Raw genomic sequence first — 71,866 nt, 5'->3', positions numbered from 1 at the left:
ATCAGTCATATCTGGATATCAGAGCATTTAACATATTAGAACAAGAACAGACATGACATGAAGATGAGTGAGAGGGGAGCTAAGTGGAAGCTGGCAGGTAAGTTCTGTGACTTAAAGATAACAGGCCAGTGAGGGGCTGAAAACCAGTGAGTATTTACCATGTCCCAACTCTTTTATGTGATGTTCACAGGAAGAGACAGTTTTGGTACATTAAGAAAGTCCCAAAGTCTGAAGCTGCACATGTTTCCTATTAGAAATTAACTAGAGTATAATACATCCCTGTTTTGCTAGCTAGTATTACATCAGCTTGGCACAAGCTAGAGTCATTTGTGAAGAGGGAACTTCAACTAGGAAAACACCCCTACCAGAATGGCCTATGAACAAGCTTCGGGGCATTTTCTTGATTGATAATTATTGTGGAAGGGCTCAGTTCACCATGAGTGATGCCACTCAGGCTGGCAGTCCTGGAGTGTCTGAGAAAGTAGACTGAGTAAGCCAGAAGGAGCATGTCCGTAAGCAGTACTCCTCTATGGCCTCTGTTCCACTTTCTGCCTCCAGGGTCCTATCCTGAGTTCTTGGCCTGGCTTCCCTTAGTGATGGACTTACAAGCTGTAAGGTGAAACAAACCCTTTCCTCCCCAGAAGTTGCTAATGGTCATGGTGTTTTATCCCAGCAATGGGAACTCTATCCAAGCTGCCTATGAGTTACCTTTTATTGCTGTGATAGTGGGAAGGGGCAGGAACTTGGAGTGAGTGTGTAAGGAGCAAAAGAAGTGCTAAGTGAATGTGTGTTGTTGATATAAACAGAGCCATGTCAAGGACACCAATATCTCAGACTCACCACGATGACAAAACCTCCCCTGGCTCAGGCTCAGGGCAATTGCAAGTCCTTCCCCTTGTCCTTGTGTGGGTGTTGACAGTATGGGCAGAAGATGTGACCAGAGCTTCCTCCTATGAGATGTTTACATTCTGAGACTGCTCCTCTACAGAGATGCCCTATAGACACTAGTTAAGTCCGCCTCTCTGCTCATCTATAATAGTAAATCCACTCCCTTATTCAGCTATAAGCAACAAACCCACCTTCTCAATTCATATTATTAAACAAATGCGTTGAATTTGGGGTTTGCCCACTGGATCCCAGCTTTTCTATATGCATGTCTGCCTTTTCTTCATTCCTTGTTACCCCAATTAGTCAGTCCTCAAGCTGTGGAGGTCATGGCAATGACCATGGCAGCTTTGAAAAGGAAGGGTGTATTGGGGCTTCTAGATCCAGAGGTCTGAGAGTCCATCAGCAACCCAACATGGATGCTGCAACCATGGCCGCAGAACCAGCTAAAAGCTCAAAGCACAAATAAGAAGACAAGAGAGCAAACTAGTAATGGTGCTGTACCTTTGAAACTTTAAAGCCTGACTCTGGTAACACATTTCCTCCAGCAGGGCTTTATCTCCCTAAGCTTCCCCAGACAGTGCCACCAACTGGAGACCAAGTATTCAAATGTCTAAGGCTATGAGAGACATCTTATACAAATACCACAATCCCCAAATCTTGATCCATTGATATTAAACAACTCATATCTTTAGAGTTACTTCCTGTTTTAAAAACCACAGGAAGTTTATATAAACTTCTTGTTTAAGGGAAAATTTACCTGTTTAAAAAAAAACAACAACTAGGTTCCTTAGTAATGCATGCAAATCTTGTTTATACAAAGTCAGGAAGGACTTTCTGACAGGACAGGAATTACTAAGGAAGCCATTCCCTCCAGCACAGGTGGGGACCAAAGCCTTAGTACCCACTCTGTTAGTCTGCCTTCACTTGACATATTTGTATTTTGCTCAGAAAGCTAAGTACAGGATCTTGCCCTGCTGGTCAACACCTCCTGGTTTTTTTTAGTAAGCCAAGACAAGCTCCCACAGCCACTCAAAGGCATAGAAACATTTCCTTGTGCTTTTTCCCAGCCATGATAACGTAGACTCTGTGTCTTGTAATATCAGCATTGCTGAACTGAAGCAATCAGCAAATGAAAATGAAATGATTGAATACAAAATAAATAAAGATTAAGGAAAGAAAACCATCACAGTCACACACACACACACACACACACACACACACACTCACATACACACACACTCACATACACACACACTCACACACACACTCACATACACATATTCACATACACACATTCACATACAAACACACACTCACTCACATATATACACACTCACACACACACTCACATACACACATATTCACATACACACACACACATACATACACACACACCACACACACACATATACACACCACACACACACTCACATGCACACTCACACACACACACACTCACATGCACACACACACTCACACACACACTCACACACACACACACACTCACACACACACTCACACACACACACACACACTCACATACACACTCACACACACACATTCACATACACACATACTCACATACACACATACACACACACACACACACACACATACACACACACACACACACACTCACACATACACACACACATACACACACACATACACACACACTCACATACACACATACTCACACACACTCCCACACACACACTCACACACACACTTACACACACACTCATATATACACACACACTCACATACACACACACACACGTTTGCTTCAGCTTTACTGATGAGATCTTGGCTTGGAAGTAATGGAATACATGCAATTTAGAAAACAGTAAAAAATCAAAACCAAAGCAGTCGTCATAGAAACACATGAAGAAGTCCTTAAGTTACTCAGCTATAGCCTCTGTGCAAACGTGCAGTCTGGGTTTTCCTCTGAAAATGTGGTAGCAATAGGGCTGAGGAGATGACTCAGTGTCTAGAGCACTTGTTGCTCTTGCAGAGGACCCAGGCTTGTTTCACAGGACCCACATCAGGTGCTTACAACTGTCTATGCCAGTTCCAGGCGGTCTGACCTTTGGTCCTTGTTGGGTGTCTGCATGAATGCACTGCACAGAAAATCATGCAGGCATACACGTGTATATGTAAAAAATAATAAATCTTTTATACAAGTGGGCAGCAAGTATGAGCTGGAAGAGCTACAAGCTACACCGAAGCACCATGGGGCTGGTTTGTACTTTGAAGGCTCTAACTAGATCTTTCAACATTGTCTCATCACATACTAAGTCTTTTCTAATGATCATTTAGTTTTCTTTCCTAGGCTTGTTACCAATGCTTGGGTGAGAAGACTTCATCATCTTCTTAACTGACTTAAGTGCCTCATATGTGAGGGCTGCTCAGACAAGGTGGAGGGTAGAGTAGATGCTGTGCATAAGCCTTTCAGCGAAAGGTCAAAGATAGTGCACCTGAGGGTTTAGCCTGAGACGGTAGATGGTCCTTAAGAATGATGTGCTGGACAGTTTTTATAACAATTTGATGCAAGCCATAGCCATCCTAGAGGAGGATACTGTAATTGAAAATGCCTTCCTCAGACTGGGCTATTGGCAAGCCTGTAGGGCATTTTTAAAATTAGTAATGGATGAGGGAGGGCTCAGCCTTTTGTGAATGGTGCTCCCTTAGGCTGATGGTCCTAGAATCTATAAGAAAGCAGGCTGACCTAGTCATGATGAGCAAGTCAGTAAACAGCTCCCTTCCATGGCCTCTTGTCTTAGAGTTGTACTGCTGTGAACAGACACTATGACCAAGGCAACTCTTATAAGGACAACATTTAATTAGGGTTGGCTTACAGGTTCAGAGTTCAGTCCATTATCATCAATGTGGGAGCATGGCAGTGCCAAAACAGACATGGGGCTAAAGGAGCTGAGAATTCTTCATCTTCATCTGGAGGCTGCTAGCAGATTCTAGGCAGCTAGGACAAGAGTCTTAAAGCCCACTCCCACAGTGACACGCCTACTCCAACAAGGCCACACCTCCTAATAATGCCACTCTTTGGGCTAGGCATACTCAAACCATCTCGCCTCCTCAGATCCTGCCTATAGGTTCCTACTCTGCTGGGTGCCTGTCATGACCTTTTTTTTTTTTTTTTTTTTTTTTTTTGATATGTCATTGAGAAACTGGTTCTCAACCTTCCAAATGCTGCAACCCTTTAATACAGTTCCTAATGTTGTGATAACCCCCAACCAAAACATAATCTTGTTGCCACTTTATAAATGTAATTTTGTTACTGTAATGAATCATATTGTAGATATCTGACATGCAGGATATCTGATATGTACCCCGACAGGTTGAGAACTGCTACATATTGAATACTTATATGAAAGAGTTAGTCGGATGAACCCTTTCTTTCCTAAGTTGTCTGGGTCTGGGTGTTTCGTTACAGTAATAGTAACCCTAATTAGGACAAATGGACAGGGAAAGCTTTAACCAGAAATATAGAATGCTGGCAAAAATGATTAGCACAAGGCAAATATGAGTCAAACACTTTATTGAAGAGAGGTGATACAGTTTGACCAGGCTTCTGGCTTCCCTCATCTTTGGAAGAAGGGAGAGCAGAAGGTTGAGTTTCTTTTCTTTTTTCTTCTTTTTTTTCTTTTTCTTTTCTTTCGGAGCTGGGGACCGAACCCAGGGCCTTGCGCTTGCTAGGCAAGCGCTCTACCACTGAGCTAAATCCCCAACCCCGAAGGTTGAGTTTCTTAAGCCAAGTGGTGGTGCTGGTTTACGCGCATCATGCGATCTAACAGAGAGTTGTCCATCATTATGAAGTACTTGAAACCCCCTGTCTCAGGGTTCTACTGCTGTGAAGAGACACCATGACCATGGCAACGCTTAGGAAGAACGCATTTAACTGGAGCTTAGTCCATCGTCATCATGGCAGAAAGGATGGTGCTGGAGAAGGAGCTGGGAGTTCTGCATCTGCATCAGCAGGAAGAGAGAGTGAACTACTGGGCCTGGCTTGAGTTTCTGAAACCTCAATGCCCAACCCTGGTGACACACTTCCTCCACAGGCCCCCTAATAGCGCCACTCTCTGAACCCATGAGGGCCATTTTCATTCAAACCTTCATAATCCCAGAAGGGTATTTTCTTAGTGTGTCACAAGTGTCTGGTAGGGTGCAAAATATTTATTCTTACCCTATTTCTGTCTGTTAAAAATGGAAAAATGATTCAATTAATAGAGCAGGAATTATAAGTAGCAAAACAAGTGCTCTTAGGTGACAATGATTTTTTTCTAACATTGGCTAGTTTTAGTATAGAAATTATGACACATTTAGGGGCCAGCAGATAGCTAAGTGGGTAAATAGGCTTGCCAGGTAAGCCTGATGACCCAAGTTGATGACCAAACCCATTGTTGAAGGAGAACTGACTCTCAAAAGTTGTCCTCTGACCTCCATACATGTGCCATGTCATGTACACATCCCTATTTACATAACTTATGTAAACTTGGAGCATTTGAACATTTCCCAATTTTAGGTCATTCACCAAGGAAATACTAATAATTACATTATAAGAAGCTTTATGAGACATGCATGAGAAGCAAAGTTGGGTGGTGTGAGCTTACAGTAAGGTCAGCTTGCACTTTTACTTTTGAGAAGTCCATTGCCTTAAAAGGGTTAAAAATAAACCCTAATCATTTTTCTTAAGCATGCTGGAATGAGCCTAGGTGGGATACTTACTATCAGTTTAAGTAATATTCTTTCTCATAATTCTTGAGACGCTATTGTTTTGACATCCAAGATTGAAGACTGCTAAGAGGAACTGACATCAATAGTCCCAGGATACATGCCATCCAGATAAGAGTGCTTTATAAATATTCCTTCATAAATTATATCCAATCATGTTTTCTGCTTAACCAATATGGAAATGCATGCGCAGAGAGATTAAGTCACAGGATCACAGAGGGAGGAAGCAGAACAGCGGCTATTTGAATCCAGACAGTGTCTCTGATCTTAACCGCTTGACATGGATCAATACTGTTCCATGATCATGCAATCCTGTCTACATCAAACTACACACACAAAACACAGTATGCATTTATATTTATTGAGCACAATTACATTATAATGTAATAACCAAGGGTACAAGGGTGTAGTAGACACCAGAGACCAGAATAATGGCTACTTCTCCCATTGGGGACAGAGGAAGTAGTATGGAAAGTGGCAGATGCATGCTTCAACTAAATACACTGCTTTTTAATCTTTTAAAACAAACAGACGCCAATGAATACTAATGCTGAGGTCTGGCAAAGATAGGTACGGATCCGCGGGGACCGCTCTAACTATGGGAATATTTGAAATATTTTGAAAGAAGAGGGAAGAGATGAAAAATGGGAGAACTATTTATAAGCCCACACAGCTAGTTTAGTGCCCGGGCCTGGACTCACGCCACAGGTTCAGCGTTTGGTCTCTTTACTGTTGTACTTGCTTGCTTCTTCCACAGCCCCTGAGCGTTTCTGAGCTTCCGCTTGGTGATAATGTGGCATTTATCTGCATATTTCCACTTTAGGCTTGTCAAGAGTGTATGCTGGGTGAATCTGGATGTTTTCTAAAGTTATTTCTACGTCTGGCTTTTGATTTCCTGACTAGTTAGGAGGTAATAAAATACATTTTTCCCCACTAATGTTCCCTTGGGATTTGGAGAATATCAATTTATCGCAAAATTACTCGCCACCCTGACAATGTTGGCTCTTCAAAAAGGCTGATGTTGGCTATCTTGTCAGATTGCCAACTTCTCATCTTTCCAACTAGGCTCACTTTTGCTCTATCTGGGTAGAGCTTCTCTCACTGGACTTGGTTGAAAGTGTTACGTGGATTAGTTTTTTAGAGAGCGGGACACCTATTTCCTGGGTTTGTCACAAAGATTCCCAAGGCTGAGGAGCACAGGTATCTGGTGGCAGAAAAGTCCAGTATGTATCACAGTTTTTCTCAGTGAATCCCCACTTAGTCTCCCTAGAAAAATGACTGCATAGTACCTAGGTGTGTACTTTCCATCACAAGCACCAACAGCTCTCTCTCTAAAGTAGAAATATAACTTCCCCACCTATTTAAGTGTAACAAGGCACTCTTAGCTCTTTGGTTTGCAAAGATAACATTAGTAGATCTACACCGCGTATATTTTTGTTCAATTCAGATGTAATCTCACAATACCCAAAGAGCATACAGTATGTAAAATGAACGAAGACATGTTCTGTGATAAAGTTATGTGAAATTTGCTATTTTTGCATTTATTTTTAAATAAATAAATGACCAGCAAGCCCTGGGGCTCTACCAGGTAATGGGGATTACATTCATGCCCTGCTGTGCCTAACTTTTTCAATGTGGATGCTGGAAACCAAAATCCGTTCCTCATGCTTGCATGTCAAGCACTTTAAATACGGAGCTATCACCATAGCTCCTCCTCCTCTTTTAATAAATGCACTTCAATGTCTGTGTTACCAATGTGACCTAGTATAACTCTAGCATTAGGTTCAATTGTGAATCCAAGGCAACAATGATTGAGTAAATCCAGGAACTTGTATCATCCACAAGACAGATTTTGTATTTATTTTTCATATTGAAATTTTAAAACAGGCAAATGAGGACTGCCACAATGTTTTGTCCACTGGACTCCTGTGCGACAGGTCCCTTCTATTCTATAGTTCTGGGATGTCTGGCCTCTACAGTCTGAGACATCGACCCAGTTCCTGCCATCTGATCACAGTTTAGGGATGAGAAAAGAGGGATGGATAAAGGGCATCTTCCTCCACCAGAGGACACACTTCAGCAGTCAGGAAATCCTCTTGCACTTACTCATTTTACTGATCAAACTTAATGGTGTGCAGAGATCTGGAGGCAAGAGAGGTGGCTTCAGTATAGTCTTCATTATGGGATATGTTACATATGTATAATTCTACATGGATAAATGCCCACATAGGTCCAGGGGTTTAGTTTTAAAGGAGAAGGCAGATGTGTCTGCTACACTCGAATTGTAGACCAGAAGATTGAATTGTCTGCTTCCTCTTTTGTTGTTCTGGCACAGCTCTAAAGGGTTGTTTTTCAAAGGAAACAACCAAGTAGCCGAAGTCACTGGGTCCCAGACATGGAGTTACAGTCTCTAATGATGTCACATCTTAAAGACAGCTGTGAGAAAAGAGCCAGAGCACCGATATATTGCAATTCTCTGCTCTCAGGCAACCATAGCCAGAGGAAGATCTCCTGTGCATTGCATTAGATCTTTGGGGTTATTAAAGATCACTGCAATAGAAATGAGGGACTTGGCAGTGCAGTGCTCAGGATGGGGACAGCTCTGAGGATTGCTCGAACAAAATCTATTGCAACGGACAGACTGCAACTTCTTCCCTAAGGTTCCTATCTTCTAGTACTGCACATGTTCTTTACATTTTCTTGGACTCAAGAGATTTGCTCTGACCAATAATTGTGCCTTTATCAGTGTAGGTTCAAATGGGACCAGAAAACAGTGGGTTAAGTTTAATATCAAGACTGTTAAAATTCTGATAAAAGGATGATTATAAGAAAGCTGCTGGAGGTCTATCAGTATGAGGCCTGCTGAAAACTAGGGAGGTACTTTACCACTGAGTGGTAACACATCTTCAGATGCTGTATATTATATCTGAAGGTTGAAGGAGGCTACCAAAACGTAAACATAGTCTATTTCCAACACTGGAACTCAGACCTCATCAGAGTGGGTACAGGGGCCAACAGGGGATCTGGGTGTTCTGTTCTGTACAGAGTCAGTCTACTGGGCGAGGAGGAAGTTCACTTTTGGAGTGCCAAGAAGGGCAGAATGTTAGCCGGTGTTGGAGAGAGAGTGCTGAGTGCTGGACCTCAGAAATGGGTGGCCTGGTCTGATTTCCAGTGGATCGGGCACCAAGCACAGAGTCAGGAGACACATCAGTAGTAAAATGAGTGAGTGGTGGATCAAGGCGTAAACTTGAAGAGGAACTTGTAGCAAGTTTCTGTGTTAAAGGAGAGGTTATCACGAGGCCAGGCAGCGTTGCAAGATGACTGATGTACTACCGTGCAGTATTCACAGACAACACCAATAGCTCACCTCAGCCCTGCAATGTCTCTCTAGCGTCTTTGACTGAGAAAGCCCAAATGGCACTTAGCGAGAGCAGGGATCACAGGACATAGCTGTTGAATTATGAAGGAGAGGCCATACATTCATGTAAACCAGTTGTGTTTAAGTAAAGATGCATGTAGGCTTAGATTTTTTATAGCCTATTTTAATAAGGGTTTTTAAAATGCTTTAACCTCATTTTTAGCCCACCACCTGCCAGAGGTAGTAGAAAGGAAAGGCTAATAGGGCAACAGGGGATTTGGACCTGTTTAGAAATAGTTCTTTGTCTCAATTCCAATCTTTGTTGTCAGGATATCATTAGCAAACACCATTCACAAATCAGCAACAGCAGTCCAACCCAGAAGAAACCGAGAGGCTCTGCCAATTGGCTAGAGTCTGCAGAAGTGGAAAGAGGCTGGCAGAATATCATCATGCATTTTTTTTCCATGATGTCAGAAACAATGATGATCAGCAAAGGCAAGGTGAACCAACGCCATGACATCGTCCACTGTCTGTTGGTTTATACTCATCCCTTTTCCAAACATCATGTGTGTTGTTTCATGTCCACTCTGGCAAAATGTCACATGCTCTTTTTATAGGTAGTTCCCAGAAAAACACCACGTGTCTGTTCTCAGCAAAACATTTTCCCATGTGTCTGCTTCAGGGAAAACATCCTCTCATAAGACAGTTTCCAGAAAAATATCACATGGCACTACTGATTCTCCAAAGAAACTAGAAACTTCCACTTCAGTTGTATATGTAAAAGATAAATACATTTGAAGAGTTGAGCGTAGATACTTTGGCAAAACCATTCGAAATAAAGACAACATGTCAGAATTACAATTAGATTACATTGTCAAGTGGCTGGCATATGCAGGTATCTTATTTCTCTACCTTCTCTAGACTTACTTTAGAATCATTTTTAAAAATAGAAATAATATGCATTATTATATGGTGAGTGGTGCAAGTCACAAATTCATAATTGATGAATTATTGTGTCTGTACATGCCCACGAAACTGCTCATTTTACCAGTACAAAGCATTTCTACACCCAGAATAACCAGTCTTCACGGTTGAAGTCTTCCTAATTCCACCAGAAGTGAGCTCTTATCTGCCTTCTAGCACTTGTTCAGCAGTTCCATAAAATGAAACCACTGCAATGGATGTTAATATATGCTTGTAAATATGTCCTCGTGATTTGTCCACTTCTGCATGCATCGGAAGTATTTTGGACACGGCATTCTATCAAAGACTGTATAATAGTTTACTCTTCAAGCGTCTGATGACATTAGGGTTGTATGATAATTAAAGTGTGCACCCAAAGTCATATGTAAACTTAATGCTCAAATTAATAGCTTTTGGAGATGAAACGTTTGAGAGATAATTCTGGCTAGATGCAGTCATGAAGGTGGAGCCCCATGATGTGATTAATGGCTTTAAACGAGAGAGGCCAGAGCTTGTATTTCTTGTTATCTAGCAATTTAATGTCTCCTGCCATGTTATGACACAATGGGAAATCCCTCACCATCCCTCACAAGCTTCTGGCACTTTCCCAAACTATAAGAATAAATCTCTGTTCTGTTAAGTTTACTAAGGCGCTTTTGGTTATATCAAGTCCAATTTTAGCAGATGCTGTCAAACTTTTTTTTTTTGAGTTTGAAGCAGTTTCCACTCCCACCAGAAAAAAAAAATGAGTGCTCCCAACACTTGGGATGGGTATCTTATTCATTCTTTTTTTTTTTTTAAAGTTTTAAGTTTTAAAACTTTTTGTGACACAAGCTTTAAGTATCAAAGTAAAAGACAGGCTAGCAATCATATTTCTCACTCTCTAAATCCGTAGTCCTTTGAAAACCATCAAGGCCACTTATTTCTGTTGCTATCTGAAGTTTCAAAGTAAACACAGCAGCATGAAAGGTATGAAAATGTACTCTCCACGCACACATGCTCCTGTGCTGTTCTGCATGGTCAAGGCTCATGACGACGTAGTATTTGTTCATGCATCGAGCGCATTAACGTTCTGCTTGATGCCAAAGTGATTGTCATTAGAAACTCCTTACACTCGTGGGAAAATTTGAATAGATGAAAGTTTTGCCCTTTTTAAGTGCTCCAATTGGAATATCCACATGTATTTTTTCAGCTTTCTAGGAACTGTGTCACATTCCTGAGATTAAACTCCCTTAAAAAGAGGAAAAGTGTAGTTTGGTCTATGGGTTCATGAGGTTTCAATCTTAAACGACTGGCCTCACTGATTGGTATTTGTGGTCAGACAATACATCATTCTAGGCTTGTGTGGCAGGGGCCAAATCTTCACCTCCAGCCAAGGGAGGGGGAGCAAAGTTCTAGTCTCCTTTAAGGGTACACACTTGATTTAAAACTTCCAGCCTCCCCCATTAGACTCTGTCATTTACAGGTTTCATGACAAGGGCTGAGGACCAACTAGTTACCACACCACTTATCAGGTTGTTGCAGATGCAGGACATTAAAGAAAGTTACACAATAATCATATAGTTAACTCTAAGATAGGAGGCCACGAGTCACTCTACCTACTTGCAACCCAGGTTCTGCTGCAGAAAGATTTTTTGTGTTATTTATTTATTAAAAATTGGTTTCAGTGATAAGACTCCATATGCTACTAAGCAGGTAATTAAAGGAATGCTTGTATGAAGCTCTCAATAAATATCAGAATAGTTAATATTGTTTGGAGGGATGGAGGAAATGTGTTCTCATGAAGGTTCAGTATGGAGATGTGGACAATGTGCTAACACAGATCTGTGCTACACACCAAGGTTCTCTGAGGGTCTCCTAATCGTCCATCGACTCACTATTCCCTGGACATTTACTGATTTTGGTTAAAGTACAGGCCATGATGTAATACCTACGTGTAAGAAATTAAAAACATGATAGAATTAAAGCTTAGTTTCCTCTCTATGCTTCAGTTTTCCCAGTGGTAAAAGTAGAATGATAAATAAGGTTATTTTGAGTACAAAATTTATTACCACAGTGGGCATGGTGGTGAAGACCTGGAGCACCAACAACTTCGAAGGCTGTGGTGAGAGGATCATGAGGTCCTAGATAATACTAAAAAAAAAAAAAATCCTCATCTCAATAAATTATATATGTAAAACTTTATATATGTGCAAATATAACATGTGTAAACATTTTGTACACTCCCAGACACATTAAATGGCATCTAAATATATTTGTGGTAAATGTTGGGGAATTAACTAAGCTGAAGGGTAGTTTAAAGAATGTATAATTTTCAAATATCAACCAAAATTCGACTCATTTCCCAAGAGACCACTGAATGAACTTCTGCAACCTATACATACAGGTTAGCTGTTGGCTCTCAGATAGTTTCCTTAATGAATCTACTTGAGAGAACAGTTTTGAAGGGAAAATAAGCAGTCTCCAAGGGAAAGCTTGTTTTAAAGTATAAAAGGAGGTAATACTAGGGGTGGATTTCATTGGGAGTTGAGTTTTCTCCACTCAAGTCACTTTTCCTACAATGCTCCTGGGGCTTTCCTGATCCTGTTCCCCATAGCGTCCTCTGTTTTCTAAGAACTTCCTGAATGAGGATTTGCCGCTACCTGCAAGCAGGAAACTATGGCGAAAATAACTTTATGTCAGTTTTGTCCTCTCTGACTGATCCTGACATATCCCATATTTCCGGGGAGCAGCAGCTAAAGGAAGACTTGAGAGCTCGCTCCCCGACACGCCCACCAATGAAGGAGTCCACGTTTCACGAGCTCCAGAGCACTCTGGGAAATATAGTTTCCAAAGGCCGAGAGCAACCGCATAGGCGCATGCGCGCTGAGAATTCCTTAGCTTCTTCCGGATAAGCGGCCGCGCTGCCACGCATTCTACGGTCCGCGGGCAGAGGCTTCTGGGAATTGTAGTCGCTTGCGGTGGGCGCCGTCGGTAAGGAGACGTAGCTTTCGGTGCGGTCCACTTCAGCAGTTGGTTCCCGGCCACGGCGTCACGGTCAGTCAGCGTTTCGGTGCCCACCGCACTTCTCCTGAGGCTGACGAGGATTTCCCGTGGCTGGGCTTTTCCTGTCCCGGGTGGGCTCCTCGTGGGTCGGTGGTTCATTTCTGGCCCCCGTCCTTTTCCTCCCCGCTCGTCGCTCGAGCCTGGGTTTGGCGGGGACTGGCCCTCGGGAGACACAGGGCCGCGACCTCCTCAGACCCGGTTTCCGTGTCGCGCGGTCGGTCCGCATCCAGCCTCGACTTCGCGGTCGCTCACGCTCCTTCTCCTCTTTTATCTCTTCTCTGCAGGGATGGACGCTTCCTGGCGCCAGGTGGCCGCTGGCCGAGGCCGAGCCCGAGGAAGGGGTACCGCAGTGCCCCTCTCAGGAAATGGAGTCCCTCTTGGCGGCGCAGGAGGAGGGCGAGCCAAAGGGTCTGGGGGCGCGGTGCCCTCGGCCCCCGGCCCGAGGAGAGCAGCAACTCCGGGCCCTGCGGGTCGCAAGCAGCGCTCTGCTGGAGGCGAAGCCCCGCAGCCCCTGTGGGTCGGCGGTGAGGATGGCTCAGGTGAGGATGGCTCAGGTCCCCTCCGCCCCACCAAACTCCCCAGTCACTTCCCAGCTTATCGCTGGCTGCCAGGGCCCTCAACGTCTCATTCACTTTTTAAGTGCTCAGGGAGTTTAGTATCAGGAATCTTCTCGGATTCAGGCAGATTTCCATCTCATCTCTTGCATCCTCATTTTAATTGGTATTGCCTTTGTTACTTACCTTCCCGAATGGTGTGCAGCTGATTTGGTTAACTCAGTACACGGATCGCCAGAGTTTGCTTTCTTTTAAAATCTACAATGTTTACATCTGTTGTAAAGTAAGACCTTGTGCCTTTGCATCTTTGTGTATGGTAACAGCAAGCTAGGCTAAGGTCTCAGAATCCCATTTACGTGCAGATCGGGAATTCCATTCTTCACTAATTAACTCTGCCCTCAAGACTAGTTGTTGATAGCTGTCTTTACCAGGCTACCTGACTTTTTTGGACTGTCTGAGACCTCTTTGGACCTGTAAGCGCATTGGTTGTTTTTGACCCATCCCTGTTCATAAATTCCATGTCTTTCCATGATGTATCAGGTGTTGCCACCATGAATTTGCCAATAGCTTTGGTCCAAGATCTTGTTTTAATGCAATGTAGAGAGTATTTAACTGTACCTAGATAAAAGAGAATGGTCCCTGAAAGCATTTTGTGTTTGCCATGGGCTTTTCAGAAGACGTTTACAATTTTTATTTCTGAGATTACAGTATAATTGCATCATTTCTCCCTTTCTGGTAGGAGCAGAATTGAGCCTCTGTGTGGGGTTTCTCAGGGTAACTTGAAAGTTAGTTTGCGCTGATTTCGCTTGCAGTGGTCAGTTTATCATAGAGGTGAAGTGTGCTATTGAGAGACCTAGGAGCCAGCTGGTAAGCTTGCTTGGATTTTGTGGGTAGCAGGAAAGCAAACATTCTCTGTATGAGTAGTTGACGTGTGTGTTGAAGGAATAAGGTAAGAAGACTGCCTGGTCACTTTGTCTGTGACATTTCTCCAAATGTTGCTAGGTACATATATGTCCCAATTCAGCTTTTTTTTTTTTTTTTTAAAAAAAAATCCCCCAACCCCTGCCAGGGTTCATTCCCAGAGATTAACGCCATCCTTGTAATGTTGAGTTGTCTTACTGCTCTCCTTCTTCCGTGTTCTCAAAGATTTCTGAAGTAAGCATCATATATATCGTCTTCCTTCCATACCTGAAACAGTCTGTTTCGGTTGATAGTTACCAATCAAATTAGCTGTGATAAAGAAAGGAAAACATTTCCTTCAATAAGAGGGAAATAAAGGGTAAAATATGTACAAGTACAGATGTGCCACCGAAAGTGAGATTTATTTTGATAGTCTTATCAGTCCGACATATGAAGTACGTTTTTAATTAGTGAATTAGAATAGTAAATTTAACATTCTCTTACTGTGAGCACCAGTGCATACAATTCAGCAAGCTTGTGAGTCTTTTCTTAAAACACCATTACTGTCTATTGCACATGTTAGCTGGAGCACATTTGCCAGGATTCCTACTCTCAAGAAGCTGGAGTCTGGTTGGGAACAAGCGCTGGGAAGTTATCTGTTCTGTTTGGTTGTTGTTGTGTAATTAAGTAGCAATGAGAAGTACAGAGTGCTCTAGAAAGGAGATCAACTCAGATGTTATTTAGCATCCTTTCTCTGGAGAGTAGTGGAAGAACAGTTCAATCCCATTTTACATTGTTTTTGGAGTGAAATTGTTAGATGTATATTTCTTGTGTTACCATTTGTGTGACCCCAAAAATGTCAATTTCACCTTGAAAGCTGGAAGGTTTTGAGCTTCCTAAGAAACAGCTAATAAATGCAGTAGATAAACCATGGTTATTGTCACCGTAAGGCGTTGGTGGGCTGGACTGGGTTCCTGAGACTGGTTGGAAGAAGCACTACCCTCTGTCATTCTGGCCTGCTTCTACTGAGTACACTCTCCCATTTCATATAAGTCATACTGTGTAACGTATTTTAATGATTTTCTTTATTTACTTATTTTTAACTCTTACTATGTAGCTAACTCTGCCTGGCCTTGAATTTAGAGATCCACCTACTTAAGTGCTAGAGAAAAAAAAAAGATGTATGTTACCATACCTGGTTTGTATAATTTTTCTTTTTTTTTTCTTTTAAGTCTCTCTATTATGTAGCTTTGACTGTCCTGACACTCTCTATAGACCATACTGGCCTCAGAGGTCCACCCTGCTCTGCCTCCGGAGTGCTGGGATTAGAGGCATGGGCCCGTGCCTGACTTGTGCAGTGTTTCCTTTTTTTGGTTGGCATGTTTATTTCGAGACTGACCATGGAGCGTTCAGCACCATTACTATCTTAGATGTGTCAGTTGTCTGTATCTACCACACTCAAGTCTTTTGGGTAGTTACTTCCAAAGTTAGTGTTCTAAAACTGTGCTGTTTTCTTTGGCTCTGTGATAAAGAATTAGGTTTTCCACTCACAGTTTATAAGAAGATAGAATGTTCTAAGGGCGACTTTCAAATGTGGGCTTAAAATTGATATAGTAGTCAAATAACCTGGAATCTGACTGATCCGAGGGGTGGGGGGGAAGAGGTGCCGTTCTACACCATGCCATGGTTTGTGAGGACGCTGATTTGCAGAACTGAAACTTTTGTTTGTTAAGCAGAGCTAATATCTCAGAGGAAATTTGAGGAGATCAAGAAAGCCAATCAAGCTGCAGCCAGAAAGCTCGTGGAGGAACACTGCAGCTCTTCCTCTGAAGAAGAAGAAGGGGATGAAGACTTTGAAGGAAAACAGGGGAAAATTGTTGCTAATACATTCGTAACATACACCACTCACACAGGTATTGCTGATTTGGACATTTTCACTCTAAGTAGAAGAGTATTTCTGATATTGCTTAGTTATAATTTAAAATACTATACAGGATTATTTTTAGTGTGGTTGTCTTGTGAAGCTGAGGACATTTTGGTATTTAAATTATATGTTGTTAATACTAATCTCTGTATAAAGTAGATTATATGGCAAGTATCCTCTATAACCTTAACTCCCAGAGAAATAGGCAGGGTAGGTGGTTACTGGCTGTGATTCTGTTGGGCCACAGGGCTTTCAGGGACCCCTTCAAGGTAGTCTTCATTTTCTTCTCCTTTTTATCATATTAAAATTGCCTTACAGTCCTTTTTGTTTCTTGGCTTTATTATTGTAGTTTCATATCTTATATTTGATTTTCCTACTGTTTTTAAAAAATTAAATCTTTAAAGGTCTTACATGTATATTCAGTATGTGTATGTTTGGGTTGTGTTTAAAATATGCCCCTCCTTTTATTTAATATGAGAGAGGGCCATAGGGATACTGGTATGTGTGCTTATTAGAATCAAGTAATTAAAGTAAATTGTTTCAAAGATCAGTGTCAGTATTCTTACAGTTTCTAAATTGTATATTCATGTCATTAGAAACATTAGCATTTCTCAGTACTTTTATGGATATATTTCATGCTGTCTATATAGTCTTATGTTAGTTACTGTATGCTTATAGTCTGATCTAGTTCTTTAAAATCTTGTTAGAGCTAGGAAAAAAAAAAAACCCAGAAAACTTTTAGGAAATGGCTCTTCATAGGAGAGAAGATTCTCCTAAAATTACACAATTAGTAAGTAAATGGAAAATTGGCCTAAAGGTGATTTACTCCGCTTTTGACCTTTATTGGGCCTGTTGGGTTTTCTGTGTAAATGCAGTGTGATTCTGAAGTAGAAGAGATGGCCGCACTTGGACTTGTTTATGGAGGAAAATCAGGAGACTGGTTAAAAGGACACCTCACAAGCCAAATTAAGACTTGGAAACACTGATTGGTGTTTGACACATTCACGTTGACTCAGACTTTCTCTTATGGAAATGTGTATGGTGGTGGGGGGGGTTGGGATGGTGTAGCCATGTGTGTCAAATAGTATGTGCTGTCTAGGAAATGTCAGATAGTAGGTGCTGTCTAGGGAATGTCAGATAGTAGGTGCTGTCTAGGAAATGTCAGATAGTAGGTGCTGTTTAGGGAATGTCAGATAGTAGGTGCTGTCTAGGAAATGTCTTACACGTTTTGTATGCCTGAATATTAGAGGTTTTCTACTATAGCTGATTTTCTTCTTTCCCTGTCTTTTAAAAGCAGTTCTTTTGCTTAAAAACAAACCAACAACAACAACAACAACAAAAACCCCAAACAAATCTTGTTTTCCTTTATGTAAGGTCTTCTGTCATAATTCCACATCAACTTTTATATTTGTCACTGATTTGCTCCTTAGTTATTACATAGTGCCTTACTGAGAACAGGACTGCTAGTACAACAGGGTCAAGCATAGCAGACTGTATGTTAGTAGAATGAAGATAACTGAAGGATATTAGAGTTAGTAAGACTGATGACTCAGGTAATGTGCCCCCTTCCCCACCCCAATTCATCTTACTTTTGTTGCTTTGTGAGTTACCCGTATGTCTTGATGAAATTGCACAGCTTGATAGGCATTCTGTAAGAAATTTCCCACATCTCCTGAGGAATTAAGGAAGTTCAGCTAAAATGCCAAGCCTAACAAAATAAAAGCTGATGAAAGCAGCTTTAAGGACAGAGAAGTTCCTGCTGCTGGATGATGTCCAGACTAGCAATCTCAGTCTCATGGCTGCTGTCTTTAGCATACATAGTACAAAATACTATGGTTTGCATGCTTTACAAGATTTTTTTGCATAATTAATACTTTGATTCTTATTCTTGTATATTCTGTACTTTACATATAATAAATTAAGGAACTTGGAACAGTTACATGTTTTAATAAATGCCAGAGTAATGAGATAGTGTCCGTCTCACACTGGTGAGTGACCATCTCACAATGCTTGTACATTCCCAAGAACCTCTCCCATTTTTCTGGTCTCGGGCTTTGCATTTCTGTGATTCTTCTCTCTTTCTCTTTCTATTTCTAAAGAGAATGTGGTCTTCACTCTCAGGCACCTCATGTGCCTGAGATCACTTTCCTTGTCTTCTTACCCTGGTAGCTCTCCAGTCTCCTAACTCAGAAATGTGTGCACAGAGTGGTACATAACATTGGCATGAGTGAGACCACAGTCTAATTGTCACCAAAGCCTCCTAGATTTTTTTTTTTAAGATTTATTCATTTATTTTATGCATTAGTACACTGTAGCTGTCTTCAGACACACCAGAAGAGGGCATCAGATTCCTTTACAGATGGTTGTGAGCCGTTATGTGGTTGCTGGGAATTGAACTCAGGACCTCTGGAAGAGCAGTCAGTGCTCTTAACCACTGAGCCATCTCTTCAGCCCAGCCTCCTAGATTTTACGTGGTAAATTTTAAACATACTTATTTTTGAAGCAGGGTCTCATCATGAGCCTCTGTCTGGTCTAGAACTTGATGTTTACTCCATGGTTACCTCCTTATTCAGCCTGATGATTTCTTCAATATCCCCTTTCTCCCTTTACACTAGTGTTACCTATTACAGGCCTATATTACTGATGTCTGGCTATTGTTAACATTCGACAGAAGAAAAACTAAGACACATTAGATAACTTCCCACAGTTCTAGCTGTTTGGTTTGCTCTAACTGCCTTCATCTGGTACTTTCTGCTCATTCCAGTCTTGCCCTCCTCAAACTTACAATTCCTTACTTGCCACAGTGGTCGTTTTAGAATATGTGACCTCCAATGTCTTGCTATGTCTGCTGTGACATGCTGGGTAATGTAACCAAAGTATAATACAACTTTGAAAGGTATGTTACCTGAATTTTGTAGAGATAAACTTACTTAGTTTGTAAGACTATACCGTCATTTTTTTTTTTTTAAGATTTATTTATTTTATGTATACAAGTACACTGTAGCTGTCTTCAGACCAGAAGAGGACATCAGATCCCTTTACAGCAAGCCACCACGTGGTTGCTGGGAATCGAACTCAGGACCTCTGGAAGAGCAGTCAGTGCTCTTAACCGCTAAGCCATCTCTCCAGCCCTATACCGTCATATTTTAACATTTAAATTGTATGACTTAACTGTTAAATTATATGAATAAGCTGCTGAAACATTTAAGATGTTACAGATTTTTTAAAGCCAGTTTTACTGTAAGCAGTATAACCATACTGAATGTAATTATTCTGTTAAGGATATTTTAGAAAGTTAAATGCCAATTTAAAATGAAACATTTGTCTTTAGTAATTTTGTAAGTTTAGAGTGCTCATTAACACTGTAAATGACATTTATATTTATGTTATGGTCGGGCAGATGTTTTTAAGTTTTGCATTTAGTTATATGATTTTAGAAAATGAACTAAGATTCTTATTTAGTTTTACTTTCTGGCAACAAATTTTGATTTGAACTAGATTGTTGCCATAGTAAATTCTGTTCTTCTATAATCTTATATGATAGACCTACTTTTCTTGGAAATTCAGTTTGTGTTGAATCATTTTAGCTTTACTAAAGGCATGTAAACTTAGTTTTCTTACAGGAACATAACTTGAGTTAAGGCCCTTTCCATGTCTTTTGTACTTTAGTGTGCTGCTCTGTCATTCTTTTATTAACTTTTCTTTCTTAGACCTTTCAGTAAAGCACAGGATAGGGATTGAGGACTCACTGAGTAGGCAGACTGAAGTCACTGAATTTTTCTGTCTCGGATGTGTCGTGTATAACACTGATGTAATGATAGTTTATCCTGCTTGGAAATAAATACTTGTTTAAAGGACATAAAGTTCTTTAATTTTTTCCCTAAAAAAGCTTATTGTACTGTTTATAGCAGTTTGAAGAAGCTTGGCTGCTGTGTGCCAGTAACTCCAGCATCCTTTCTCCACCGGGTTTATTATGAGTGCTTTGTGCCAGCCTTCCCTTCAGTGGCTCACATTTTGTTTTCTTCCATTCTTCAGTTTCTTTCTGTTTTATTAGCTGTCATATTGGTCTGGCCATGCTTCATATTGGTCTGGCCATCCCGCCTCCACTACTTGTTAAGGCGGAAAGCAGGCCAGTGAGAGGGGAAATGCCACTGATTCCTGATGTGGTAACCCCTTGTCAGCTCATGGAGCATGCAATGCATTTGTTTTCTTGTGTTAAGCTCTGGGGTTTTAAGTTACATTTTCTTCAGTTAAAATTGCTTAGCATTGGCCATGTAACATGATTGTTGTGAAGTGTTGTTTTCAGATGTTGTTTACTATGATGTTTTCCATTTTTAATTTTTAAGATGGAGATGTACATGAATTGGAGAAAACAAAACAGTATCTGAATGAGGCTTTCCAAGCAGGGGCTATGACGTGCCTGATTTGTATTGCTTCAGTGAAGAGAAACCAGGCAGTAAGTCTTCCTGTTAAGATATCTGGTATGATATCCCCCAAGTAACTTATCTCACGTTTTCAATACTTGCCATTTATGGTTCTTTCACTTATGCTTGTCTAAAATTTTTTATTTGACAATATTATATGTGAGTAACCTTCATTTTGTTAGTCTGAAAAAAAACGCAGGAATTATCCCTAGGAATCTTTTTAAGCATCTTTAAAATTCTTATAATTACTGCATTGCTGTGATGTAGCCAGAACCTAGTGCATGCTGGGCAAATGGCTGACAACTGAGCAACATGTTTTCAGTGGGTTTGAAGTAAAGGACGTGTGTTGAAATAAACATGGTCTTCTGAGGAACTGGAACAGAGAACATGATAGTGACACTCCAGTTTTATTAGCTGCTTCTAACCAAGCTGAGAGCACCCATGGGGAATCCTGTTGTAAGACCGTTTGCTGGACTGTGAAGCTAGCATAGGTTTAAAAGGCACTAAGGAGGCAGAGAAGAGAAGTGACAACTGAGTGTGATGGGCTCAACCAAGACACCATATTAATTCTTTCCTGGTGAGTAGCATTGCTCAGAGAAAGGTGAGGTCCAATGGAATGTTTCGGTCGTGTAGACTGAAGCAGAATTTTAATATACTGTGGTTGGCTAGGACAGTGCAGCCGAGGAGGAGGTGTCATACTCAGGGTCGCATCTTGGTTTCCTGTGATTTCAGCTGCAGGGGTGAGTAGTATGTCCACAGGAGAGCTGGGTCTGTGTAGGGTGCTTCCTTGTCCCCATCTTTTCAAGGTTGTTTGTCTACTCTGGGAACCGACTCAGCTACTATTCAGGAACAGTGCAGCACTGAGGCCTTCATGTTGCCTGGAACAAAATTCTTCCAGGGAATTGGTGAATGTCCCAGACTCCTTAGGGTGTTCGTTAGAGTTAGAATAGTGTGTTTACAGGTTTTTTTGTGTTTCGTTTTTTAAAAGGGCTTCCTGTAGCCTTAGTAGTAATGAGTTCTACAAAATACCATTGTTTGGCATTTTTTCTTCCTTGTCTTGTCATTTCTCTAGGTTATTTCAGGAAGGCTTTTGGAGAATCAAAACTAAGGGATTAGCTGCTTCTCTTTTTTAATGCTGCTGTCTACTTCATAGTACATGTCAGGTTTTTTTTTTCCTAATAGTTGTCATAAGGAGACCAGAACTGAGTTTTTTCTTGCATCAAAATGTTGGTAGGTTTAGAAATTAATTTAGTATTACTTCTTAGACCTTAAAAATTGGTTCTGTGTGCCACAGTGGATCTGGGGAGTCAGAGGGCAACTGAGTGAGCTTGTTTCTTCATTATCTTTGTGTGGGCTCTGGGGCTTCAACCCAGGTTTCCACACTTGCACAGGAAGTGCCTTTAATTCTGAACCCTAAGCTTTTATATTATATATATTTTCACTTATGGTTCATTTTTTTTTTAAATTTTGTGTTAAGTGTTAACATAGACGTATAGCTTTTATATAACAAGGATGCACACACACACAAACACACACAAATTATGGACAGGAGTTTTCTGTTGTATTGTTTAGAACTGGGAATAATAGACGTCTACCAATCTATTATGAAATTGATGAAATTATGATACATAAATCTATATAGTAAGATATATAGGTGTATTTGACAAGAGTAAATGTTTATATCATGTTTTACAAAGATATTTTATCAGTACCAGTATATATATATATATATATATATATATATATGCATATGTGCACACACACATATATAAACCTATGTGTATATGTAAAATTAGAGATTATTCAGATTGTTAGATATAGTTTTTCTTGCTAATTGAAAATTAGTGATTAATATTTTTCTTTCAAATCTTACACCTTGAATTATGTTTTGTAAAGATCATCTCTTCTATGATATTTGGAGTTTGTTTTGATTTTTGGTCTTTATGTAACTTGAAAGATAATTCAGTGAGTGATAATCATTTTAAAGTATTGTATAACTAACAGAAATCATATATAATTAACTTTGACACCTTCGTCTTAGGTTTGGAGCTGTTCAGGATGTTTCTGTATATTCCACATGCCCTGTATTCAGAAGTGGGCTAAGGACAGCCAGTTTCTTGTATCTTCTGTGACAGATGATGATTTTGGAAAGAAAGATTATCCCTGGCCATGGTAATTTTTTCCTTGTTCATTGGGTTTTAAGTTATAGAATAAATAAATAAATAAATAACCTATATCAGAGGTTGTATTGTTGGAAGCTTCTGTTTGTTTTCCTTGTACTTGTCTAGTTTATGAAGATGGAGACCGTGGTAATATTCTTCTCCTTTCAGTTTTTATGTAATACTAGTATCCATCAATAATTAATAAATCATCAGCCTATGTTTTTCCTGTGAAACAAAGCTTCAGCTCTGTTTCTAAAGGACTTGCCTATGAGGCGGAATGAGAATCATTCAAATTTGTTACCTCTCTCTCCCCTGAATTCCTGTTAGTACACACTAGTGTGATATTACTCATCCACTAGATTATGATTATATGGTTTCCAGTTGTCTTCAGTCTCAAAATCACACGTATTATACGATATCATTAATTTATCGATGTTGATTTTACAGCTGTGTTTATTGCTGATTATTGTACCTTTGTCTTCTGTTATGTCTGAGATAAAGTAGAGAAGTTAAATCAGTTGTCTTAGCTAGTAAAGAGTGGTAGAGTCACTGTTGATAAAATTAAACGTTAGCTAGGGGACATTGTATGCTTGGTCTTTGTAACTTTAAATTTAAAAGGTAGTGTTCTTTTTTTCTAATATCACCCAACTCGTATAACTTTAGGCCTAATAAAATCTCTTTTTTGGGTTGGAGAATGGCTCAGTGGTTAAGAGCCCTGACTTTCAGAGGTCCAGGGTTCAATTCCCAGCAACCACATGGTGGCTCACCACCATCTGTAATGGGATCTGATGCCCTCTTCTGTGTGTCTGAAGACAATGACAGTGTACTCACATACATACAATAAATAAGTAAATCTTTAAAAAAAAATCTTTTTTTAGTCACATCTTCCATAATTATCATAAATACTAAGATATTTGTAAAATTGCAATTTAATTTTAAAAAACATTTTAGACATGGACATTTCTTTCTAAAAAGTAATTCGTGACAGTCTTGAGGTTTTGTCCGTTTCCCCTGAGGATGCTGAAGCTAGCCGAGAGCAGCAGTGAGTTCACACTCCTCCCGCTGAGAAGGGGCAGAGCTGGAATTTGAAGGCTAGGATTTATTCTTTTCCCTTAAGACCCTTTGTGCTCACCAACTTTGAAAGAGTTTAAGTTCAGGTCTGTGCTTGGGTGTTACTTAGTGGAGGGGTTTTAGTGCTGAGTTGGTGCAGAATGAAGCTGATACTTGGAGCTGTTTAGCGACCTGAGCCTCACATGTACCTGCTCTCACTTTTGCTCTGTTCACTTCTGTTTTAAGCAGTGATTTTTCTGGAACTCAGTGTCCGTTACTAGAATGATGAACGGCTGCTGCTTTCCTCCCAGACCTGAAAGATTAAAGTGTAACCGTGTGTGTAGTTTCCCTTCTTTCTTAGCCTTTACACAGCTACTCTGAATATAGTAATTGAAGATAAGTGGCTATTTAAGGACTGACTTTGTTTACTTCTTGTCTGCCAAGGTGTAACCAGAACCTGGTGAAAAGTTATAATAAGGTAGTTATTTTATGGAAAGGAACTTACATGGTGTGTTTCTTTCTTTCTTTTTTTTTTTTTTTCGGAGCTGGGGACCGAACCCAGGGCCTTGCGCTTCCTAGGCAAGCGCTCTACCACTGAGCTAAATCCCCAACCCCACATGGTGTGTTTCTAAGATAAGTGCTTATTGAGTAACAGGATAAGGCCTTTACTTGTTGTACTCTATCATTAAGTAAAACATTCGTTTCTAAACATAAACCCTCCCAAAGTAGGTCTGAGTCAGTGCAGGTGAGCAGTGTAGTACATTGTCAGCTGCTTGCTATCTAAACTTACCTTGTTTCATTGTAGCTATAACAAAGTCATTTTTCTTTAGAGGACAACGTAACATTTTAAAAAAAATGTAAGCTATTTATAAACATGAGGTATGACATTGGTTTTCAGTTTTACTTTAAAAACTGTATTCTATTTAAGTGTGGCCTTGTACATTTGTGTATGTTGTTTGTCTCTACGGCTGTGTGCCCTGGAGAGGTCAGGCATTGTGATCCCCCTGGACCTAGAGTTACAGGCTATTGTGAGCCACACGATATTGGGAAACCACTCTCTGCAGGAACAGCTGAGCCATTTCCCATACCTTGTTATTGAAATTTAATTATGACAACAAAGGTGTTTTGGTTATCCTGAACATTTGTGTGGTATTTATTTGGAAGCACAGCATGTTCTCATGACAATGAAAATGCATTGATTTTTATGCAATACAAATGTAAATGGTGATCTGCAGACAGCCTGGTATAGAATATTGACTGTACTCAGTTGTTTGGGAAGAGACAGACTTTAGAACATCTTTTAGGAGTGGCCTGTGATGTTTTTTTCAAGTGAATTTTTGATAGACTTGAAGGTTGTCATTCCTAACACCCACATCTACTTTGATGTTGTAATGTATAACTTACTCTGCTTTAGCAGAGAAGAAAAATAATATTTAATTTTTCCTTGACACTAGTGAACTTGAAATATGTGTACTTTGTGTTAGAGATTGAGCATAGCAAGTTGTCAGAGCTGGAGAAACGGCTAGTGTTTAAGAGTTGCAGAGGACTCAGTTCCATTCCCAGCACCCATAGTGTGGCTCACAACTGTCTGCAACTCCAGTTCTAGGATACCTGGTAACTAACGCTGGGTTTCTGTAGGCACCAGGCATGTATGTAGGCAAAATATTCATAAAGTAAAAAATAAATACACCTTTTTACATTCAATTTTTTCCTCTTAATTTTAGGATTTTGTTACATATTTTTCTTGTTATATGTAGCTTGTGTATAACCTGATTGCTTTTTTCTTTTCTTTTACTAATATATTTTTGTTTATAGACTCTGTAACAAAACTTTTAAAACCAAGCTTTATATAAATTTGAGTGAATATTGCAGAAATGCAGTCTGTAGGAATTTTGGCTAAAAGTCTTGGCTAGTAGAAAACGAATGTTGCTTACTTTGTGGCTATGCTTTGCTATCTGTTAATGCATAGCAGCTAACTACATGATGTGTCCGGTTTGTAAACATACAAATATGGAAAGAGGGTGAGTGTGGCCAAGTCTTACGCATAGCCTCACCTCATGGGCCTTGGGCGCTTGTGTTGGAGAGTGTGAGTATAAAATAGTTCCTTATTTCAGGACCGTGTATTGTGCAGAGATTTTAGTAAGAATGTATTTTTTTTACTTAATGAAAATTTAAAGTATAATCTTGTTTCTGTTGTCTCCTGTTACTTTTAATAATGGAATTAATATTTTATTTTTTTGTAGTCCAAAATGTAGATTTGAATACAAAAGGTCGGAAACACCTAGTCGATATTATTGCTACTGTGGAAAAGTAGAAGACCCACCTTTAGATCCCTGGCTTGTTCCTCATTCGTGTGGCCAAGTGTGTGAGAGAGAATTTAAACCTTCCTGTGGTCATAAATGTCTACTACTCTGCCATCCAGGTGAGTGTAGTTGTTTCTGGGTGGCTGTTTCTTCTTAATGTTGAAGCAAACAAAATTATTCAAGTAGAACTGAAGTTTGCTGTGAGAAAATGTAAGAAAGGACTACCCTTTAAAGTAGCAGTGAGGGACATGGTGGGAAGAAAATGTAAAACTTGTAAGTTTTCTTTACTGACTTTTAATCACGCCACTCCCCCACTACTTTGTTGCATTCTAGGTCCCTGCCCCCCTTGTCCAAAGATGGTCACAACTACTTGCTACTGTAAGAAAGCAAAACCTATCCCTCGTAGGTGCAGTGCCAAGCAGTGGTCCTGTCAGCTGCCATGTGGGCGAAAGCTGCTTTGTGGGCAGCATACGTGTGAAAATCCTTGCCATGCAGGTAACGATCATTTGTGAGGAACTCTGGCTTTAAAAAGAGGCAAAGCTGTTACGTTGCTTTTGATGTTTGTGTACTAATTTGTGATTGTAATTTTAGGAAACTGTCAGCCTTGTCCAAGAGTTAGTAGACAAAAATGTGTATGTGGCAAAAAAGAAGCAGAAAGAAGTTGTGCGAGTCCAGTATGGCACTGTGACCAAGTGAGTGTTGGTGCCCTCTGAGGGTGGGTGGGAAAGAGGGTAGAAACAGGCGACTGGGAGCACAAGTAGTTGTCAGGTTAGTTGATAGGAGGGAAGGAGGAACAACAGGTACAGCTAGTTTTCAACTTAATACCTTAATTACTAGAGGAAAAATTTTTTCCCTCAAAATAAGTTAGTTGCCGAATTTTTAACTCAATGTATAGATTTACCTCACAGCTTTCTCTTTTTCTCCTACCGTTCTCCTCTTGGGGTAGTGCCATTGAGAGAGTAGAATTGTTTCTGTGGTTGGAAGGGGTTTAGTACAGGTTTGAAGTCTGGTGGGTGTTCATACTAGGTTGCGTATACACCTGTCCTTATGTTTGTATGATGCACTCTTTGACACATAGAAAAATATGCATATGTAAATGTGTGCACATACTGTATATGACTCCTGTGTAAGACTACAGCATAATAATGAGGATGGCATAATGAAGCTGTTTGTGATTGGGTTATATTTTAGTCTGCCTTTTTGTGTAGTCTTAATCTCTTAATGAGTGCTTTTATTTTAGGTATGTAGAAAGACACTGCCGTGTGGTAATCATACATGTGAGCAAGTTTGTCATGTTGGTGCTTGTGGAGAATGTCCTCGCTCTGGGAAGAGGTCTTGTCCCTGTCAGAAATCAAGTAAGACTTGTTTTAAAGGAAATGTGCTATTGAGCTATTAGAAGACATGGAAGAAATGCTAATGTTTATTAGGAAACGAAACAAGCTAATTTGAAAAAGCTGTATCCTGTGGGAATTGAACTACATGCCTTTTTGGAAAAGTGAAACCTGACAGGAGTCAGGGGCCTGGGAGAAGGAGGGGTGACTAGCCTGCATAGAGGCTTTAGGGTGGTGAAACTCCTGTGTGAGGTGTTATGTAGCAGTCACTGAACTTGTCTATAGCCACAAAGAACCACACATGGAGTGAACCGTCACCTCATATCAACTGAATTTGAGTGATTATGGTGTGTCTTCAGAAGGTCATCAGTTGTAGCATTCCATCTGCTATGTACACTGGGACTTAAGGAGGCCGGCTGCTGCTGTCACTAGGTATAGCTTACCGTGTGAGCTTAGTTTGGGTTGTTTTTATGGAGGAGTGTGGTAGTTGAGTAAGCTTTCTTGACTCCAGTAGGAGTCATCTATAAGATTGATTTTATTACTTGTCATAATTGATTACTAAAGGTGAGTTTTACAGTGTTTTAAGTTTATATTTTTTTTCTATTCTGTGAGATTGAACAAATTTAAAAAGAAAATTATGCATGTTGTGGAAATTCCTCAGTTTTATGTCCTCAAACTCATCTCTCTAGTTAACAATTTATGAAGTAAATCATGTAAATGTTTATTGTCAGTAACTTTTGTGTCAAATTTCTTTTTAAGAAACATTAGCTTGCTGATTGTGGTGGTACACACCTGTAATCTCAGCATGTGGGAGGCAGAGGCGAGTGGATCTCTGAGTTGGAGGCCAGCCTGGTCCACATAATGAGTTCTAGGACAGCCAGGGCTAAAATAATAGATGTTGTCTCAAAGGGGGAAAAAAAAAAGAAAAGCTTGGCAGGTTTGGCATTGGGAGGAATAGGTAAGAGATTTTTGAATTTGGGTTTAGTCTTACAGGATATTAGGAATTATTTTTGTTAAGGTTTTTTTTTGTCTAATATATGGTTATAAAGGTTTTATAGTTCAAAAGAACTGCCATTCTTTAGGAACTAAAGAACAGGGAACTTTGTTAGTGATTCATAATAATGTGTTTTATTTAACATTTAACATTTTGTCTGCTTTTCAGAGTTTTCTTTGCCTTGTACAGAAGATGTACCAACTTGTGGAGACAGCTGTGACAAAATACTCGAATGTGGAATCCACAGGTGTTCACAGCGTTGCCATCGAGGTCCTTGTGAAACGTGCAGACAAGTTAGTTGTGTCCCATATACTTTCTTTCAAGAGCTATGCACCAAATTATGTCCGAGGAAACTGTTGTGTGTCATTGCTTTCGTAACATCTGTCTCATAATCAGTTTGTGTTATCTAATGTATTGATCTGGAACCAAATCTGAACATGATCCTTTATTGTTTTTCTTGAGACATGATATACTGTTCTCATTTGTATGGTTCAGTGTGGGGTGGTTTGTTACCAGAAGATATTTAGAATTCTGTTGAATTCAGCCTACATACAATGGAGACAGACTTATCTAGATTTGAGGCTTTAGTTATAGACATTGTTTGGCTTTAAACATATTACTTCATTAACCAGCTAGGTTACTGAACACTCCCCTAGTCTTGTACTGAGACTAGATATACAGATGTTATGGTTGGAACTACCTATAAATTGTTTTGTTTTCATTATTTTTACTGATTGATACTTCTTAATTCATATGAGGTCCTATTTGGAAGAATAAAGTAAAACAAGTACTTTAGGACATTCATTTTTGGTTTAGTTAGTTTTTAATACAAATTTGTTCCTAAGATTTTTGTCCTTTTAGTAATTACAAAATTGCAGTGTGGAGAAAAGCATTGCCATTAGTCCCTTTAACATTGCTTCTTGGTGCTTGGCCTAGGAAGTGGAAAAGCAGTGTCGTTGTGGAAAACATACAAAGCGAATGCCTTGTCACAAGACTTACCTTTGTGAAACGAAGTGTGTAAAAATGCGGGACTGTCAAAAGCATCAGTGTAGGAGAAAGGTATGTATGATCAACTTGGGAAACTGATTTAAAAGTTGTTAAATTTTTCTCTTTGGGAAAAAAATCCCATATATGATATGGGAAAATAAATACTTTTAATTCGTTTCTCAAGTAATCAGGAGTGTTTTTTGTTTCTGTATCAAATACTAGTAAATATTCTAGATTAACATTTGCTGTTTGTATTAGTAGGTATTCATGCCAGTTTTTGAATGTGGTTGCACAAATGATTCAGGGATCTGACTCAAAAGGATCTTGAGGACATCCTGGGCTAATATAGTGTGACTTTGTCTCAACAAAACAGAATAGAACAAAACACCAAAGACTGTATACAATGTCCTTTCCTCATACACTGACTCAGTTCAGTTTGGGCTGTTTATTTTCTGATCGAAGATGCCCTTAGTGGTTTTGAAGCGATAGTGATATTGATGGTCGGCACCTAACAGAGGTGAGATGATAATAGAAAATTATCGATGCTTGGCTTGCAGGAAGTTTGACTGGAGGGCTTTGTTGGGGCTATAGAGTTGTGGCTCTTATGTGTGTTATATAATCTGTGGTGACAGTATTTGTCATTTAATTTGGCTACATATTATTTACACTTAGCATGATTATTTAAGTCTGTTTACCATCTTTTTTGTTTGTTCGATGTGAGACAAGAACTCAGTATATGGCTCAGATTGTCCTAGAACTCACTGTGTAGACCAAACTGAGCTCTAACTCACGTGATTTTGCTTGCTTCTGCCTCTTGAGTGCTGGGATTAAAGGCATGAGCCACTACACTTGCCTTAACTGTTTACCATCATGCTAATGATTTTCTGATTATTTATTTGTTCCTTTCTCACTTTTCTTCCCTTGACCTGTTTCTCAGTGGTCCCATTTAATCTACTTTATTTGTTTACTAGCTACGATTCATCTCATTCTCTTTCTTCTCCCTTCCTTCCTCCCTTCTTCCTTTCTTTGAGTGGTTACTATGGGCTTCAAATTCTTTAGAAATTACTACTGTGCATTTTATATTATTTGTTTTGACCTAGTTTATGACACCCCTATGTATTATAACTGTGTTTCAGAAACCCCAAATATGTTGCTTTTATTATTGTTTTAAATAGTTACAGTTTTAAAGGCTTGTTAGTGTTTTTTATGTGCGTGTGTTTCTGCCTGCCGAGTGAGTGCAGGTGCCTTCAGAGACAGAAGAGAGTGGCATTAGATCCCCTGGAACTAGAGTTATATGAAGTTTGGGGCCACCTGACAGACAGGGTGCTAGGAGCCAACCCCAAGTGCTCTTATCTATCTGCTGAGATTTCTCCAGCCTCAGCAGTTGTTTTTAGAAGTGTTTGAAAGAACACAAAGTAGTTCTTTGTAGTTGTATGGATTTCACATTTCTTTTTGTTTAGCTACAGGTTTTCTAGCTTCAGTTTCCTTTCTGTCTCAGGGACTTCCTTAAATGTTTCTTGTGCTGGCCAATTTTTTTTTTCACCTTTATATATGAGAAAATGCTTTTCCTTTTAGAAAATACATTTTTTTTTTTTTTTACCGCAGAACTCTAGTTCTACACTTTTGTCCCCTGTACTTACTGAATGTTGCCCACTGCCTCTTAGCTTGCTTTTTCCTAATGAAGGATATAAATCTCTCTTGTGTTCTCTTCTTGCTCTCTGAGTGATTTTGAAGAGTTTTCTATAACAGTAGTAATTCTTTTCTGATGTTACTAAGCATAGTGTTTTTCATGTTTCTTTGACTTGTTTTTATTGAACTAGCTTCTAGGATTGAAAGTTTGTACTTCTCATCAAATTTAGACTTTAAACTTGATTTTCTTTCTGTTATCTCATGGTCCTTGGTGCTTCATGACATACATGCTCCTTGAAGTCCCTCAGCACAGCAATGCCCTGTTTTCAGGTTTTCATTCTTTGTAATACACTGGATACATGATCCAGCTTTGTCTTCAGTCTCACCAGTTGCTTTTGTGTTTTCTAATCTTACTCTCGTCCAGTGTTTTGCCTTAGGTGTGTGTTCACCTTAGGGGGTGGAGGGACTCAGCATAGCGTGCGTGCTTCTGTACAGCGTGCTCCCTTCTCGTGGTAGGTGTGCCTACTTTACTGTGCTCAGCTACCAGTTCTGTCCCTTCTCATTTCTGTGTCTTCCAATTGATTTTTCTTTTACTCTTTATTATTATATTTCCTTGCTTCCTGACCTGCTAAGGAAATTTTCTATTGCTTTTTAGAAATTACAGACATTTTTACATGCCTTTTTTTCCCTTTTAAGTATTTACCTTTCCTTTAAATACTTTTAAAGGGTTGCTCTGAGGCAATAGGTTACTCAGAGATCATTGGTTCCTTATAGGTCTCATGTCTGGGGTTGATATGACCTCAATACTAAGGTAATAACTCAGCATTCTGCTGATGCCTGCATATCAGAAAGTTCTTCCATACTGACTGTTCCTAGCCTTGTGAACTCTAGATCTTGTTCTTTCTTTTCCTTCCTTAGTGCTATTTTGGTGGTGTTGAAGTTATTTCTTGTATGTGTTCAAGCAAAGACTCAAAAGGATCTGTTCTGGAGTTTTCCAGAGATTTCTCTATGCTTTTGCTTTCTTACTATAAGTTGTATCATACTAGCCTACATGAACTATGGATTTATCTGCTCAACTCAAATTACCAGATTCTGCCTGCGATCAATCTTGCAGAACAGCCTAGAAGCTTCGAGGTCTAGGGTAATGTCTTTGTGGGGCTCACCCTCTATGTTTCCCTTCTCAAGGCTGCCTGATTAATCTCTAAAATCCACGACTTCCAGACTCTTGTCAAGTTTTCTAGGTATTTGGACAAGAGGGTTTATCTTATTATTGTAACTTTATCATGCATAGAAATGCCAGTTACCTTATTCAAGTCCTGGACCATATAATAACCTTCTTTGTTACTGCTACTAAAACTTTTACCTCCACTGCTATTTAGTGACAGACACATTGCTGCTCACAGATGTCTGTCTAATTGAGTGCGGTTTTACTAATTGATTTATTGCTTTTCAGTGATGTGGAAACCAACTGAATATGAGAAAAGCTATGGAAAGAATTAAATTGACAATACAGATTCTAAGTAGTTGCCTGAAATTAATGAATGAAAATCCAGCTAGGTAGTATTTGTTTCTCAGGTTAGAAATGAAGGAAGTGACAGGCTAAGGAGCCCAGCTTTGCTCCTTTCTTAGTTGTTCTCAGATCTTTGAGAATAGCTGACAGCCTACTCACTCAGCCAATTTTATTTTAATTTAAAATTAAATTAGCCAGATTCATTGTCTGAAAATTGACTGGATTTGATTAAATCCTTGGGATAATGTAATTGACTGCATAGAAAGAAAGTGGTGGAAATATTATGGCATAGAATAATTAAGAGGCAAGGACATTTAACCTGGTTTTATTAAAGTGTCATTTTCTACTTAAACTAGTAAATTCGTAATGTACTATTTACTAGAATAATGTTGATACTCTTGAAAATTTTTTCCTTAGAGTGAAAAGAATCTTTTTGCTTCTTAAAATTCTGTAAATGACTAGGAGTGAATTGCTATGTATGGGGTTTCAAATTTCTCTTCTTTACATATTGCTTTCTCTCTAGTGTTGCCCTGGAAACTGTCCACCTTGTGATCAAAATTGTGGACGGACTTTAGGATGTAGAAACCATAAGTGTCCGTCTGTCTGCCACAGAGGTAAAATTTCACAGTAGATATCATTTTATGTTTGTGTTTCCTCAGTGCTTTAGAGTCAATAAAGAGCTTTCCGATTATTATTTGGGCCTCCTAACACTGGGGAGAGGGTAGACAGTCACTGTGTTTCTATTTTTTGAACCAGGCAATTAACGTTAAGTGACTTAGGTAATGCCCAAGGCAGTGTTATGGCAAAATTCAAACCCAAGTCAATGTAAGTTGCATTGCTTTGTAACACCATGATGGTAGAGTCTGCTTTTTTCTTAACCTTCCCTATGGAGACTTTTTAAACAATAGCTATTCATAGATTTGGTTGTAGTATAAGTTTTTTATACTTTTATGAACTTAAGGGTTATCGTATGCTGGTGATTCTGGGAGATTTTAGTCTCAGGATCCCTTATTCTTTGTGAGACCTTAAACATTTTTCTTAATGTGTGAATTTTATCCATTTACATTTGTTGTACTTAATGTTAAAATAAAATATAATCATTTTAAGTAGTTTTATTTAAAATTATTTTTATATAAAATAATCCCATTATACTTTGATACAAATAACATGGCTTTTTATTTTGGAGATAGAACTAAGTTTTCTTCAGAAATGCGAATGAATATATTATTTTATATTCTTATAAATAATCTATAATGCCTAGTTGGTTAAAATGTAGCTAATTTGCAAATCTGCTTCTATAAATCAGTCTATTTTAATATTACCTTGCTTCTGTTCTATTTTAATATTGTCACTAGCTTCTAGAAAATTCTAAACTTGTGAGACTTTGCAGAATCCTCCGAATGGCTCTCAAGCACCCCAGGGTTTTGTATCACTCTGAACATTGTGTTCTAGATTATAGTGGCATTTCAAAGTCTTTGTTCTTATAAGCTAACTTTTCTACTTCCCTGCCTTAGTAGAATATAGAGAAATTAATGTAGATGATAGGTGGTGGCAAGCAGAAGAAAATGAGAGTGTAAAGATGCTGTGTATTGTTGTAGAAGTTGCTAAGGAGACATTGGAGAGTAGACCTGAGAAACAATAGGATTCGTGCCACCTGGAAATGAGAGTTGTCTAATGCAGTCAGCAGGTACAAAGGTAGTGCAGACTGCTCAGAGGGACATCATGGGAGGATGTGATGCCAGGGACATGATGGGTTAAAGAAATGTGGGGTTGGGGGGGCATTGGGGGGAGGTTCAAGAGATGGCCCAGCAGTTACAAGCACCGTCACCTATTCCAACCTTGGGTTTGAGTCTCAGCACCTACTTGGTGACCTATACCATTTAACTGTGGTCTCCTGGGGACTGGATGGCCTCGGCTGGCCTCTCTAGGCATTGGGCTTGTACATGGTGCACAGACATACATATAGGCAAAACACCTTATCACCTAGACAGACACGCAAGCAGACAAACAAATGAAGTAAGTAAGTAAATCTGATTTCTGGGGAAAGAGAATGTGGACAGGGCCATGTAGACTATGTTTCAAGTGATGGCTTTTATGTGAGCCATCTGACTGCTGTGAGGATTGGAGAAGGGGGTAAGTAGTGCTCAGTCTCCTTATCAGGAGTATAACTGGGCTACTTGGTTTTCACATATTTTTACATTGTAAATCAATTTGCATTGAATGGACACTTTATACTATTTTGACAAATAACAAATTATAGATGAGTCTAACTCATGAATTTGCTTGTGAAAGTTTTAGGTGTCCTGTCATTCATTTCTGTAGTATTGTCTGCCCAAATTACCAGTGTGTCACAGTGAGTCGGGTTTATTCCAACCTTTGTAATCTAGTAAGATTTTTTTCTAGAACAATTTATGTAGAGAAGGAAAGGGGTATCCTTTGTCTGCTAAAGGGTATCTGTAGGAAGGCTACAGCAAGTATGACTCTTATTGGAGAAACCTCAGATGCATTTCTCCTATCATTTGAAGCATATCTATAAATAAATAGTCATATCTGAACAATAAAACATACTTGGTGTTGAAATTCTTGTGACAGTTTTTATTTGATTTATGATTCACTAATTAGAAAGGATGTTACTACCACTGATGCTAAATGGCTGACAGTCTTTAAAGCTGCCATTTCCCTCACTTCTGTGTTTTTAATGGCTTGTGATTTACTTGAAGAAATTAGGTAGCCATTTGGTTTCCCAGTCTGGATTTTGCAGATTGTCTCCCTAGTATTTTTTAATGTGTCTTTATCCTCTGCATTTTTGATAAATTGTTCAGCCTGAGGTTTGAACAGATTCATGTTTTTTGTTTTGTTTTGTTTTTTTGTGACTTGGTTATTGTGAAAGTGCTTATTAGCTTCGAGAGAATCTTCCTAGAGCCTAAAATGATTATTTAGAAGATGATTGTATCACTCTGAACATTAGTTTAAATCAGTTTCAAATGAGAATCATTATTTCATACCATCTTCATCACTCTGGTTACCTTCGTAATCAGAATTACACTGGAACTCCTTGGGAGAGATGCTTGCCGCACACTGGTGGTGAATATGTGAGAACCGGATATAGAGTTCATTTAAGTGCAAGGCACTGTGTGGTTCTGCAGTTACTGGAAGCCTGCCCATTCTGGCAGTTAGTGGACTGGTCATTGTTGGTCTGCTTTTTAGTTTTGAAATGATAATTACTGAGGCTTAACTTGGCCTCCATACCTGTTTCTGTAATAAATTCTTTTGATCAGTGGGAAGACTGCTTAGATAAATTATTTCTTATTATTCTCAAGCTTTGAGTTTTAAAAAGTATCATTGTAGCTTTGTCATGACAATAAGGTATTTAAGTTCCTCTCTGAATTGTTGAGTGTGGATTAGAAACTATTAAGTACAGATGTGATACGCTAAATGAGAGCGACTTAAATGTTCCCACTAATTTGAAAAATGCAGCATTCTTTTGGAAAGATCAAAATAAAACCTGGTCATGTAGATGAGAATAATGTGAGTTTTTATTGTCAAGAGTGAAATTTCACTGTATTATACTGAACACTGAAGTATAAAGTTAATAATTTTATAATACATTTCTCTGTGATGCTTTTTTCCTTTCATTTGCTCATTATTTCAATGAAATTGCTAATTCACTTTGTTTTAGAGGGATTCTTTTTTAACTTCTAGAGTCATTACACCAGACTATTTTCTATTGATTTTTTATTTTTAACCAAGTTAACTACTTTGTGGATCCTGACATCTAGGAAACAATTTCTTTAACATTTTTACTCAATTAATTGAGGACTTTTTCCTTCTTTATTATTTCATTTTTGATGGAGTTTTATTCATGGAAAATTAGAATAGGAAGAAATTCATCAGATGATGTCAGAGATCCTTCGGGCAGAATCATTTAAGTTGTGTGGAAAGGTTTCTTTCTGGTTGGGCATGTTGGTATACATAGCTATAATTCTGTACCGGTAGGGCCGAGGCCAGTGTGAGGCATCTAATGAGACTGTCCCATGCCCTGCCAAAGTAAAGTTTTCTTTCACTTTATTTTTAGTTTTTTTTTGTTTTTTTGTTTTTTTCCGGAGCTGAGGACCGAACCCAGGGCCTTGTGCTTGCTAGGCAAGCGCTCTACCACTGAGCTAAATCCCCAACCCCTATTTTTAGGTATTTTTAACAAGATAAAATAAAGAGTAAAATCTAGTAACTCTTTTTTCGGAAATGTTTAAAGGAGAAATATTTTGGAATGGTGTTGTAAGATAAATGTTTAGGGCTCAGTTTTTATGAAGCATAAGTAATGGAAAGTGACTGTCATTAGTAGGCAGCCACAGGTCATGTGAGAAAAGTTGCTGGGTTTTGGTGGGGATTTATCAAAATATAATGTTCTTGGATAAATGTATATATGAAAACAGACTAAAAGATTATTGTTAGTGTTAGATTCTGCAAGAACTCACTTACTTATTTACTTGTTGTGGGTTTGAAGAAGTAGCATGTTAAATTCGTTACTTAGAACTGGTACACGTAAGGAAGGGTGTACAAATCCCAGGTGTGTAGTGTGTGAAATGGAGCTTGTGGATGTGATTGTGCACTAAATCCAGATGATTGAACAGAACCCTGTCAGGGCTTCTCAAAGCTCACATCCTTCTGAGCTACTCTTCTGATTTTGAACAGTAGGAATTAGGTTTTCCTATTTCCTCTGTGATTGTGGAATCAAACACTGAAGCACACAACCTTTGTGCATAGCTTCTTTTGCTTGACATGCTAAGAATTGTTCATATTACTGCTGCTTTCGAATGACAGATGATCCTGTGTGCATTACGCAGGTATACTGTTTGATTAACCATTGATGGTCAATGTTTGGAAGGTCAGTCGATGTGTTTTTTTCCCTCAGGCAGTTGCTATCCATGCCCAGAAACGGTAGATGTGAAGTGCAACTGTGGTAACGCAAAGGTGACAGTACCCTGTGGCCGAGAGCGGACTACAAGGCCACCTAAGTGCAAAGAGCTGTGCAGGTTGGTGTGAAGCTTTCCACAGCCCGATGTCCGATGTCTTAACATTTAAATTCATGCTGACTTTTGATTGTGTTCTAATTTTATTTTGTGTTAATGTTTTCAAATAATATTCATAGTGTGTTCCTTTTCTGATTTCAGAAGGTATTTAAAATAATTGCACTTTAGACGTATTGTTCAGTTGTCAAAGGTAACCTAAAAACTTTCTCATTTAGTCGACCACCAACATGTCATCATGCAAGTCAAGAAAAACACCGCTGTCACTTTGGCCCATGCCCACCATGTCATCAGCCTTGCCAAAAAGTTCTGGAGAAATGTGGGCACTTGTGTCCCATTTCATGTCATGATCAAGCACTAGTAAAGCAGACCGGCAGGGTAAGGACAATGTTGTTAGAGGTAATACTTTGCTGTGGGTTGTATTTTCTTCAGTGATTATTTAAGGTGTCTTTAGAGTGCTAAGCACTCTGCTCAGACCTGGGGTGTGAGGAAAACAAGAGTTGGTCTTTTGTCTTGAGAAACTAACGAAGGCTGGAGTATTGCTCAGTGGTGGGACTTTCCCAGTATCTCCATGACCCTGGGTTCATTTCCCAAGACTGAAAGGACGATTGGAGCTAAGCAGAGAAACTAATAAACAAATGTGTGTAAATATAGTATGATAATTATATTTAGATTAATTTGTCAATTTTTCTTCCAAGTATGGCTAGAAGTATAGATATTTCTTAATTTACTTTGTTGTTCACTTATTCAGTATTTACTGAGCCCTGGCTATATGTCAGGTTCTAGATGATAAGGAACATACGGGAGATGGCATTCAGTGGGTGGATGCTGGAGTTTTAAGTGTTCTTCATTTTGCTTTTGGCTTACAAGAGGTTAAGGAGGCTCTGCTGCCTTAGTTGTCCTTTTAACCCTGGCATCTGCCTCAGTTTTTAATATTGCGTGTGTATGGAGAGGAATGATCTTTACATGCAGATGGAATAAAATAGTTCAGTAAGCACATTTAGTCGAGCACTTGGATGGAGTTCAGCCTGTGTGAGCAAAGATCTGTTTTCCTCGCTTCTTGGAGGGCTGTGTGGGATAGCGCTCTGACTCTACACTGTTTGCATTTTACTCCTAGCATCAGCTGTCAGGCCCTTGGGAGCAGCCAGCCGAGCCAGCGTTTATTCAGACTGCGTTGCCTTGTCCTCCGTGTCAAGTTCCCATTCCTGTGTAAGAACTGCAGTCTGACATGGAATGAACCATGCCTTCTTTGCCTTACAGGCTTCAGCGTCGTTTTAGGCCTGACCTGCAAGCTAGTCTCCATGTTCTAGATCATTCTTTCCTAACTGTGTTTGCCGCTATACTCAAGCTCCTATGCATGTCTGTTTGCTGTGTCCTCCTTTAGCTAAAGTGTACTGTCCTTAGCTTTCTACAGCAACAGACACTGGCAGTTAGGATGTCTAAGAGGCTCATCATTGGTGACTCCACACTCAAGTGTGGCGTTTCCTAGTTAGCCAGCTTTACGTGGTGGACTAGGAGATGAATGTGTAAAGGCAGCTTTGGAAATCCAAGGAAAGTTTCCTGAATTGATCAGGGAGTGATGGAGTTGAACCTGGAAGAATGAAGACTAGCAAATCCTTGAATGTTTCATACTTTCGGCAGAGACTGGGTTAGAGGGAAAAAGGAACAGTTCTGAGTAGGAACATGGTAGAAAGGGGGTTGTTAACTACAGCTTCGGTTCCAAAGCAGCAATCGATGCAGCTTCGGTATTAATCTTTCAAAGACAGAATTCTGGTTTTCTTTATTTCTAAAAGTCCCTTTTCTCCTGTAGTTTCCCTTCTACTGTGTCATGGTGCGTAATCTCTTTTACATGGTGCTGGATTCAGTTTACTAGTATGTTAATTTTTGAACATGTTGGAGAGATAGCTCATTGGTTAAGAGCAGTTCTCTACTTACAGAATATCTAGTTTTGATTCTCAGAACCCACATGGCTGCATATAACCATAAACCTCTCTAACTCCACTTTCAGGGGATCCGGTGCTCTCTTCTGGCCTCTGTGGGTACCAGGCACAAACATAGTACACATGTGTGTGAGTATGCATGTGTGTGTGTGTGTGTGTGTTTGTGTGTATGTGTGTGTATGTGAGAACACCCATACACATAAAAATGGAATACATATTTTAAAAATAATTTTTAAGTTTATATGTGGTAAACACGGCAGTAATCCCAGCATTCAGGAGGCTGAGGCAGAAAGATTACAAGTTTAAGACCAGTCTGGGCTCCCTAGTTAGCTGAGTTCTTAGGTAGTCTGAGTGATAGGTCCTGGTGTTTTGTTTTCACAAAGAAGGAAAGAAAAAACCCAAGAGTTTCCAATAACTCTGCAATATTAGTATTATTAGTTTATATTCTTGTAGTGTCCTATTTTTTCTCCTTTCTGGTTTTATGATCATGGAAAGACTAGGTTCCTGAAAACACTAGGAACTGCAGATTAGTGTGAATTCTTCAAATGTTTGTTAGAATGGAAGCTCCTCATCCTGGGCTTGCTGTGGTTAACTCTGTCTGTCCAGACTGTTGTGCACAGTAGCTGGAGTCGTGCAGTGGTGTGCCGTTCCACACTCGGCCTTTTTCACTTAGCCTAGGAAGTTAGGATCCACTGTATTCTTTTTTTTTCTTTTTCTTTTCGGAGCTGGGGACCGAACCCAGGGCCTTGCGCTTGCTAGGCGAGCGCCCTCCCACTGAGCTAAATCCCCAACCCCCACTGTATTCTTTCATGGGTTGAAAACTCAAACTTTTTTTTTATCACTGAATAACATCACACTCTCCAGACATCTCATAGTTGACTTGTTTTTATTTTGATGTATATTTTATTTTTGAGAACTTTATGGACAGAATTTGGATGATATTCAGCCTCTTTTCCCTTCTCCAGCTCTTGTGAGATCCATTCCTATCTTTCCCACTACTCTCAACCTTATGCCTCTTTTTCCTTACTTACTGAGTCCAGTTTATTTCTACCATATACTCGTGGGTGATTCCACCCATTCATCTGTTGAAGGACGTTTTGGTTGCTTTTAAGCATAATGATGCTATATATGTTGATGTATAAATTTTTGTGTATGTATGCCTTTTTAGCTCATTTAGATAAGAACTCAGGAGTGTAACTGCTGTACAGTATGATGAATTTGTGTTTAGCTGTGTGAAGCTGTCAAATTATCTACCATGTGGTAGGTCAGTTTGTATTCTCATCAGCATCAGAGGTGTGGTCTTCTTGCTTTGTACCCAGTTAGCGTAGGGCACTGTTGGCACATTAGCCATTTAGTTAGATGCGTGGAGGTATTGCCTGTTAATTTATAGCTTCCTAATGACCCGATGCCCGTTGTCTTTTTATATGTCACTCTGGCAGTTTTGGTTGTTTTGATAAGGTTTATCTTTTGCTGTGTCTTTGACCATTTTCTAATGGGGTGGTTTGCTCTTGTCTGTCATTAGGCATGAGCTCTTGGTGTAGTTACCAGACATGTTTTCCAAATGTAGTCTGCATCCATGTCTTGTCTTCCTTCTGTGAAGTTTTAGTGATTAGAACTTACCTGTTTCCTTTTATGGCTTATTCTTTTGGCATTGTTTCTAAAAATTCATCTTGACACCCAAGATTATTTAGTCTTATCCTGTGTATTATACTTTTGTATTTAGGTCTGTAATCTGTTTTGAGTTAATTGTGAAAGGAATAAAGTATTTTTTAAGTGGACATATATTTGTTCCAGCACTACCGTTTGTTGAGAAGAACATTTCTTCTGTAATGTGCCATTGTTTGTCAAGGCTGAGCTGATTTTACTTGTATGAGCCTCCCTCTGGGCTCTTGTTCCAGTTTATGTTTCTGTCCTTCATCAGCACCACATGGTCCTGCCAGCCGTGGTTTTGTAGTGAGTTAGCGCATGTCAGTCCTTGAGCTTTCTTCTTCCTCAGTATTACGTGGGGTGTTTGAGGTCGGCTTTTGTCCCATGTAGACTTTAGGTTAAATGTTAGAAATTTGTCTGTCTGTTTTGGTTTTTGATCTTGGGTACCAAGCAGCCCAGGATAGCCTTGACCTTGCTTTGTCAGAACTCATACAGAGTCCAGGCTGGTCTTGAGCTCCTCGTGCTGCTGAGTCTTTCATCTGAGTGCTAGGGTCACAGTGCTGTGCCACCACCATGCTTGGCTTTGGGTGAGGACTTGGAATTGTGATGAATATAGATGAAATTAGGAAGAAATGTGGCCTTAAAATTGAGGTATAGATCTTTCTGTTTTTAAACATGGAATCTTTATTTAAACCCTTACGATTTCTCCTCAGCATTTTGTGGTTTTTAAAAGTCATGTCATTCAGTTAAACAATTAGATTTATACCCACTTTACTTTTGTGTGTGCCATTATCAATGTTTCATGTTCCAGTTACTCATGCTACTCTTGTACAAAGACTTGACCTGTGTGTGTCAACTTCATATCCTGTATTTACTGTAATTGCTTATTTCTAAGTGCTTTAACTTTTACTTAAGAGAGGCTAGTGTAGTTAGCATATTTGTTTTAAACACTCTTCTTTTTTTTTTTTTTGAGTATTTCTTATTTACATTTTGATTGTTATTCCTTTCCGGTTTCTGGGCAAACATCCTCTAATCCCTCCCCTCCCCTTCTTCATGGGTGTTCCCTCCCATCCTCCCCATTGCCGCCCTCCCCCAACAGTCTAGTTCACTGGGGGTTCAGTCTTAGCAGGACCCAGGGCTTCCCCTTCCACTGGTGCTCTTACTAGGATATTCATTGCTACCTATGAGGTCAGAGTCCAGGGTCAGTCCATGTATAGTCTTTAGGTAGTGGCTTAGTCCCTGGAAGCTCTGGTTGCTTGGCATTGTTGTACATATGGGGTCTCGAGCCCCTTCAAGCTCTTCCAGTTCTTTCTCTGATTCCTTCAACGGGGGTCCTATTCTCAGTTCAGTGGTTTGCTGCTGGCATTTGCCTCTGTATTTGCTGTATTCTGGCTGTGTCTCTCAGGAGCGATCTACCTCCGGCTCCTGTCGGCCTGCACTTCTTTGCTTCATCCATCTTGTCTAATTGGATGGCTTTAAACACTCTTCTTAAAGAGTCTATAATGTTTTCACTTTATTTTTTTCCTTGCAGGGAATGTCTGGGGAAGCATGAGGTGAGTAGTTAATATAATCTTTAAGTTTAGCTTGTAATCTTAATCATCTTTGCCCTAGAGTTGTTAGAAATGACTTGTCTCTCAGTGTTATAAAGAATGTGCATGGTTATTAATTTAGAAAAAATCTATATTGCCTTTGTGTGAGAATTAGTTTCTGTGTATTCACTGTAGAATCATATCATTTCTATTTCAATAATAGAGGTTTTCTTTTTGGTGTCTGTTTTTAGAGGAATGTTTTGACAGGTGCTTAATTTTGATATAAATATTATTAATGGAAACATGTTAGACCACTGTGAAAGTTGATCTCAAATTAGTCGTTTTGGAAATATAAGTGCAGAAAGTTTTATGTATAGATGTGTGTTGTGCTAGTTGGCTGTTTTTATTTTCATTTTTAAGGTAAGCCCACTACCATGCCATGCTGTAGGACCCTATTCGTGCAAGAGACTTTGTGGAAGAATGTTGAACTGTCAGAATCATACGTGTACGAAAGAATGCCACAAAGTGACTGAAGTTGATGGCTGTACTGGCAAAAATAAGGTAACATCCTTAGGATGGAAGCATGTATGCTGACTGTATCCTTGAAACACTTCACATGATACCACAGTATTTTAACATCCAAATTAAATGCTACCTACTTTCATTTCTCAGAAGACATCATTCTCACTGACTTGGAACTCACCAAGTAGACTGTAGACTGGCCATCCAGAGGATTTCCAGGGGTCTGGCTGTCTCTGTTTCCCCAGTGGTAGGATTCTTAGCATGGATCATTGTGCCCAGCTTTTTTTTTTTTTTTTTTCCCCCTGGAGCTGGGGACCGAACCCAGGGCCTTGCGCTTGCTAGGCAAGCGCTCTACCGCTGAGCTAAATCCCCAACCCTGTGCCCAGCTTTTTATGTGGGTTCTAGGGCTTGAACTCAAGGCCAGCTTCATCTATGTAGTAAGTTTCAGGCTAGCCACAGCAACGTAATGAGACCCTCAAAACAAAACGAAAGACAAATTGTTTATAGAAGAATATTTTTAATAGTTTGAAATGTTCTTTTTAAATTCTAGATACTAAAAATAGCTTTTTTTTTTTTTTTGAAAAGGGATTTCTTTTTTAAAATTATACAAGCATGTATATGTTTATGTGGATATGTGCCCAAGTGTGCAGGTTCCCACTGAATTCCCCCAACACACACACACAAAGTGTTGGATCCCCTGGGGCTGGAGTTAGACATGACTGTGAACTGCTTAATGTGGGTGCTAGAGAGTGAACTGATCCTCTAGAAGAACAGGAAGTGCTCTTACTCACTGAGCTGTCTTTCTAGTCCCTATCACTTAGAGTTCATTGTTACAATCATGACTTCATTTAGGACATTGTACAGAATTCTTAACCTTTAAGTCTTTGTGTCTATATCTGTTTTACAAGCTTTAATATAACATTTGAAAACAATATGAAGTTAAAATCTTTAACCTTCTTTGATGGACTCTAACCTTAGTCATATGACTGCATCGTTAGAGCAGAGGAAAGCATTGTAGTTATATTGACATATACTTTTGAGTGTAAACTTTGTATGTTAACAGTATATTGTTTCTGTAGTTTAGGGATGATTGTATTTGTTGGGTTAGAATGTATTGGTAATTTTTTATTTGATGTTTTTGATGTTGGTGGTTATATCTCGAAAGTAATTTGCAGTTTTAGTAGGGATACTTTGTATGCCCAGAAATGTTGTACAGGTGAAGTAGATTGTCTTGAAGTTTATCAGCATAAGCATTTATGCCTAATCCTATTGACATTTTGTCATCTTGGTTGATTTTTAAGATGAAGATCAGGTACCACTTTATTGGTGGAATTTGTCTTATTTGGTTGCATGTCCATATTTGTGTATGCATACATGTTTGCAAAAACCAGAGGTCAGCATCAGACATCTTTTTCCATCATTCTTCACATTGTTTTGAGGTAGGGTATCTCACTGAACTGGGAACTTTCTAGTGGGGTAGATCAACTGGCCAGCAAGCCCCAGGGCCCTTCCTGTCTCTGCCTTCCTGGTTGGTACAAGTGTGCCTTGATAGCTGGCTTTTACGTCTGTGCTGCTAGGGATTGACCCCAGTCCCTGTGCTCATGCAGCAAGCTTGTACTTGCTGAACAGTCTCTCCCGCCCGCCCTATTAATTGTACTTCCGGGGCCTACAGAAGTACTTTGTTCTAGTGGGTGGGGGGGTACCTACCTTTTGTAACCCCAGTGTGTGGGAGAGTGAGGTGCTCTGGTGATTCATTTCCTGGTTACTTTCCAGGCCGGCCCAGAATGCCTTCAGTGTGAAGAAGGGTGTTCTAAGTCACGGCCTGCAGGTTGTCCTCACCCTTGTGTTTTGCCATGTCACCCTGGAAAATGCCCTCCTTGTGTCCAGATGCTTAGAATAAAATGTCACTGCAAGATCACAAGCCTGTATGTGGAATGTAGGTAAGTAGACTGAAGAGTACTCTCGTTTTACTGTGACCATTAAGTGACATCTCCGGAAGAATGCTGTATAATAATTAGACAACATCTCGTGTTGCTAAGATGCTGGAGGCTGAGCTTTTCAGCAGGGACGTGAAAGGAGAAGGAACAGTGTTACCTCCTAGTGCCTCACTCTAATGTCAGCCTGCCAGACTCTGCTTTTTAGGGGTTTGTAGGAGATGGCTAGGTAAAAAGTTACAGCGCCGCTTTCAGAAACGTGAGTACCCTTAGGGTAGAGCATATGAATGATGGTGTGTAAACCTGAACACCTTTTGGATAGAAATTTGACTTGTTGATAGCTACTTAGGTATGTTCTTTTCCTCCTGAGATAGGGTCTCTTTGTGTAGCTTTGGCTGTCTTAGAACTTGCTTTGTAGACCAGGCTGGCCTCGAACTCTTAGAGATCTATCTATCTGCCTGTTTCTGCTTCACTAGTGCTAGGATTAATGGAGTACAACACCATTGCCTGGCTTTTTTTGTTTTTTTCTGTTTGTTTTGTTTTTTGATTTATGCTTTTAAAAGGTAGATCTGTATTATTACAAAATAATTTTTGTCTATTTTCCTTACCTAAAACGCACATTATATAGAGGGGAAAATGCCATCATCTTCTTGATAGATCCAACATAGTTTACCATTTATAGTGGTCACTTCTAGTTTAGGCTTTTAGAAATTAGAGGCTTGTGGGAGTGTCTTCAAACTGGTTTCTGTCTCCTTAGGGAATGTTTCCATCTACATTTCAGTATTTTCCAGCTTTTTGGAGTAATAAGAACTCATGGTTAATTTTGGAAATACATATTTGCCTGGAAATTGCTTGATAATGTTTTTAAGTTTAGTTTTGTGATAGTTTTTCAAAGTAGTTGCATATAATTTGTAGAAGTCTAATTTTTTTTGTTATTCTTGAGTGTTTTTATTTTCTCTCAGAATTTTTTTTAATTATTCGTGTATGTGTGTGTATGCATTGCACATCATGATACAGGTAGAGGTCAAATGACAACTTTGTAGCGTCATTTATTTCTTTCCTTCTACCTCTAGGTGGGCTCTGGGGATCAAGCTCAGGGTGTCAGGCTTGGGTAGCAGGCGCCTTTAACCTGTGAGTCATCTCACCAGTCCCCATGGTGACTGAGTTGAGGATATTGTTATGGAGACATAATTTAAATGTTCTGAAGGGAAAAAAGAGAAAGAAGATACTTTTATGGGTATGCTTGAAATTGTGACCACTTAGAAAATATCTATGAGAAACTGGATTTGGGTTTGAATGTCATCAGAACTTTCCTGTTTTTAGAAAAATAACCACAGCTGATGTGAGTGAGAAGAACCTCCTCAGTTGTTGCAAAAACCAGTGCCCCAAAGAGGTAAGCTGAGCTGCAGTTGTCACACTGGGTTCCCGGACACTGACCCTGGGGCTTTTCCTAGCTCAGGTCCTTTCTGGGCCCACTAGAAATGAGCTGTCTGCAAATGCTTAGGGAGTCTCCTCTCTGTTGACTTAGGGGCCTAGGACTGGCAGTGACCCTTTGGATGGATTTTTTTTTTCCCTTTTTCCTTTTCTTTTTTTCTCCTCCCCCTCCTCTTCCTCCTCTTCTTCCTCCTCCTCCCCTCCTCCTCTTCCTCCTCTTCTTCCTCTTCCTCCTCTTCTTCCTCTTCCTCCTGTTCCAACTCTCCCTCTTTTTCTCCTCCTCCTCCTCCTCCTCCTCCTCTTCCTCCTCCTCTTCCTCCTCCTCTTCCTCCTCCTCTTCTCCTCCTCTCCTCCTCCTCCTCCTCCTCCTCCTCTTCCTCCTCCTCCTCTCCTCCTCCTCCTCCTCCTCCTCCTCCTCCTCCTCCTCTTCCTCTTCTTCTTCTTCTTCTTCTTCTTCTTCTTCTTCTTCTTCTTCTTCTTCTTTTTCTTTTTTTTGAGAACAGTATTAAAGCTGGCTTATGAAATTTATTGTATAAGGCATTGACTCAGTGTTTACTGTTTAAAATAGGATTCAAAATGTAGATTAAAACTGTCACAGGCAGCTAGATGGTAGATTATTAAAAACAAAAATAAGGTACATTCGTACACATGAGAATGTTTGATTTTTCTAAAGTAAGATAGGAAGGTTGTGTTTTCTAGTATAAAGGAAAAAGAGAATAGGAAACACTAAGCATGCAGGGTGGGCCGTGAGGGAGGACACGATCCTGCTTTTCACTTTGGTGCTGGTTAAGCTCACAGCTCCCATTTCACATGCTAATTCTGTCTATCAGTCCAGTAAGGTGTATAGACTTTAGGGATGATTAATTTGGGTGTATGATATTTTATTTATTTGCAGGTTTTTAAAATAATAATGTTTTCAAAATAAAATGTTACCTGTAGGCTTATATTTTTCAAAACCTTCTTCAATGAGGGTTCGTAAACACTTCAACCTCCCTTATAGCCCACTAACCAAAGGTGGGGGGGGGACATGTATGCACATAGCATGTATGTGTTATTTAGCACAGGGAGTCAGTATTCTCTTGTTCTACCTTACTAAAAACAACAACAAAACAACCCCAAAGCATTGGTGCTGTATCAAAAGTCTGTTAAAGTCTCGGCATAAAGTCATTTCTTTTTATTCTAAGTGTTACCACCACCTTATATTTTTAACATTTGTACTGGGTTGCAGTGGGCGCTTGTATGCCATGGTGACCGTTCTGTGGCATTGGTCTCCTCCACTTGTGTGTTAGTTCCAGAGATAGAGCTCGGCTTGTGAGACTCAGTCATCAAGCCTTAGCAGTTTGACCTGCTGAACTATGTCACTGTCCCCTATGTCTTTTACTTACAGCTTTTGCTGCAGGTATGTGTGGCTACATATTGCATACTGTTTTAAAAAGCACATACTTTTGTCATTTCCTTGTTATGTTTGTCAATTTATTTTGTCATATGAGCACTCTGTAGTTTATGGATAAATATTTGGGTTATTTCTAGTTTGGAGTTGTTACCAAAAACTGCTGCTGTGAACACTTGCTGCTTGTTTGTCTACAGATTTCCTGTAGGCATGTAGAAATCATGAAATTCCTTGCCCACAGGGAAGGTTTAATTTCAACTTTAATAAAGCATATTGAATTGATTTCTAAAATGGATGTATTAATAACCAGTGAATTTTCCAATTATGGAAAATTACCAGGTTTTCCTACTTTAAGTTTCTATTGTTGTCTCCCCCCGCCTTTTGGATATCTTATGATTTTACTCCTGATTAGTAGTGAGTGAGTGTGTGTGTGTGTGTGTGTGTGTGTGTGTGTGTGTGTGTCTTTAGGATTGTGGCCTCACTTTGCCTTTGGGTGTTTGCTAGACATACCATCACAGTGTACCAGTGAGCACATTAGCTACAGAACTAACCTGGAGTCATTATGGATACCCATATGAAGAAGGTAGCTTAAGGAGGTCACTGGGTATCGTCTACAGAGTTTAAGGGAAATGGCTTACAGCAAGCATTCAGAAGGGTAGATATCTGTATCCTGACAGAATTGGCTTGTGCAGTGACATAGATGACTATCAAAGGACTCTGTCAAAGACTATCTTCAACATCCAGGCTAAACTGGGGTGGGGCATAGAGTCAGTGAGTGACTGGGTCAACAAATGCTCCCTGGGGAGGTAGCAAAAACTCTTTTTGACCAGTGAAAGACTCCTTGGAGACTGGTGACAAAAAGAATAGAAAGTGGGGAAAAGTCTGTGTGTGTGTGTGTGTGTGTGTGTGTGTGTGTGTGTGATGTAACTCATAGATTAGGAGGGACACAAAGGCAGCAAACAGAGCAAAACTTATAGACGACTTCAGGTTTCTGTCCCTCTGAGGCACACCCATCATGATCATCTCACTGGTAGCTGTTTGTTGTTCCTCTTGCACAGCCCCTAACTGGACTTGTCTTGGCATAGGCAGCTACAGACATAAGGCAGGAAGCTGGAGTAGCTAACGAAGCATGGCTATGACATCAACTGTTGGAATGGAGATTGAGAATATTAAAAAATTCTAAATAAAATATTCTAAATAAATAACTGTAAAAGAAATAGGGGAACTGGGGGCCCTACTTCATGACTCCTGCCTTCATGACTTCTTACTGGGGAGGCAAGAGCACTGTAGACTGATAGTTAGATGAGATGCCAAGGTCAAGTGAAGATGAGGAAGACATGTCTAGTTTGGGGCCAGAAGACCCAGGCAGAGCAGGAGACTGCGTGCTGTCAGTGGAGTTCTGAGAAGTGTGAGGACTTTTAGGATCAGGACGATGTGATGGAAGGTCAGTGCGTCTCACCTTGTCGTTAACCTCGAGTGCATTGCAGGATGTGCAGTGACGAGGGAAGGGCCACACTAGTCAGGAGTCCTTCCGTGAGTTTGTCTGCCTTGATTCTTTCTCGCATTTAGAATCACTGATTTCAAATTGAAGTATGAGCTGTGAGTAAGAGAATGTTTCATGTGAAGACTCAGGAAGAAAGATAGTAAACAGTTAAAGATAAGGAACACTTAAACATCATGGCAGCTACTGGGTTGTCTTGGCTGTCTATGTGATATGTGTTAGTGCAGTGCCAAGAATAAATGTTTTAGAGTGAAAAACTAAGCAGTTGACAATGACAAGCAGGCTTCCTTCCTCATGTAATAATAATGTGAGAACATGATGGTGTTCCTGTGTTCCACGTGTTCACCCAGCCCTCCGAGTTAACTGGGCTCACTGTTTCACACCTGGTTTCCACACTGCCCCAGGTCTCCTCATTTCCTGGGCTCTGGGAAGGAAAAACACAAAAGCCCATTTCTGAGTGCTTTAAGGCACACATCACTTAGATTGAGCCCCTCATTGGTTTAGTCTCCTGACTAATGACAGCGTGTCGCTCTTGAAGGTAGAGCTTCAGAACATTAAATTTTTCTAATAAAAATCATTTGTATAAATAATTATAATAATCTGCCAAAAGAACAAACATTGAAAGCCCGGTTCATCCATTACTCAGGTCAGTTCGTCTGTTACTCGGGTTAGTTCACCCGTTACTCGGGTTAGTTCATCCGTTACTCGGGTTAGTTCATCCGTTACTCGGGTTAGTTCATCCGTTACTCGGGTTAGTTCATCCGTTACTCGGGTTAGTTCATCCGTTACTCGGGTTAGTTCATCCGTTACTCGGGTTAGTTCATCTGTTACTCGGGTTAGTTCATCCGTTACTCGGGTTAGTTAATTCGTTACTCGGGGTTAGTCGACGTCGTGTTGTGTTGGATTCTGTGAAAACAACCATTAATGAGGAAAGGAAGGCAGAGGGTGACTAAAATTTAAGTGACCAATTGCTTTTTGTCCTGTTAGCTTCCTTGTGGCCATAGATGCAAAGAGATGTGTCATCCTGGTGAATGCCCCTATAATTGCAACCAGAAGGTAAAACTTAGATGCCCTTGTAAAAGAATAAAGCGGGTAAGTATTTTAAATGATAGAATTCCTGTGTGTGTTGATAGTTATTTGGCTTTAATTTTAAGGTTTTTTTTTTTTTTTTTTTTTTTTAAAGAATCTTTTTTATTATACTTAAACTAAACCTAGTTGTTTCTAGAAATACTGATTTAAAATTCTGATTTAAAAAAATCAGCATTGGCAGTCCAATTTTCTGTAACCTAACAACAGAAGAAAGATGGTTTTCTGTTGAGTCAAGCACAAGACCCTGTTGTTGGAGTAGTACTAGTGAGCTCTAAATGGAAGTCTTTGAGCAAGGGGTTGGTGTGAGCGATAAAGTGAGTTTCATGGATTGAGAAGTGATCTGGAATTAGACTTCTTGTCCTTTATATGAAGGTACTTTTTTGCTATCAGTATTCTTCTTTGAAAATAATTAATTGAAAAGACTTTATAGTCACAACTTCATAAAATAATACATAAATGTAGAAATAATAATTGCAAGATTAAAAAGTTATTGGAAGAATAGACAGTGAAAGGCTAAGGACCAGAGACATTCAACAGGAGTTGAGAGGAGAAGGAGGACTCACTCTTTCCACAGTTCCCATCTCCCTTGACTTCAGACAGCAGTGGGACTGACTGCTTGGATGTGCTCTTCTGTTTGCCTGGACCAAGCATGCTGCAGTTAGCAGTTGTTTCATGCGCTGATGGGTTCTCGTGGTTATTTCCTCATTGCTTTCTCCTTGCATTAACTCTTCATTCTTCCGTGCAACAGACATTTGTGGAAGTTCTTTTTATGTGGCTCTTACATTTCTTCTAGTTCTATAATTTTCACTGTATTTCCCTATAGTAAGTAAGCTCACTATTTAAATTTGTGTTTAGTTTGTATTTAAATTGACTAATTTACATGAAGACATTTTCAATCTGGACAGCTCCTCAGTTTTGTGAGATGCCGTGTCTCGTCCAAGTGTAGTTTCTCACCCATTGTACTTAGGCAGTGAAGGAATTTTTACCATGAACTTTTAAAAAATGTTAATAGTTGAAAGAAAGGTATATAACTCTTCAGAACAACTCTAGGCCTTGACTGTTAGGTAGCACACTAAATGCATGTTTTTAGTGAGATAGCATGAGGCACTGTTGAAGATTTGGCTCTCATTGCACCAGTCACGCTAGTGTACAGTCAGCATCAGTGGGTAATGCTGTTCTAGACAGCTGATAGCATTTCCTTATCTGAGAAAGCTCTGTTGGACAATACTGTTCTAAAACATTCTGGAATATTCCTGGAGCTTTAGAAGAATAACAAGCAGTAAATATAAATGATAAAAATAAAATTTAGCTGAGTTGGCAGAGGCATTTAGTAAATTATTAAGTTGATTTTTTTTAATTTTATGGTTTTTATTATCTTAATTAAATAGAGTAGGGGAATCCCTTTAATTTGGTTCAGTGGTTAGGAGAGCACATTGCTTTTGTGAAGGATCCCATGTCTAACCACTCAAAATATCCTATAATTCCAGCTCTGTGCTGTTTTCTGGTCTCTGTGAGCACTGCATTATGTGCACATACCCCCCAATTAAAAACAATTATCTGTCTGTCTGTCTGTCTGTCTGTCTGTTTGTATGTATGTCTGTCTATTGATCTAGATAGATAGATAGATAGATAGATAGGAGAATGATATATATACACATATATATTTAAAGATTTATTTACTTATTGTATATGAGTACACTGTAGCTGTCTTCAGACACAACAGAGGAGGCATTGGGTTCTATTAAAGATGGTTGTGAGCCACCATGTGGTTTCTGGGAATTGAACTCAGAACCTTTGGAAGAGCAGTCAGTGCTCTCAACCGCTGAGCCATCTCTCCAGCCCCTGAGAATGATATTTTTTAAAGCACAGAGAAAATAAAGGAGTAATCATTTGAACCAAGATACACAATGTTTAGTAAATATAACATATTTATAACCTTCAGCTACTAGGTGATTTGCTGGCATACAGTTGTGATTTGAAAGAAAAATTGACTTAGGTTTTTTAATTTTGGTTATTTGTAGGAATTGCCTTGCAATAAAATCCGTGAGAATCAGGTTTCCGTGGAATGCGATGCAGCGTGCAAGGAGATGAAGCGGAAAGCGTCTGAGGTGCTGTCTCTTTGGAGTTCTCATGATGTGCTAAGGGCCTTCTCTGTTCGTGCCAAGTGTATATGCTCATTAAACCATGTGTGCTGACATTACAGAGGCCTCCTGGATAGGCTCATTTGAGCTCCAAGGTGGTTTTACTGCTTGCCGTGTGTCAAGGTTTTATTTTTTGTTTGTTTTTTTTTTTTAAACATCAGTTAGTGTATTTGCCCTGGCCTTAGCCAATTGTTTTCAGGGTACAGTAGCCTCTAGAAAATCTGGCTAAAATACACAGACCTAAGATCTGGGGGTGCTTTGCAGTTTGAGATGTCTCCAGTGTTGACTCTGCCTACTGCACCAACCAGTCCACAAATCATTGGTTTTATTGATTCAAAATCTGGCCTTCCAAACACTCCTTTGGAGGAAGTGATCAGCTTCTACTCTAGGAAAATGTTGTGTCACTAATTGATTTTGGATTCTTAATATATGGTAGCTTAAGAGGAAAAGTGAGAATGTTTTAGTCACAGATTCCTAATGGCTTGACTTGTGATATAAATCTCATATAGCTGATAAAAGGAAATGTTTAAATTGTAACAGAAATAGCACAGATATAAATTATAGTAACCACCCTGAATCTATTGGTGGAATCTTGGTAAGACTTCCCAGTATAACATTCGCATTGCGTCATAGGCTTTCCAGTGTCAGATTACCAAAATTGCTATGGACTAGTAGAGCCTGGGTGGGAAGATGCCCAAAATGTACAGAATTTGATATCTAATTGTTAATCTACTTTGAATGTAAATAGATTAAAGAAGCGGAAGCCAACGCTGCTCTGGAAGAAGAAAAGCGAAGGCAGCAGGTACGTCAGAGACGAGCAGACCCGCCTCTCCCACGGGTGTCCAGCCTGCAGCATGGGGTCACCGGGTGCAGCACAGCGTTGAGTTTGCTCTGTGTACAAGATTCTCCTGAGCTACTCTGACTTCTTCTGTTGACAGATGCCACATTTTATTAAGTTAAATCCACTCTAGATGGGCTTAAAGTGTAGCTTTAGTACAGGAAATGGGTATATTGATGAAATGTACAATCCAGCTGTTTTGTGTAGCTAGTACATGGTTACTTTATTTAATGGTCTTCGTTCTCTAGTCAGATACTGTGCACTGAGGTGCATTATTATATTATGGTTGCATAGGAACTTAGTGCTTACCAAAGGATAGAGATGGCTTTGACAAGGCCTGACACTCCGGGTTATCCTCTTTTTCAGTCGGTTTTTAATTCTTGCTAAAGTAATCATTTTCATTAAAGCATGAAGCATTTTCCCCTTTAAGAGTTTTCCTGTATCTTATAAAGGGGTGTATATGGAAGAGGTGGGTCGTGTTGGATAAAGAAAAGATTCTAGTTGAGGGCAGCTTCTTTTCTTTACTCATTTGGATTCCTGTGTATCAGCCACTAGTTCTTTTCCTGCATTATAAAAGGCTAAAGGTGTGTGCAGGGCGTCTTTGTTTGAAGAAGGTGCTCTCGGGTACAGAACAGTGTGAAGGTGAAAGCTGTTATTACTACATGTTCATGTGACATGCGTCACAGACAGGCTCGCAGTGTGAAAGCACGGCTTTATTGTGCTCAGAGCTGTTTGCCTACCTAACTAAACTCTACCTAGCATGAGTTGAGTATGGTCAGTAATGGATGAGAAGCTTTTTGTTGTTGTTTAAATCAAATTAATATATTTTTATACTCTTACTGTCACATTGTTTGATTTCTGTTTAAGTAGAGTTGCAGATCAGTGTACCCTTTGAATGTAATGCAGATGAAACTGTTTTGCTTTAGGCTGAGCTGGAGGCTTTTGAGAACAGACTGAAGGGCCGTCGGAAGAAGAACAGGAAACGCGATGAAGTGGCCGTGCAGCTCTCGCCTTGGCAGAAGTACAAGTCCTACCTCTTTCCGGTGTGTGGAGTTGTGGTGGCGGTGCTTGTGTGGTACATCTGCCATCGTGCGGATTAATGATCCTTTAGATCTCACTTACCTCAGACTGGAGTTATATAAACGTTGACTCTAGGACGTTAGAACGTGCACTGTAGCATATGATACACATTCACATTCCTCTCTGTGTCCTTGTCTGGCTGTAGGTAGGACAGGATGTTTTAGTGTTCTCTGAACCAGCAGTTCCCGGGCCTGTGAGATACTGTACAGTCATCATGGCTGCAGGTAGAAACAGGTCAGGAGGCTTCGTCAGGAGCACGGTGCCCCTGTGTATTAAGTTAGTCTTTGTCCTCAGATGTGTCCACGTCCAACACTTCATCCTGTGAATTCAGATAGAACTGAGCCATATGTGCAGCCACAGGGATATTTCTCTGGTCACTTACTGGGTACTTTTCTTGATCATGTAACTTTCTACTTTTTTAAAGAAATGATTCTGTAACAGAATCTTAAATTCTAACAGGAAATTTTATAGTTAGATTTCAGATTATCAGAGAGGAATTTTTATTGGTAATTGAAGCAAATTTTACACTGTGTATTCCTCAGATATATAAACAAGTGCCAGACGAGGTTCCTTTTAGGACATTGTTGGGTTGTTTTTTTTTTTTTTTTTGGTGTAAGAAGCTTTAATTGATGTTGGCATGTTTTGTAAAACTTGTGTGTATCTTTTTATGATCATAATAAAGGAAAACTAATATTTATGAGCAATATGTGCAGAGCACAGGGCTGGTGGGTGTTATGTACTTGATTCCATTTTTTTTTACTGTAATTTTTGATATAGCTGAGAATAATCCATTTTGTGAAATCAAACTGATAGAGAAATAATAAGCCAAATTGCATAGATTTGTAAGTCATTTAAAGTAGTTTTGCTATTTAATCTTATGATTGTTTTCATTAAAAGTTTTCATACCAAATTTGTAATGAGGAATATTTATTATTATTTAAAACATCCAGGAGCTCCTGATTTCCGGTTAGACACTAGTATTGATGGGCAGAACTCCAGGAATGTTGTAGAACACAGAACCGTTACAAGTGGTGGATGCACATCTCAACACCACTTCAGGTCAGCGGAGGAGCAAGCAAAGGGCAGGCTCACAGGAAGTGAGTGTGCTTTCTTTCATGTGATAAGTGCTATTGAAACAGATGAGAAGAGGGGCTGGAGAGACAGCTCAAAGGTCAGAGAAGGGCTGCCCTTCGGAGGATCAGATTTGATCCCTGGCATGCATGTGGCCACTCATGGCTGCATTCTCTAGCCCCCATCCCCAGCATCAGGATGCATACAACTGGGGTACAGACAAAACACATGTACACATAAACAAAAATAAACTTTTATTAACAACAGCGGTAGTATAAAGAGTGATAGAAAGGTGCAAGTGCCTTAGTTCATTTAGGAGAGAGAGTCCCTCAGAGAGAGGGATGGATGTTTGAGTTGTGACCAAAGACCCCCGAAAGAAGACTGAGGGGAAACTTGATGAAAAGAGAAAGCAGTAAGTACAAAGCCATTAAATTTGGGACTTTGTTAATGTGTTTGGCATAGCTGAAGGTCAAAAAGAAGGGCTATGAAATGAGAATTTAAGTTAAATTTAATTCGAGAAGGGGCAAACTCTAGGCCAGTTCTGCTGAGTGAGAGACTAAGCTAAGGATTTGGGTTTTATTCTAGTTGGAGAGGACAGCACTGAACAGTTTTAAGCAAGAAAGAGACCTTTGTTTTGGTTTTTGCAGTTGCTGGCTGCGTGGAGAACGAAGACTACAGGGGTGGTTCAGGGTGGGGCTTGGGGGGACAGGAGACAGCAAGCAGTTCAGGCTGCAAGCACTGGGGACTGGTTCAGTTATGTGGGACTCTAGCGACTGGCATGAAGATGCTGCAGAAGTTTGAGAATGGAGGAATGCCAGGAGGAACTGAGCACCTTCCCCAAGGTCAAGTGAGGTCGCCTTTTGTCTAACTCAGGAAGTAGAATGCTGTCCTTTTGATTCTGGTGTTAGACAACAAAATGAGGACTGAGAAAGTCAACCAGTAGTCACCAGGAGTCACAGGGAAACCGTTCGTCTTACTCTCCTGCCTTTACCTTGTGACTTACCGTAAGGTTTGTGTTTAAACTTGTGGAACATTTATAGCAGAAGTTTTGAGATTTGGTTCAGTTCAGACATGCCTGTCTTCAACACTAGTGTTTGCATTTCCGCTGCTGCCTCCCCTCTTCTCATGGAATGCAGCTTGATCTCAGGCAGGAGTCCTCCATGCTGAAACTGGTGAAGGAGCTTTATTGGAGCACAGCATCGACTGTTTACTTTTGTAAAGAAGTTTAATTCTTAAGTTTCATGACTATTAACATTATGGATTTTAAACACAGGTAAGTGTTCTCTGGAAGTGTATAGACTTTTAATATCAATTGTCTGAGCTTTCTTTTGTTTCCTTTCAAGAAGTACATCTCGGTTAGCTTCTCCTCTCACTTCTGATGTTCCTTATTGATACTCACAGAATCCTTTGTTTTTTTCTGAGCCCCGGATACAGTGGTTGGAGTCTCCGCCTGCCCCGGCTGTGTGCATGGTCTGTTGTGGCTTCTTCCACTAAGCAGACAACAAAGGAGTGTTGAGCCAGCTTAAGACACAGTAGGAAAGATGCCCCCACTTAAGAGAGAAGCTCAATGCTGATGGCGACTTGCTCATCTTCAGGCCTTCTATAGTCACAATTATTAAAAAACTAAAATACTCCAGTGTCCAGGGCACGGTGGTAAATGAGAATAATACCATTACCCAGGAGGCTGAGAAAGGAGGGTTGTGAGGTGTAGACCAGAGGTCAGTGGTGCTAGATAAGGGTAGTAAGGTGACTTTGCTGTTAGTCTTCCTGTTCTGGGAATGGAAGGTCAGGCAGATAGACAAGCTCTGGAGCCCAGGTTAACACAAGAGCTCTCTTCTGTCCTGTGGACTTGCCTGCTCCTGAGTAGCAGTCGTGGCTTCACCTAACCCTGGGTTCTGGGTCCTTGTCGCTAACAAGTTTTGTAGACTGAGAAGCAGAGCAGTGGCAACTGCCTCTTGGAAGAGAGAGTTGGGAGAGGTGGGAGGAACTCGGAAGCCCCTGTGCTCTCCAGACATCTTTAGAAGACCCCCAAATGAACAGCTATCCGTCTTGAAAACCATTTCTACACATTTAGAATCATGGCTTTTGTCAAATGCCTGGCATAGAATGCTGTAAGAGCTTTGATATGACCATCATCCTACCTTTGAGAGGTCTCCAGTAAACCTCAGAATAACAAAACAGGCTCTGGAAGTTTCTTTTTCCTTTCACTGAAGACATTTTTTTCTCACATAATATATTCTGATTATTGTTTACCCTTCCTCTGCTCCTCCTAGTACCTCCTAACCTCCCCTGTGACCTGGATTTTTCTCCTTTCTGTCTCTCATTACAAAAGAATCAGGCTTCTAAGGAATATTAAAAACTAACATCAGGGTAGGACAAAGCAAGGAAAAGAGCTGAAGAAGAGGGACAAGAAACAAATGCAGAGACCCAGTCTCATCCTACACACTCATCTACACACTCATCTACACACTCATCTACACACTCACCTACACACTACACACTCATCTACACACTCATCTACACTCACTCACACTCTCTACACACTCATCTACACACTCATCTACACACTCAGGGACCACTTAAAACACAAAGCCTACGCCCTAATGCATATGCAAAGGACCTGCCGGGTAGAAGGGGGAGGGTTCCTAATATGACATTGTGAGAAAAGGAACTTCTAAAGATGTTGAATTCATTTTCTGTTGACTACTACTGGGTAGGTATGCAGTAGTTTGTTTCCTTAGCGAGACTCCCTTGGAAACCTAATTTTTATTTGCAAGGGGTTATCAGTTGTATAATGCTTTTGCATGCTGCCTACTGAGTTTATATACTCACTGAGACCTGGGATTTAGAGGCCCTTGTTTCCTTGGTGTCCTCCATCCCCTCTGACCTCCTTCTCTGCAGGGTTCCCAAGTCCTGCGGGTAGGGATTGCCTTGAGGCATTCTGTTTAGGGCTGAGTGTTCCAAGCCTCTCCCTCTGGCTGTGCTCTCTGTATTTGTTCTCATCTACTGCAGGAGAAAACTACCCTGATGATGGCTGGGGCAAACACTGGACTGTGAGAACAACACAATATTATTAGGAGTCATTTTATTGCTACTTTTTTTTTCCTTTTTAGAACTGTGGCGTTTGGGTATTTGGTTTTAACCTAGGTCATCAGGCAATCTAGTCTCTGGTTCTTGGTTTCCCAAGCAGTGTCAGGTATGGGTTCCATCCTGTGGGGAGGGTCTTTACTCAAATCAGATATTGGTTGGTTACTCCCCTAAACTGTGCCACCATTGCCCAAGCCTATCTTTCAGGCAGGACACTATTGTAGATCAAAGGGTTTGATATTTATGTTTATTTTTTTCATATCATGCAGAGTATCTGCCGGTACCTAAGACTCTACAACATATGGGTGAGGGCTCTGTGTAGGCACAAGCTTGACTTTCCCATCTTCAGTGAGTGGTGTGCTGTGTTGTCTTCAGCAATAGAACCTTACTGTTAGTTTGTGGAGGGCAACCTATATTCTTGGCAACAGCCAGGGTTGTTTGGGTGTTTCTGTGGGACCCCTTTGGCCACAGACTCAATTAGATGTAAACCAGTCCCAGTACTGAAAGCCTTATTTGGTGACAAGAGATGGCCAGTTGGATCTCTGTCTCCACCATTATTTGGAGATTGCATTTAAATCACCTTCATTTATTTATGTTGTAGAAAACTACTGTTAGGTTTCCATACTACCTCTTTAGTTGCCCTTAATTTTAGCTGTCTCTCCCCAGATTCCCTCCCCTATCACCTTGCTCTTCCCTTCCCCACTTGATCCTCTCATTCTAGTCCCCACCTCCATCCAACCATAACTATTCTCTTTCCCTTTGTCAGGGAGATTTGTTCCCCCTAGTTCCTCCATACCTAACCTCCGTGGTTCTTGTTCCCTGACTTCAAAATATCTCTCATTCAACTATCCAGAGTGTGCCTTTCTGAACTTTATTCAAGATTTTATACATCAAAGCTACTAACAAAAACATTTAAACCTAACTATACTAACAATCTACATTTCTAAATTCTTCCTAAGGATGCTCCAGCAGTAATACTTGGAAAAGATCAATCACTGTTATTCTAAGTGCCAGGGACACTGCCCAGCTATTTTCATACAGCTCATAGATTATGAGGGATGAGGTAACCGAGAGGGCAACAAGCAGAGCCAAACTCAATAGCAGCATGAAGTCCACAGGACTCTGAGAGGCTCATCCGACGTGGCTGTACTAACCATTGGGCCATCCTCCATGAGCTCTGAAGGTGTTTGCTGGTCTCACAAAGTCCCTGAAAAATACTCCATTATGGAAATATACCATATTTTCTTTATCCATTCATTTGTTGAGGGACAGCTAGGTTTATCGATGTCGCTTTTATATCCTTAGTTGGAGGGGTACCCAAGCTGTGTAAATATCTGTTCTAACTCTCCCTAGGCCTAGGCTTGGAAGCTTCTAGCCTCTATAAAATTTAATCCAAGATGACTGAATCAATCTGGCTTCACTCAGCTTCTGTCCGAATTGTTCTGCTTGGCCTCATACTAACTTTGGTAATATATTCTAATCTTATGGCTCCTCATTCTCTGGCTTGTTTTGTCTTCGTTTATATCTAGCTTATTCTCTCTGCAACCTGTCTCTGTAGAACTGTCCTGGCAAAACACACACACACACACACACACACACACACACTCGTGCACACACATGGGCACACACACCCCTTTCTCTTGCTGCTCTTAAGTAGCCTGTCTTTCCTGTGCTGTTCTCATGAGTTGGGTGTATCTTATCTCTGACTCATTCTGTAAAATCTTTTTCTGGTTTGTCACTTTGTCATCCCCTCAATCAGATGTCACTTTCAAACATGGCTGCTTCCTTCCACAAATGAACTTTACTTTTACTGTTAGAAATTAAAGGTATATACTAGGAACTTCTCTGTATTTTAGCCAGATCTTGCTATAATCCAGGGTGTGTCTGCTTTCTGCTGGATCATATAGACCTAGGTCTTTGAATATGATCTCTTGCCAGAGCAGCCATGTTGCTGGATAAAAATCCCTCCACGTAGTTGAATCTTCTTGCTGGCTACTAGGAATAAAATGATGCATGTAGTTGAACAAGTGTGTCTGTAATGGACACTGAGTACATAACCCATGTCACTTCACTTTATGCTTACTAGTCACCATCCCTGGGGAAGTAGAGCAGATGCTAGCCAAAGATGAGTACATTTGAGCAATAAGATTGCATCAGAACTCCCGAGGAGGATAAAGTGTATGCGTGTGCTAAAAATAAAATTCCTCTGAGATTCCCTTGTGGGCCAGTTCTTAGTGTCTGTGTCCCAAGTGAGTTCCATAGTGTATTAGAGGATGGTGGCTCAGAAACATTAGGTCTGCATACAGCATTACACATCAGTACTAAGGACTTCCCCTTTTAATTGTTTTTTGAGACAGTCTTACTATGCAGCCCTCACTGGTCTGCTGCTCTTTGTAGACCGGGCTGACCTCAGACTCACAGAGATCCGTCTCCCTCTGCCTTCGAGTACTGGGATTAAGGGCATGTGTCTCTACTCCTAGCATCTTTCCCTCTTAAGAGAAACTCATCCTCCTCTGTACTGAAGTTCCAGTTTGCCTGGGTTTTTGTCCTATTTAATTTTGTTTCACAGTTTTGTATCTTTGCATCATCTGACAATGTACTCTGATGATTTAATGCCCTTCCCACATTATTTGCAGATCTTTTCAATAGCTGAAATGTGTGTGTTCATTTCATTGTTCATTTAGTTGTTCTACTGGAATGAAGTTCTCTGAAGGCATGAGCTCTGGCAGCTAGCCAGCCCTAAATGAACGAAACAGATCACCAAATAGATAAACAGAGGACACTTGTCCACTGTCAGGCTGAGATGCCAACAACTTTGCTAAGACTCCCCGCCCCCCAATTTCCTTCATTTGTAGTACTAAGTGCTAATTTGGCCATAGTTATGTCATGGCCAAACATTACTCTGTAAAAATCACCTTCTCTAGAGGCATACTTCTTTAATTTCCCATGAGTCTCTCTCTCTTTTTTAAAAAAGGCTGTCTCTTAAAAAAAAAAAAAACTATCAGAATAATTTGTTTTAACATTTTGAGATAACGCAGTATATAAGTCTTATCTGTAGTCAACATAACTCAAAATGGCACACCGGAACTTTGCACATTCCTTTTGCTGGGAGATCCTTACCTTTTTTGTTTGTTTGTTTGTTTGTTTTTGTTGCTGTAATAAACATGAGGTTTATTGATAGGAACAAGTGCACTGGGGTCGGGACTCATATCCCATGCAGGGGCAGTGGAGTGCGACCCTGAGAGGCTGGGAGAAAGGGTATTTAAAGGAAGAAGCCACAACCCAAGGGGGCAGGGATGGCGTCATTGGAAAATCACAGGAGAAGCTTCTTGTCTCAAGATTGCTTAACTTTTCCTGGAAGAAGATTTCTGTTATCTTTACTAGGTCTGGAATCGCATATCTAAGGTCCTTTTATCTAGTTCCTGGGAGAGCAGGCTCAAGAAATGTGACCTTTTACTTACGTAGAGGGCAGGGTCTGGAATTTGAGGTATTTAGGACTTTTTTAAACTTCTGACTTCTTAGCTGCATTTTTTATTCTTTCATTCCCCACTTCTTCTAGTGGCTAGTTCTAATCATAGAACTAAATTTTAGTATCTTTATAATATTGGCTTTCTTGTCCTCCTAAAGCATGATACTGTTGGCATAACATCAAAATCTGAACTTTTTCTCTAATGAAGGTAACTAATTTCTTTAACACACATGGACCTATAATCAGAAGCAGAACCAAAACTAATCAGAGTAGTCATCCAAGGAGATCTACTAAACCAGTTCTTGAACCATCTCTGATGTGCTTCTCTGTCTCTCTGTCTTTTTTCTAACCTTTCTGTAAGTTTATTCATGGAGTCTTTAATTACTCCTGAATGGTCTACATAGAAGCAACATTCTTCTTTCAGTGTAGCACACAGACTCCTTCTTTAAGGAATATCAGGTCTAATCTCCTACTCTGAAGGACTACCTCTGAGAGGGAGGTTAGGTATTCTTGAGGTCAACTAAAAAGTCTTTTTCACTCTTTTTATATCTGAGTCAATGGCAGTTCTGAATTCTCTATAAGCCTTGCATTGCAGGGCAACAGCAGATGTCCTTGTAGCTGACCTTGCAGTACCTAAACTCTTTAGTATCAGGATTCCAATCTGGACACTATCTGAACCTACACACAAAGGTCATGACTGTCTTTTAGAACTTCTAAACTTATACAGGTTGTGATCCCTGAGGCACAGTCCCAAGAAGTGTTAGGAGTACTAACATATGCAATGTTACATCATTTGCAAAAGAAATCAAGTCTATCCCCACACCTATCCTGATGGAACCCAGGGCAAACATGAAATTCTTGTTTCTAAAGCACACTCAAGTGAGCATTATAGCAACCTCCCAGTCACATCTCTGATGTATCCACTTATCTGATGTGCAAGTCTAGGGAGCTTTTTGAAGATCTGAGTGTCCCTTTAGGTCCCAGCTCTCAGCCCCAACAGCTAGTATGTGGCTGGTGAGGGCTGAGACTTGATGGCTGTAGGGTGGTCAGCAGCACCAGGTACGGTCCTTTCCAGCGAGGCTCGAGTGTCTGGGCTTGGTGCCATCGTACGTAGCCGAGTCTCCAACCTGGAACTGATGAGATTCTCAGGGGTCCCCGAGGCATAGGCTGCTGCCAGCTGTGAGCAGATTCCTTTCTGTATCACCTGTAGGTCTTTTAGCCTGGCACACAAATCATTATTACTATGACATGTTGGTTCAGTAACATCATCTAATACAGTCAGAGGAGCTGAGGTCCCATATAAGATCTCAAAGTGGGTAAGGCTGAATCTGGAAGGGGTATTTCTTGCTCTGAAGAGAGCAAGAGGGAAGGAGTGCCACCCAGTCTGTGCCAGTCTCCATGGTCAATTTGGTCAGGGTCTCTTTTAGAGTTTTATTTATTTACTCTACTTGTCCTGAACTTTGAGGTCTGTAAATACAATGTAATTTCCATTTGACCTCTAAATACTTGGCCACACCCTGGCTTACCTTGGCAATGAAAGTAGGGCCGTTGTCTGACCTGATTACCTTGGGCACTCCAGACCTGGGAAAGATTTCTTCCAGTATCTTCTTGATGACTACTGAGGCCATCTCTTGCTTGGTGAGGAAAGTTTTTATCTATTCCTGAAAAGGTATCTACAAGCACTAGGAGATACTTGTGATCATATTTTCCTGGTTTTATCTCAGTAAAGTTCACTTTGCCTTCCCACTATACTCTCTATGTCTCTTTGCCCTATTTGCTTGCTAAGCATTCACTTACTTATACTTTTTTTTACTGCCTCTCTGGCTAAAATCTTAAAGTCTATTACATATACCTTAACTACTTGGACAAGCTTCTTATCTCCTAAATGAGTCCATTTGTGTATTTGACAAAGTGAGTCTTTTGTTTGTTCTCTGAGGAATATAGTTTTCCCTCAAGTGTGCCATTGTCTTTTTTTCATTTAAACAATTTGGGCCTTTTCTTCTGTTGTACATTCTAAGTGAGGCCATCCCTTAGTCTGCTCCCAGTTCCCAGTGGCCGTCTCTTGCAGGCCTGTAACCAGAATAGGCTCCTGCATAGCCATTTCTCGAGCCACTTGATCTGCTTTGTTACTGCCCCATGCCACTGAATCTCTTCCCTCCTGATGTTCTGGGCAATGAATAATACTCACAGTTGCTGGCTTCATCAGGGCATCCAAGAGATGGCAAAGACATCTGTGGTGCTGACGTGCTGGGGGGTAGACAACATTTGTGTTGTCCACCATGGCAGCACCCACTTATCTCTGACCTTCATGAAGAGAACTGTTCCCGTCTGTGGACAAGGTAGCTTCAGCTTTCAGAAGGGGTCAATCGGTCAGTCACAGAGGTCTTCCCTCCACCCATGGGCTTCTGCCAGTGCTTGACACTCGTGCTGTGGTGGCTCCAGGTCAGGATTGGACAGCAAGGTGACCAGATTGCCCCCAACAGGTGGAGAATCTAGTCCATGTCAGCTGACCAGTGGTCCCATCCTCTGGGACATTTCATTCAAAGGCAAAACATCAGCCACTCTACCACAGTTTAAGTCCTGGGTTGGGTGATAATTGTTAGTGCCCGGCTGGCAGGAGCGATGTGTTCCAGGCAGAATGGCACTAAGCCACACATCTCCCAGCATCAGGTACTAGTGCACTGAGACAAGTCTTAAGCTCCACATACACAGTCTGCAGATATGCATACACATGGCCTTACCCAGCCATTTCAGCCCACACAAGCCATTTTGGAGAGCAAATTTCTCATGAGCAAGGGATAGGGGCAGTCAGGGATGACCAGGAACTAGTGGGTTACCTGGCCCACGCCAAGGTCCACTGTTCTTCGGGCAGTCCATAAGTGTTGTTTGTTGCCAGTAGCCCCCTGTACCCAAGGTCTTTGGATACTGGCCCACTGGGGCATAGGAGCACAGAGCGTTGGGTCCCTGTATCCACAAAACAACTGGGCGGGCTTCCCTTCTATCTCTGCGCATATCCAGCACTCTAGGACCAAGAGGCTCTCCAGTGGCCCCTCTTGTTCTTTCTGGGGCAGTCCCTGACCCAGTGTCCTTTTTCTTTGCATTAGGCACACTGATCTTTAGCCAGGAATTTTCTTCTGTTGCCAAGTACTGTCTTCCTAGGTTCCCTAACTACTGTGGCCAGTATATGTTCCTCTCTTGTCTTTTATCTCTCTTTAGCTCTCTAGCTTCCTCTTCTTTTTGTCTCTTTTCTTCCCTAGCTTTCTGCTCTTTTTGTCTTCTTTCTTTCTTTTTTCAGTCTCTCTGTCTGCATCTTCTTCTACCGCTATTAGGTGCTGTCCACTTTTGTGCACAGACCCTGAACCACACATCAACCTTATTTTCTCTGCAACTTACAATAACTCTCTCAGCGACTTAGCTTAACCCTTCAAGTTTCTGCAACTTTTTCTTCATATCTTTTCCTTACTTTAGCCAAATTGGTGGGGCGTTTTTTTCAGCCCCTCAGAGACCCACCATTGGAGTCTGACGGTAGACCTGGCGCTCCCTACCTTCAGGCATATTGAAGTCAACAGGCAGAAGTGAGGGCCTTCCATCCATGTCTGGAACATTTTTTCTGGCCTCTAGTAGGATTCTGTATTTCCTGTAACAGCTACTAACAAGCATCTCAAGTGGGATGGCGAGAAAACAAGAGTCCAGAAAATAGAGGTCCTCCGAACAGGACAAATAGCATTCAGTCACACAGAAAGACAATCAAAAGATTAACAGACAAAAAATAGAAGTGCACACAAAAACAAAAAACAAGCGGCCGCCGCGAGATCAGCACAAAACTGAACTGATTCATATGGGAGCTTCCGTGAGCTCACCAACGACAGATGCAGGAGAGCGGATTCCACATCACTCTTCCTTCCCAAGGGGACACCAAAGACAGATGAAGGACAGCAGATCAAACATAATGGTTAAGTCAAAGGTGCCTTCTGGAGGCCGGCCAATGTCACACGCTGGCCGCTCCAAGGAGCAGACAGTCTGCCACGGTACAAATGGTGTGCTCTAGCAGTCCAGTGGTCTAGAGTCAAACTCAGGAGTGCCATCGTCAAAGTCACAAGTCACACAAAACAAAGACCCAAAACACACAGACAAAGACCACTCTAGAAATACAGACGGCTGGGAGGACGGGTCTCTTCTCCAGTCCAGGAGAATCAGCGAATCCTCACCGGCACCCAGATGGGAATCTCCCAGGCGTCCCTGGGGTTCCCCCAGACCTCCTGGGACGTCTCCCAGGGCAGCACAATCGGTGAGCCCCTGGCACGTCTACCGCTCACACTCTCGTCTCTCCTGAGACACGAGCCTCCCTTCTCAGCCCGAGACGGGAGCGACTGCAAAACCAGAACTCCAGAACCCGCAAGCAAATACAGACCCAGAGTAGCAAATACAGACCCAGAGTTTAACCCCCGGAGCGGGGAGACTCTCACTCAAGTCTCGGGATGATGCGACCCCCCAAGAACTCACATGAGACCGTCCTTGTTGTAATAAACATGAGGTTTATTGATAGGAACCAGTGCACTGGGGTCGAGACTCATATCCCACGCAGGGGCAGTGGAGTTCGACCGAGATCCTTACTTTTAAGGAAGGTTCCTATTTATTCATACGACTCAGTCAAAGAAGATGAAGGCACAGAAAATTATTTCTATGACTAACACACATATGAGTATTTTTGTCAGTAATCACCATAAATTTCTTTAATGTTTGTTTTTTCCTTTAAATTATATGACTAGTTTGATATATGCCTGAAATGCTAGACAATAAAACTTTCAGAATGGTGCCAGAAATGTTAATTTTTTATTTTTATTATTATTATTTTTTTTGCAAAACAAGAGTATTTTAAGATGCTGGACAGTGATTAATCATTTGTTTAACTGAGGGGCTGGAGAGTCCAGTTGTAGAGCACTCCCTTGCGAAGCTCACAACCACAGCTCTAATAATGTAAGTTTAAGTCCATGACATGATTTTCTAAAGGAATAATTCCACAGTGATCAGTAAAAAATCACTGTGAGCACGCTGCATAATTAACTTGAAAATAAGACATGTTTGATTTCTTACAGTATTAAATTACAAAGTCTAAACATAGACGCTCACCCTCATTTCTCATACTGTGCCCCCAAGCAGCAAAAAGTACCTCAGCTACTGCTCGTGACACTCATGGCGGCCGGAGCTATTAGGAGGGAGTATTTAGAGCAGTTACCTCATCAGTACAGCAGCCGCCTCTGGAACCTAGCATAGTGGAGCAAGGAACATGGTAAGACTCTACTTAGCTATTTCAGTTTCATAGCTCCCACACGTCCACCAGGGGGCAGAACTGGGAAAAGAAACTCATCTGCGACTTCAAGAAGTACACCCACTGTTCCATTCGCAGACTGCTCAACTCTGGCCCTCAGGTGGAGTTGGCAGATGTGTCTCCTGGGCTCTGGATTCTCCGACAGGGGCCCTGTGAGTGGAGGTGTGTGCTAAGGCAGTGTCTCCGTAAGAACTCAGTCACAAAATGCCACCATCTCTGGGGACTGTCAGGTCACTGCCAAACAGATGACTGGTTACTCCAGCTGCCTCCCATCTCTGAGTTAAAAAGGATACGTGTGTGTGTGTGTGTGTGTGTGTGTGTGTGTGTGTGTGTGTGTGTGTGTAGTGCTTAGTGCAGAGCCCGCCACGCTGGAACACTGGGGGGTTGTGAATTATGAAACGCTTGTTAGAAACTGCATTCCTCACAGATGCTGTGGAATAACTTGAAGTCAGTGTCCCACATCTTTTTTTTTTTTCTTTTTTTTTCTTTTTTTCGGAGCTGGGGACCGAACCAAGGGCCTTGCGCTTGCTAGGCAAGGGCTCTACCACTGAGTTAAATCCCCAACCCGTGCCCCACGTCTTTAACTACATGTAGATGGCATTTCCCACACTGCATGTCTTTTCTGAGGCAAAGCACCCATTACCACTTCCTTCTAGTTGTACAAATGTGCGTTTTTGTCCACGCGTGTACTCAAGGGGCAGGTCCTATTGTCTACTATATGTGGCCTTCTCTAATGGAGATGGGCTACGGTATAACCTTGAACAGTTATTGAAATTTTGAAGGTTTTGATTAAAAATACACTTAAAAGTCATGTCTAAGAAAATTTAAATCTTTGTTATCCTTTTAAAAATTTTTTTCTTTTTTCGATAAATATTTAAGAATTGCCTTGGCCTTCAATGCAACCTTTGCTTTGGAATGTCGACACTGCTCTCTCTCTCTTTACTGCCACGGGAATGGGGCTGGGTCTGTCTGACAGGCACAAATTTGCTGGTCCCTGATTTCAGCCTGTGGATGTTCTTGTCCGGCAATGCCAGGCTGGAGTTCTGGCCCATAGGGCTTGAGCAGCCAAGCTGGCTCGCAAATGCAGTTTCCCCCCCTAAACCTGTAGCAGAAGACAGATTTACAATTTGTGTAACGCGGATAACGTCTGCCTTCAAAACCTTACGTCTTCCAACACAACAAACGACATTGGATTGCCAGTGCCCGGAGGCAGTCATTTTGATACTTGCCTTGTTAGATTCCTGTTTGGGGGGGATAGAGCATTCTAGGATGTTAAAATGACAGTTCGGAGGAGAGCAGCCCTTTACACGGCTCAACAAAGTTCTGGCCTTTGCTGCTCCTGTCCCATAGTTTAAGGGTTTGTTTGTTTCCTGGTGTGGGGGGTGGGGGCAGGAGACTCTTGGCTCTCCATCTGCCTTAGAAAAAGAACTTTTCTGAAGGCAGGGCTGGTATGGAGGAGCTGTCTCATTAAGGGTTATGGGTAGGACCCAGAGACGTGAGTGAGGGGAGGGAGTGGTCTGAGGGTGGGGTCTGCCCAGCAACCAAATATGGGGCTCCTATCCCCTGTCTACAACTTCACTCCGAGTGAGGAGAAAGACACCCGTAGTTGCCTCTCCTAGAGATCCATAGAGCAGAGAAAAGCGACCGAGATAAGAGTGGACAGAGGAAAAAGATATGTTCACGAAACGGCCCCCCGCCCTTGCTCCGGAGGAGCACAGTCGCCGAGCTGACGCCCCAAAGAGGGTAAGATCCACCCTCCTCGCTCCTCCAGCACACAGGTCTCGTGGCCTGAGTCCTGGTGACTTCAGAGTCAACCTTTTTCTCCCTGTCCCTTCCTCCCTCCATCGGGTGCCACCTCCTGCCTGTCCGTAGGTCAGTCAGTGAGCACAGACTTCTCAGTGGCTCGCTCAGTGCCCTGCAGCTAGTCCCCAAGCGGACAGTCCGGAGTCGGAGGCTCGGACAGTCATGGGCAGGGTTTCTTTCAACGTTCGGGTCAGCTCGGTGAGGAGAGCCCGCTGCTCCTGTCCTGGGCGATGCTACCTCTCCTGCAGAGTCCCTCCAACCACCGCCCTCCATGCACTGAACGGGTTTGGCCGCGCGGTGGTTCTGGGGGAGACTGCAGGTGGAACCGTCGGACTCGGCCCCTCGGGGACCCGTGGCTTCCTCTCCGGGTCCAAGTTCCAGGCTTCAGGCAGCTGGAAGGATTGCTTTGGAGCCCCGCCTGCTCCAGACGTAAGCCTGCATCCCTACTGCGCGCGGCCCTGCTACTGGCGCTGTGACTAGGTCTCATTTGTAGTAGCGTCCCCCGTTGGGGATCAGTCAGTGCCCCGGGATTGTGCTATGCATTGGTACCGCACAACTAAGAGCTCGGAACGCCCGGGTCCCCTGCTCGCGAGCTTACTCCGGGACGGTACGGACTCCGCGCGCACCGAGCACAGTCCCTGGTTTGCAGCACAGGTTTTGAGCTGTTAGGGTTTGGGACGCTTGCCCCAATCCCTGCAGTCCTGGGAAGGGTTAGCCTTGCTGCCACTGTCTGCAAAGAGAAGGACGGGTACTGCAGAAGGTCCCCCTGACCTGAGCCTCAGGAAACCCAGTCTAGGTTGCAGCCACCCTTGTCTGCTGCGTCGTTAGGGTCTTGGAGTCCGCTGGTTACCGCCAGGATCTCTGTTGCGCAAAGGGGGAACCGGACCAGCCAGTGCGGGCAGGGAGAGAGGGTGCTTGGGAAGGCGTCCTGAGGTGCTGTCCTACCAGGTTCTGCTAGAACTCAGTGCGGGACTTCCGTGCCAGAGCTCTAGAGGCGGGAGAATGATAGTGGGCGCGCTTTGCGCAGCTTCCCATCTTTGGGGACCGAGGTGGAGACTTAGTTTCCAGATTCCCAGGAAAGTAATCGTAGCAATCGCTTCCCACTGAAACTTCTCGGAACTTCGCGCTGCGAAGGCTTACAGAACAAGGCTCCGAGGGTCTCCAGGACCATGGCTTTATAGTCATTCCACTTTTAAGATAGGAAGGAATCTACTGATGGACGCGTAAGTCCGCAGGAGAACAGCAGAGGGCCACCGCAAAGGGAGCCACGCTAGGACTTACTGCTGCTTGTTCAGGGACGCATTTTGGTCGAGTTTGAAGTTAGACGTGCTGTAAACATTAATTTTGGCAAATCTCCCGAACAAACAACAATTAGGCTTTTGGGAGTGTGTCAGTCACAATACCACCAACACTCCTCGTTTCCTGATACCCACTAGTCTTGTTTGAGAAGGCGCTCAAAATCAGTTTCTATAACCAGGGCTCTGGGGTGATATCCCCGTAGGTGCTCGCCGAGCAGTTAGGACCTGCAGACTCCTGACCACAACAAGAGTTTTGATTGTATGAAGTATCTTTAGGGTGAGTAGAACTTGGAGTAACCTAATCCTCAGGAAGCTGTGAAGCTTTTGTAGGGGAGGAGGGGTCTGTTCCAGAAAGATCCATGTGGGATAGGGTTACAATAAAAATAAAAACCTAAGTTGTCCTTCCAGTGAGGTAAGGAAACAGAAGAAATGAAGAAATGCTTTATTAATCTCTCCATGTAGATTTCCAAGAATGAGGTTTTTTTTGTTTGTTTGTTTGCTTTGAAGACACGGAATTGATTTTATAGCAGAGTGGACAGGAGGCCTTTGTATCTGCTATACTGAAAAGGCAAAGGACCGCTGTGGGGAGGTACTGCTAATTTCAGGATTGGACAGGGAGAGGTAGGGGCAGGGGCAAGAGGGGTGCTGTACACAAGGGCATTTAAGGCTCAGGGCCGTCTGGGTGAGGATCATCTCTGTTCAGGGTCTAGTGCTCCAGGGAAATCATCAAAGCATGGCCTCAGTTTCCATAGAGCGGTGACTGCCCCTGTGTAGGGGGTGAGTGTCACCCTGGGCTGGTCTCCCTGTAAAGCTCTCTGTTTCCGGAAGGTGTCAGCATAGCTACCAGGGATTTTGAGGTGCTACTCTGGGGAATATGGAACAGGGAGTCATACAAGCTCATGGAGGACAGTATCATCATGTCTGTACCGAGCTGGCTTGTGCTTCAGGCTTGAAGGGGAATAAGAGACA

At 41.0% G+C, this 71,866-nt stretch overlaps 2 protein-coding genes across 3 annotated transcripts in view; both read left to right on the top strand.

Moving 5' to 3' along the window:
- Nucleotides 1–12,885: 12,885 nt before the first annotated feature.
- Nucleotides 12,886–55,750, top strand: Nfxl1 (nuclear transcription factor, X-box binding like 1). Its single transcript, XM_032916038.1, has 23 exons — nt 12,886–12,994; nt 13,288–13,542; nt 16,194–16,370; nt 20,728–20,837; nt 22,847–22,977; nt 26,261–26,439; nt 26,654–26,815; nt 26,912–27,012; nt 27,561–27,675; nt 28,814–28,938; nt 29,582–29,704; nt 33,295–33,385; nt 37,681–37,801; nt 38,014–38,173; nt 38,913–39,004; nt 42,914–42,935; nt 43,332–43,472; nt 45,207–45,373; nt 46,691–46,760; nt 50,680–50,784; nt 52,803–52,889; nt 53,671–53,724; nt 54,687–55,750. Exons 2-23 carry the CDS (start codon nt 13,290–13,292, stop codon nt 54,858–54,860), a joined length of 2,760 nt encoding a protein of 919 aa, XP_032771929.1. The 5' UTR covers nt 12,886–12,994; nt 13,288–13,289; the 3' UTR covers nt 54,861–55,750.
- A 13,720-nt stretch (nt 55,751–69,470) lies between these two features.
- Nucleotides 69,471–71,866, top strand: part of Corin (corin, serine peptidase) — a 227,266-nt gene continuing 224,870 nt past the window's right edge. Inside the window, exon 1 of one of the 2 annotated variants that reach the window (XM_032916300.1) lies at nt 69,471–69,539. In XM_032916300.1, coding sequence (XP_032772191.1) covers nt 69,471–69,539 — 69 coding nt within the window. Of the gene's footprint in view, nt 69,540–69,745; nt 70,029–71,866 lie in introns of those variants that run through there. The other variant, XM_032916299.1, reaches the window with a different exon arrangement.

The sequence above is a fragment of the Rattus rattus genome, chromosome 11, assembly GCF_011064425.1.
Source record: "Rattus rattus isolate New Zealand chromosome 11, Rrattus_CSIRO_v1, whole genome shotgun sequence".
NCBI lineage: Eukaryota > Metazoa > Chordata > Mammalia > Rodentia > Muridae > Rattus > Rattus rattus.
Note: the sequence above shows the minus strand (reverse complement) of the source record. Positions and strands in the feature narration are given on the sequence as shown.

Bases quoted from the DNA above. Each gene is read 5' to 3' on its own strand.
- Nfxl1 (XM_032916038.1), top strand. From the start codon at position 13,290: ATGGACGCTTCCTGGCGCCAGGTGGCCGCTGGCCGAGGCCGAGCCCGA. The intron at 37,802-38,013 runs GTTGGTGTGAAG...TTTCTCATTTAG, and splicing joins AAGTGCAAAGAGCTGTGCAG to TCGACCACCAACATGTCATC. The intron at 43,473-45,206 runs GTAACATCCTTA...GTTACTTTCCAG, and splicing joins GCTGTACTGGCAAAAATAAG to GCCGGCCCAGAATGCCTTCA.